The sequence below is a fragment of the Phyllobates terribilis genome, unplaced genomic scaffold (genome assembly GCF_046119375.1).
Source record: "Phyllobates terribilis strain yellow unplaced genomic scaffold, ASM4611937v1 Scaffold_1__5_contigs__length_1240528914, whole genome shotgun sequence".
Taxonomy (NCBI): domain Eukaryota; kingdom Metazoa; phylum Chordata; class Amphibia; order Anura; family Dendrobatidae; genus Phyllobates; species Phyllobates terribilis.
The window spans coordinates 778,898,196-778,970,284 of record NW_027362761.1 but is presented as its reverse complement, the minus strand read 5'-3'; positions in this window follow the sequence as shown (position 1 = coordinate 778,970,284).

The following is a 72,089-nucleotide window of genomic DNA, read 5'->3' as shown; positions in this document are numbered from 1 at the left end:
CCAAGGCGTAGAGAGTTCATTCCAAGTGTCCAACTTGGATTCCCAATAATTAAAAGGCACAGAGGAATCACGTAGGACACTGGTACGGTCGGCAAGGTACTCCCTCACCATCTTTTGAAACTTTCTACTCCTTTTGAGAGTACCCTGCGCCTCAGGGCCTGTAAGCTGGGCGGGTCTCAGAAAACTGTCCCAGAACGTTGACAGTGTTCCCCTGCCTTTGCTGGGTTGGAGTTGCCTCTCTCTTGCCTGTATGCCTTGGTTGGGCAACGAACTGTGACCTCTGCCGCTAGCGTGTTCAGATGGGAATTTTTTTAACAGTTCTGCAGCAAGGACCTTCTGCTACTGCCCCATTTTTGTAGACCTCTCCACCTCAGGAATAAGAGAGTGAAAGTTCTCCTTGTAGCGGGGGTCTACAAGTGTCACCAACCAGTAATGACTGTCACCCAACATTTAGACAACGCGAGGGTCACGATTAAGGCAGCATAACATTAAGTCAGCCATGCTTGCGAGACTGGTAACGGGCAAGACTTCCGTGTCCTCACCAAGATGATGACTGACCATGCTCTCCTCCTCCTCCTCCTCCTCCTCCCCCCTGTCCTCAGGCCACCCACGCTGAACCAACGGTATGACAGTTGTACAGGTACTACCGCCTACAGCGCATGATACTAGCTCCTTTTCTTCCTCCTCCTCCTCTCCCTCATTGTCCCCCAATGCAGGTTGGGATGAGATGGGACTGGGCTGTGTGTAATCGCCCGCTACGGCTTCTTCATCCATATCATCATACTCTGGCTTCAATGCCTCCTCTTTAATTCTCTGCAGCAAGTGTTGCAAAAGACAGACAAGTGGGATGCTGACGCTAATGATGGCGTCATCGCCACTCACCATCTTGCTGGACTCCTCAAAGTTTGTCAGGATGGCACATATGTCAGACATCCAGGTCCACTACTGAGGTCTTATGTGTGGAGTCTGACCTGGATATCGATGGCCTTGTTGCAGCTGGTACTCCACAACTGCTCTCTTCTGCTCACAAATCCTTTGCAACATGTGGAGGGTAGAGTTCCAACATGTGGGGACATCACACACCAGTCGGTGTGCTGGAGCTGCAAACGCTGCTGCAACACAGCAAGGGCCGCGGAAGCTGTAGCCGACTTCCGAAAATGAGCTGACAGGTGGCGTACTTTGACGAGCAGATCTGGCAACTTGGGGTACGATTTAAGAAACCGCTGAACCACGAGGTTAAGCACATGAGCCAGGCATGGTACGTGTGTGATCTCGCCCCGCCTCGCCTCAGAGCCGCCACCAGGTTACGGCCATTGTCACACACGACCATGCTTGTCTGTAGGTTCAGCGATGTGAGCCACAGATCTGCCTGCTCTTTCACAGCTGTCCACAACTCACAAGCAGTGTGAGGTTTATTACCTAAGCTTATGAGTTTCAGCACAGCTTGTTGCCGCTTGGCTGAGGCAGTACTGCAGTGCTTCCAGCTTGTAACTGATGTGGTGATATCTGAGATGGAGACTGAACATGAGGAAGAGGAGAATGATGCGCAGGAGCTGTACACTGTGGGGGCAACTCTGAATGACATAGGGCCCGCAATCCTCGGTGTGGGGAGGATGTCGTCCGTCCAAAGTTCCGACTGGGTCCCGGCTTCCACTATGTTAACCCAGTGTGCCATCAGGGAGATGTACCGTCCTTGGCCACAAGCTCTTGTCCACGAGTCCGTTGTCAGGTGGACTCTCCCAGTAACTGAATTGTTGAGGGCACGGCAGATGTTTTGGGACACGTGCTTGTGTAGTGTGGGGATGGCACACCGGGCAAAATAGTGTCGACTGGGGACCGAGTACCGAGGGATGGCCACCAGCCTAAAAGGCAGCATTTCCAATGCAATCAGTCATGAAATGTGCGAATTTAGGACTGTGGCCTGTGGGGCGTTGGCTGCAAATTTGCTCTTTCGTTCAAAGCTCTGGGATATGGACAATTGAACGCTGCGGTTGGACGTGGACGTGGATGTTGATGCTGTTTCTTGAGAAACTGCCATAACAAGTGAAGACTGAGAGGAGGGGTAATCTTTGCATGCAGCGAAAGAAACAGTGGTGACACGCGCTGACACTGGTCGTGTACCCTGGGGTTCGCCCCACAAAGTCTTGTGCTTTGCTGACATGTGCCTGATCATGCTGGTGGTGGTCAGGCTGGTAGTTTTGTCACCCCTGCTGATGCTGGCCTGGCAAGTGGTACAAATGGCCTTTTTTGGGTTATCAGCAGACTCTGGAAGACCTACTGGTTGCACTGGCAATGTCCTTCATGTTGGTGTTATGGGGAATGGTTGCCCGCCTTCTGTCTGTGGCCACCACACTGCTTCTTCCTGCCTGTTGGGGTACTGTGCCTCCCTCCCCCTGTGTGCTGCTGGCCTCGCTCTGCGTGTCCTCCTGCCACGTTGGGTCAGTTACTTGATCATCCACCACCTCCTCCTCTTCCACTTGCGCACCACGATCCTCCTCCTCACTTCGTGGCAATTGTGTCTCGTCATCGTCCACCTCTTGTGACAAATTGCCAGAGTCGCCTTCCTGTGGCCGTGGCTGTTCAAATATTTGGCCATCGCTACATGGGATCTCCTCTTTCATCACTTCAAGTGGAGCAGGCGAGGGGCCCAAATATGGAAAAGGACCAGTGAACAGCTCTTCAGAGTGTCCAACTGTGGGATCAGTTCCTGTCTGATGACACTCGGCATGGTGGGAGGAAGAAGCATCAGGGTGAGGAGGGGTATGCGGTCGAGACTCACGGCTACTAACACTTGACCGTGTGTAAGACAGACCGGAGGTGGTGGTGCCCCGGTGACTGGAAGTATTATCTGCTATCCAATTAATAACCTGTTCACACTGATCAGTTCGTAATAGTGGTGTTGTTGTGTGCTTCCCTAGTAATTTGGTCAAGAACTGCGAGCGAGAAGATGTGGCTGTTGGTTGTGGCACATTTTCACCTTGGCCACGGCCCCGTCCTCTGCACGCACCACCACCAGAACGTCCAGTTCCACGTCTCTTGCCACACGCCTTGCCCATTGTAAATGAAGTTAAATAGCTTACACTCGCACTATCAACGGCAAAAGGGTAATATAAAGGAGATTAGAACCGTGGAAGAGGAAAATCACAATTCTATTTCTCTGGCCTACACCAAAATCTTTTAAACAGATATATTTGTGTCTGAACAGTCAGACACCCAGATTTGAACCGTGGAAGAGGAAAACTACAGTTGTATTTCTCTGGCCTACTCCAGAATCTTTTAAACAGAAATATTTGTGTCTGAACAGTCAGCAAGACACTGAAACTGTTTTTTTTATGCAAAAAGGTGGATTACACCCAGATTTGAACCATGGAAGAGGAAAACCACAGTTCTATTTCTTTGGCCTACACCAGAATCTTTTAAACAGATATATTTGTGTCTGAACAGTCAGCGAGACACTCAAACTATTTTTTTTAATGTAAAAAAGGCAAAAAGGTGGATTACACCCAGATTTGAACCGTGGAAGAGGAAAACCACAGTTGTATTTCTCTGGCCTACACCAGAATCTTTTAAACAGATATATTTGTGTCTGAACAGTCAGCGAGACACTCAAACTGTTTTTTTTATGGAAAAAAGGCAAAAAAAAGTGGATAATACAGAGATTTGAACCGTGGAAATGCAAAAACACACAGTTCTATTTATCTGGCCGAAACCAGACTCTTTTAAACAGATATATTTGTGTCTGAACACTCACAGACACACTCAATTTTTTTGGGGGGGGGGGGAAATACCAAAAGGTTAATAAGACGGGTATTTGTACAGTCTGACTGAGTGAAAAAAAAAAAAAAGAGGATTTGGATGTAAAAAAAAGGATCTTTCCTGGCCCCTGAGACCTGGGGCTAAGTCTAGCAATTTGAGAAGCAGCACACAGGACTGTAATGCAGTGTTTGTTGGTATAACCACTGCGTCTCCTATACAGCCTGCCTCACTGCCTGCCTGATATCTGGGATGGATATTAGTCCTCAGAAGGACTGTTTGTTTGATTTTGCAGGCTTTAGAGACCCTACACTACCTATTTTGCAGTATAAATCTCTCCCTAGCTCAGCAGCACTCTCCCTACACTGTGTTCCGGAGCGACTGTGTCCAAGATGGCGGCGCCCGGTTTTAAATACTCGAGGTGACGCTATGCGGCCAGCCAATCACTGTAATGCCCACAACCAACATGGCTGCGGCATTACAGTGACTGACTGGCAATCCCTGCATGTTCATTGGCTCTGTAAAGAAAGCCAAACATGCAGGGCGGAGACCCGAGCTCCCGCCCAAGTAACCCGAAAATTCTCGGTGCTCGCCGCACATCCCGAAAAGTGAGATGCTCGGGCGAGTACCGAGCAGTGTCGAGCATGCTCGCTCAGCACTATTCATATTTTAAAATTTGCAATTTTTTTTTAAATTCATGATAAGTCAGATATTTTCATGAATACAGGGTGGTCCAAAAGTAGGTGGCCAGGAAATAATAACATTTATTTTGATTTATATATAAAATTATATTTACTAACACAAGCATAATATTGACAATTAAATTTTATTTTGAACAATAATACAAAAGCCCTTAAATTTTATCAACGCAGGTGCTCAAACTGTTTTCCATTACAATTTGCACAGCTTTGAAGTCTGCCTCTTACGCTTCGACAATCTTTTTTGCACAAGTCTCTTTGGGTATTAATTTCTTGAAATGCATCTCTTATGTAATTTTTCAAATCACTGACACACTTTGGTTTTCGACTATAAACTTTGTCCTTGAGTACTCCCCAAAAGAAAAAATCCATTGGGGTCAAGTCTGGTGAACGTGTCGGCCAATCAACTGGGCCTCTTTGGCCAATCCATTTATTAGGAAATGTTTCATCAAGATACTCGCGGACTACTCTTGAATAATGTTGAAGGGCCCCATCTTGTTGGAAATAAAGGTCATTTGAATTACGCTGTTGCTGTAACTGGGGAACAACTTGATTCATTAGAATTTCAAGATACTTATCTCCTGAGACTGTTCCATAACCTTCATATCCTTAGTACACTTTCTGTCCACCTACTTTTCGACCACCCTGTATATGCAAATCATATCAACCTAAATTCACTACTATCATAATGACAATGTGCAAAGAGAAAACAATCTTAGAATCATTTTGATCAGATGAAGCATTTCAAAGTTATAACAACATAACATAAAAGGTCAAACTTAAAAAATCTGACCTAGTCAGAAATTGTCTACGGAAAAAGGAGTTACGCTTTTGTATGGAATATACATCAATTGAATTTTGGTTTTAAATTAAAATATATTTCTATCAATTTTAAAAATTCCCTTCTTTTAAGGTTTTTTTTATTTTAAATGAAAGTGTTCTGCCAATCTGCAGTGTAGAGCACTTTTTATTCTTCATGCACAAAGGGCTCCAATTATAACCTAATTCCGATTAGCTAAGGGTTGATGACAATTTCATTATTCAAAAAATAAATTTATTAGCCAGTAGTAACGTGTTGTGACTATAGCTTCTCTGCTAATCAGACAAAGTTTAACTGCTTTTGGAACTTCAACTTGACTGCCATCCCCCTGCAGTTATAAGACTCGTTCAATGAAATAAATTACTGCTTCAATGTCGAAAAATCTTGAGTTACAAGGCTACATTTTATATGTATATTAATTTCATCTTTGGCCTATAAAATGCAAGTTATAATTTACATTTTATTCAAATTACCATCATTTTGACAGCAGCAAAAACTGCATATAAAAGACAGCTTAACTTAATTTGAACCTGATTTTGCAATACAAATGAGAAAAGGATTAATAAAAGGTAACTCATTAGGAGGGTATTCATTTTTTATACTCTATGGGCCCGATTCATCATTTACGATTTATTGAAGCCACTTTTCTTTTTTTGTCTTGTGATATTTGCTGCTGTTTTTTTGCACCAAATTGTTCAACGTGACTAACGCAATTCATGAATTTGTCACAAAAATTAAAATGTGCTTTATCTTTGCTCTTAATCATTTTTGTGACTTTCTGAATGTTTATCTTACAAAGGCACCAAATTGAAAAACTCCACCAGAAACCTTACTTCAGACAGGGCCCGGAGTACGATGAGCCAAAGAAAATGCAACATTTGGTAAAAATCGCAGTTCATGAATCTGTCTAAAACGTCTGGATAAGCAAAGTTGTAGAGCAAAAACTAAAAAAGTATTTAAAAAAAAATTATGCATAATGAATATGCACATAATATAATATGTATGTATAATATGACACATATTGAATATGCCCATAGTAAAGACACTAAAAAAGAGCAAATTAATCAAGAAACCTAGGTAAGCTACAAGAATGAATAGGGACCTATGTTTATTTTTTTTTACTTCTGATTTTTGTCTTAGTCAACAAAAATTAATTTTCAACAATAACAACAGATTTTTTTTTGCTACAATTTTGTAAATCATTAGAACATGTATATATAATAATCTTTGTATATCTCGGAAGCAGCTTTTTTGTTTTCATTTTTCAACTAGCCTCTAAATGGTAATGGTTTCAGTCCTTGTGGCTACGTTCGCAGATAGACTGGATTGTTTTGCAGGTGAAACAGCTGTTTCTCTGCAAGATTACGTGATTGGACAAGGAAATAATAAAAAGAAAACAGCTGCAAAGGGCTGCTGAATTTAAATGCAGTCTAAAAAATCCATGTAGTGCTAAACAGTGAACAGGAGGGGGGGTATCATCAGCAATGAGAGAAATTTGTGTGCTCTCTCTTACACTGAAGTGATAGCAGAGGAGTCCAGGGATGTCAGCAATAAGTAGAAAGTGATTTGTGTACTGTCTCCTTCATAGGGACAGAGGTCACATAACAAAGGTCTATCTTCAGACAGGGCTATCTCTGGGCAAGTCAACACTGTCATTAAAATAGAAGTACAAGTAATCTAAATATGTGGGTGGAACAGTGCAAAGAGGCATTTAGCCATACCAAGGGTGCCCTGAGCACCCTCATTTGCCTATTACAATAAAATTGGTTTGGGAGAAAAGGTGGAACAGATTTATAATCAAAATAAAAAAAAATGTTGCTTCATCGCTTACAAGGCCATGTGGTTAGGTTGAAGTTTAAATTTGGGGTGACAGCCTCCCTTTAAAGAGACAAGAAGTTGCTGTTGGATAAAGTATGGCGAATTGACACTGCTAAAACCAGACACCATCATTAGGACTGATGTACCAGTCTACCAAGTCTCTGACATGAGCATTTTGACAACAACTTCTGTGTGTGAAATTTCCTTTTCCAACTCACATCCTGAGACTAAACATCTTCATAAAATATTAAATATCTTGTACAAATATAATGCAGGTAAATAGTATGCAACAGCAGAGACACAGGCTGATCAAAAGTAGATTTCTTTAATTTAACAACTAATATTAATTGTAAAACACGCATTATATGGTAACAATTTCTTTACAATGTTTGACAGTAAAATAAGCAGGAAATCAGATAACAGAATAAAGTATCAGAATACACTAGAATTCAGGGCCTGGTAGTTTAAAATGATCTACTGGAGGGAAGGGGAACTAGATAATCGTTAACTATATCAGGCAAGGGGCAGTCTTTTAAAGCTTTGTCAGTACTCTGTTTCTATCACAACTTGTTACCTGTTTCCCCCGTCACTGTTTATCCACTTTCACGATGCCGCTCTGGTTTCTGCTGGCCCCAGTCGGACTACTGTCTTTCCCTCTATCCGTGCCCGGTACCATATGTGCCTGTCAGAGGTAACGGCCCGTCTCACGCGTCCTTCCTGGTTGCCGACCCAACCTTGAATCTCCGATCTGAGACCTTCAGAGGTTTTGCGATGTCTTGCCGCTGGCACACACGTCTGAGAACCGTGCCACTACAACCTGCTTCCGTCCTGTCGACCGACGTCACCTGGTAGAGGAACCTTGACTGGCATCGCTTGGATCTTCGGGGCTTGACCGTTGACATTTGGGCTAGGCAGATACGTGGCACCTTTCTTCCTGACAGGAGCTCCGGACGCTGCTGTTGCTCCTGCTGTCTATTTCTTCAGCATCAGAATCACCTCAGAACTTGTGCACACGCTGTTTTTCTCCTTAGCACATATCCTTGACAACGCCGTACCCAAAGTCCTGATCAAACTCCTCCCCTCTTCCATGCCTCCATGCTGTTTCTGGTTCCACAGTGTCTTGTCTCCTTACACAACAAAAGAATATTACCCCTTCTATATAACTTTCCCATATTTGTAAATAGTTGTAGACAGGCAATGAGTACTTAGGGTATACTAATTACATTCACAAGGTCTTTCTTTTACTTCTTCACCTCATTCCTCAGACATTTATTATGCAACCAATTTGACTTAGAGTAAATAATTGGTCTGTCACGAGTGACATGTCTTATTTTCCTGTAAATACAAATATTTACAATAGTGAGGACTAGAAAATCTACCACCAATATTACTAAAGGGTTAATGAAGAGGCTTAAGAGCTAGGTTGTGGTTGATGAGCTGAAAGGTTCATTCTGCCTCTCAGGTCTATGCTTCTACTAGGGGTTCAGTCTCTCTGCCCTTGTCCATATGTATGTCACTTGACAAATGGTAAGGTTTTAATATTAGAGTTAGGACTGTACCATAAGGGTTGCCGTGAAATGGCGGGATAGCTTTTACATTATTTTGATCAAAATTATGTTAACTAAATACCCTTTATTATTTATCATATTTTTTTGCACTGTGCAATTTATCCATTTACTTCCAGTTATTTGGGTATTTTGCTTGTCTTTGGTTTTTCTATGGTTAGTACTAGTGTTGAGCAAGCACTAAAATTCAGCATGTAGCATTTTTTATGCGTTTCTGCACTTTGTATTGCTTTCAACAGTGACAAATGCATTCACCGGGAAATGTCATTTTAACATTTTACAACCTTATCTGGCCATGTGCTGTGTGACACATGTATACAGTGCTGAAAAGACATGGGAACAGCATGGGTAAGACCCCTGGAAGCATCTCTGACACCCAGGTCACTGCCTAAAAGTGTGCCCATCAGAAGTGATCTTTTCCGCATTAGAAGATGCAGACTTGCAACTATCCCCGTGCAAGTCCTTGTCTATCTGGGATGGATATTAGTCCTCAGAAGGATGGTTTGTTTGATTTTGCAGGTTATAGAGACTATACACTACTTATTTTGCAGTATAAATCTCTCCCTAGCTCAGCAGCACTCTCCCTACATTGTCTGATCAGGAGCAATTGTGTCCAAGATGGCGGCACCTGATTTTAAATACTCAAGGTGATGCTGTTTGGCCAGCCAATCACTGTAATGCCCACAACCAACATGGCTGCAGCATTACAGTGACTGGCTGGCAAACCCTGTGTTAGGTGTCGGTCTGGTGCTGGATTCAAAATGTGTCCAGGACCTTCTGTGGTCTCCCATTTCTGTCCAGCCAGGGCTGATGCTGCTCAGCATCACCATCAGTCCCAATGCCTAGCTGGTCCGCAAGCACTGTTTGTCTCCCAGGTAGTTGTGCCTAGCAATGTTAAGCCTGGGTTGCAGAGGGAGACAGGGCTTGCGGAATCTAAGTCCAGGATTTGCCGCACTGAGCATGTCCGTGACCTGGCGGATCATGATTGGTGGGTTGGCACCCACCTGACCCGGTGACCTGGCACCGCCTGATTGGTCACGGGTGTCGTCACCAATGGTGCGACAGTGGGGCAGGGCTTATCTTTAAAAGGCCCGCCCACAAACATGGCGGAGCGCTCAGATCATTTAAGCTAGCTGTTTGTGGTGTGCATGCTTACTCTGGGCTCCTCGAAGAGCCATAGCTTTAGCTAGGCAGGGAGCTTCGCCTCACTGACTGGTTCTAACTAGGGGGTTCGCCTTTCACCCCGAGCCGCCTGTGACCTAATTAGAGCGGGTTTGCTCTGTCCGGTAGCACGCCGGCTGAGTGCTCGAATACCCGGCGGGAATCACACCCGCACGCTAGCGCCGTCTCCTATAGCGTAGCGCCTGAACCGTAGACAGGACTACTGCTCATAGTCCGGTCACACGTCTCCCTGCGGTTCTTGGAGATTGTGTGAACCGCTTTAGCGCCAATCCCCATAGCGTAGTGCCTGTATCAAAGACAGGGCTACTGCTGTTCCCACGGTCGCACGTCTCCCTGCGGTTCTTGGAGATTGTGCGAACCGTCTTACCCTTCCGTGTGCATTAACACGAAGGGCTAAGATAATTGTTAGGTGCGTCGCCGGTCGCTCTCTACTCCGTGCTGTAAACGGAGATAGAGCGTACCGCTATACCCTGTCTGGTGTGAAGTTAACACGGAGGGGTTTATCATTTAGTTGTCGTTTGCCTTTCCACCCGGAAAGTGTTCGGCAGCAGTCCTCTAGGCTGCATCCCGGACCCCGGGGTCAGTTGCGTTCCATTAAAAAAAGTTGTCTGCAACCGCTCCCCTTAACACCCTGCATGTTCATTGGCTCTGTAAAGAGCGACAAACATGAAGAGTGGAGACCCGAGCTCCCACCCGAGAAACCCGAAAATGCTCGATGCTCACCGAACATCCCGAGTAGTGAGATGCTCGGGTGAGTACCGAGCATTGTCTAGCATGCTCGCTCAACACTAGTTAGTATCTAGTAGCAACTAGAGATGAGCGTTGTTCTACTCGAACTGTTCGCCAATCTCAAATTCGAGCTGTTTTGGGCGGTGTTCGAGCCGTTCGGCGAACACGAACAATTTGAGAAAAATTCGGCTGTTCGAGGTTATGTTCGATAACTGTTCGTGCACCAAAATCATAACTGGATTTTTTCTCAGTAATGATGAAAATTAATGTTAATACGCAGTTTGAGTGTACAGCGGGGTGGGGGGAGGGGCAGGGGATGGATCTCTGCAGGAACAATGAAGATCTCCATTTTTTTTTTCTCTTTCCCGCATTTACAGTGGGGAGGTGCAATCTGTCAGCCTATCAGCAGCGCACACACGGAGCGAAGTGCTTTTTTTCACACAAGCAAGGGCATGTGTCATTGGCAGTGTATGTCACATGTCCTTGCCCTATAAGACCAAGCCATTTTCCACGTTGCCACCATTTTCTCACTGCTGCAGCTGCGTGTTAGACGGCACCGCTGTTGCTGTGTGCCTTGTTAATTTCAAGCCAATTTTCGCACAAATCTACAGATAGCTTGGGAGTAGGGAATAGTTGTGATTGCAGTCCTTTTAAGGACTAGGTTACAGCATTTCCTACGACTTTTATCAGGCAGGTCTGTGCTCTTAAATAGATAGATTGTGGGAGTAAAGACTAATTGTAATTGGAGTCCTTTTCAGGACTAGGTTACATCAGTTCCTATCAGTTTTTGCCAGGCAGGTCTGTGCCAGTGCTGTGCAAGTTTTTTTCACAGCATTTGGCTGAATCTAGCAAAGCTAATCCTTTTTGGCCTATTGCAGAGTGTGTTAGTCAGTGGAGTAGCCTATCTGTGTTGCAAGATATACCACCTGTGTATAGAATACCAATTTTTTACTGCACCTAGTGAAGTAAAATCTTTTGGGCATAGCATCATTCTATTAGTCCATCTATACTGACCTCCATCAGGTTGCAAATTGTATATAATTTTTTTCTGCATCTAGCTCTGAAAAAATATTGGGCTTCTAGCTGTGTGTGGGACTTGTTGTATTAGTCCATCTATACTGACCTCCATCAGGTTGCAAACTGCATATATTTTTTTCTTCATCTACCTCTGAAAAAATATTGGGCTTCTAGCTGTGTGTGGGACTTGTTCTATTAATCGATCTATACAGACCTCCATCAGGTTGCAAACTGAATATAGTTTTTTCTGCATCTACCTCTGAAAAAATATTGGGCTTCTAGCTGTGTGTGGGACTTGTTGTATTAGTCCATCTATACTGACCTCCATCAGGTTGCAAACTGAATATATTTTTTTCTGCATCTACCTCTGAAAAAATATTGGGCTTCTAGCTGTGTGTGGGACCTGTTGTATTAGTCCATCTATACAGACCTCCATCAGGTTGCAAACTGAATATATTTTTTTCTGCATATTCCTCTGAAAAAATATTGGGCTTCTAGGTGTGTGTGGGACTTGTTGTATTAGTCCATCTATACTGACCTCCATCAGGTTGCAAACTGAATATATTTTTTTCTGCATCTACCTCTGAAAAAATATTGGGCTTCTAGCTGTGTGTGGGACTTGTTCTATTAATCCATCTATACAGACCTCCATCAGGTTGCAAACTGAATATATTTTTTCTGCATCTACCTCTGAAAAAATATTTGGCCTTCTAGCAGTGTGTGGGACTTTCTCTATTAGTCCATCTATACTGACCTCCATCAGGTTGCAAATTAAAAATAATTTTTATCTGCATCTAGCTCTGAAAAAATATTTGGCCTTCTAGCAGTGTGTGGGACTTTCTCTATTAGTCCATCTATACTGACCTCCATCAGGTTGCAAATTGAATATAATTTTTTTCTGCATCTAACCCAGCCAATAGTTTTGGCCTAATACCACAGTTTGGCCACTCAACTCTGCTCGGTTCCCATCCATTGTTTTTTTGTGCAAACAACTCCAGAGTTGTGAATTAGTTAACCACCAAAATGAGTGGAAAAAGGCCTGCTGCTGGTGGAAAGGGGAATAGGCGTGTTGGGAAGGGGAAAAAAGGTTGTGTCCGTGGGGTAGGTGTTAAAGCAACAGTAACATCTGTAGAAGAAAGACCATCTTCCAGCCAAACTAAAATGTCTACTTCTTTTAGCGGACAATGTGATAAGATCCCTTTCTTACGGCCACGCCAATCGCTACAAATTCCAGATGAGGCACAAAAACAGCAGGTGCTTCAACGGATATCAAGTGCTCCTTTAAGTGGGCTCTCCTCCACATCAACTTCAACATCACAAATACTCCAGTCCTTAAAGGTGTCACCTCAATCGCACTTGCTTCCTCACAGCTCCCAAATCTCCAGCTGCCCGTCTGAGTATGAGGTAGAACAGATGGTTGAGTCTGCAGAGCTGTTTACTCATACTATAGCCTGGGAATCAGAGGTCGACTCCAGCGCTTCTGTGAATCCAGACGAGGAAATGATCTGCACTGATGCCCAGAATCTTTATGAGTCGGATCCAGGACCAGACGCAGAAGGTTCTGACCATAATGTAGACCCTCATTCACAAACTGTAACTCCTGTTGGTGGAGACAATGAGGAAGACGATGATAAGACTCAAATACCTGATTGGAGCGACAACTTTAGTTTTTTGTCAGGGCAGGAACAGGTTGGCTCTGAGGACGACGGGTGTGATAACGCACAGGGTGATGATGATGAGGTTGGAGATCCCACTTACTGTCAACCCACAGTCAGCCAAGAGATGAGGTCAGCAGAGGAGGTGGAGGAAAATGCTAGTAATGACGAGGTCAGGTTGCGCCTTCCTGGACAGAGACGTAGTACTGGAAGCACGTCAACAACTGCATCCTCAAACACAACTCTGCCTCTCACCACAAGTCGTGGTGGCTCTTCAGGTCGCATGGGTGCTAAGCCTTGCATAGCCTGGGCATTTTTTCAGATCGATAAAGATGACCCAACTCGTGTTATCTGTAACATTTGTCAGCAAAAGCTAAGTAGAGGCCAAAAAATACATAGTTTGAGTACTTCATGCATGAACCGGCACATGGACATGAAGCATAAGTTGCAGTGGGAAGCTCAGTGTGCTACAATGCGGCCTAGCCGGCCGGGCCAACCACCGTCTGCCATATCTTGTGCATCCGCGGCCTCTTCATCCTCTGTGACTGGGGGGACAGCAGTCACACCTGTTTTGGGGCGCAGACCTGCCACCTCTTTACCCGCAACAGCCAGCGTGATTGGCAGGTCATCATTTTCTTTGGAGGTGGTAACACCAGCTGGTGTTGAGCGCTGTCCGACATCGATAGCACCACCTTTGGATCAAGGCAACCTAACATGTCCGCCTGCATCTTCCTCACAGACCGGCAGTTTGCCGGGGACACCCTTATCAACCCCGTCTAAGCACAATAGCCAGCCCTCGGTCCCTCAGATGTGGACAAGTAAAAGACCATTTCCTCCTAGCCATGAGAAAGCTAAGAGGTTGAATTTCACCATCTGCAAGCTCTTGGCTACAGAAATGCTGCCTTTCCGCCTGGTGGACACAGAGGATTTTCGAGACCTTATGTCCGTCGCAGTGCCCCAGTACCAGATGCCCAGTCGGCACTACTTCTCAAAGAAAGGTGTGCCTGCGCTCCACCAGCATGTCGCACATAACATCACCGCTTCTTTGAGAAACTCTGTGTGTGACAGGGTGCATTTCACCACAGACACTTGGACGAGTAGGCATGGACAGGGGCGTTACATGTCGCTGACTGGGCACTGGGTAACTATGGTGACAGCAGGACAAGGGGCTGCTGTCCAAGTCTTGCCGTCCCCACGAGTTGTGCGTCAATCCTCTTTATGTCAAAGTTCCTCCACTGCTTCTGCCTCCTCAATCTCCTCTCGGTCTTCCACCTGCACCCAAAGCCTGTCTGGTCATGCCACAAGCTTTCTAACTGCGCAGAAGGGATCCTGCACACCTCCTTACTATGCTGGCAGTAGGGCTCAACGTCATCAGGCGGTTTTTACATTGAAATGTCTGGGAAATGTGAGTCACACAGCTGAGGAGTTGTGGTCAGCTCTGGAGAACCAATTTCATGAATGGTTGTCTCCACTGGACCTGAAACCAGGGAAGGCCGTGTGCGACAATGCTGCAAACCTGGGTGCGGCCCTTCGCCGGGGCAATGTCACACACGTGCCTTGTACGGCTCACGTGTTGAACCTGGTTGTCCAGCAATTTTTAGCCCACTATCCCAGACTAGATGGCCTTCTGCAGAGGGCACGGTCGCTGTGTGCTCACTTTCGCCATTCGCATCCCGCAGCTCATCGACTTACATCTCTACAGAAGTCGTTGGGCCTGCCACTTCACCGGCTAAAATGCGATGTGCCTACCCGGTGGAATTCAACTCTGCACATGTTGCAGCGACTGTGGCAGCACCGACAAGCCCTGGTGCAATACGTTCTGACGTATAGCCTGGGCCAACGAGATCCAGAGGTGGGGCAAATCACGCTGGAGGAGTGGTCTCAGATCAGGGACCTATGCACCCTTCTGCACAGTTTTGAAATGGCGACGAAGATGTTTAGTGCTGGCGATGCCATTATCAGCATGACTATTCCGGTGATTTACATGCTGGAGCACATGTTAAACAGAATTCGGAGTCAGGTGGTGGCACAAGAGGAGGTGGAGGAAGTAGAGGAGGAGGAGTTGTATGCAGAAGGGCTAACATCTGCAAGGTCCAGACGGTCGGCAGCACCAAGGCGGCAGGCATGTGAGGGTGGGGGAGATGGTTTTACCAGGGCGCATGGTAGCAGCCAAACTAGTGAGGAAGGTGCAGGAGCCCAGGAAGAAGTGGAGGACGAACTGATGGAAGACTCATCAGATGAGGGAGACCTTGATCGCATTTCTGTTGTGCGAGGTTGGGGGGAGAGGACAGAGGAAGGAAGCATGATTGTTACCTCGCCACCAACACAAGAGGGACTTGGTGCTCCTGGATGCGCAACACACATGAGTGCCTTCTTGCTGCACTACCTGCAACATGACCCTCGAATTGTGAGAATTAAAAATAATCCTGACTACTGGGTTGCCACACTGTTAGATCCCCGGTACAAAAGTAAATTTGCAGAAATTATTCCTGTCATAGAAAGGGATGCACGCATGCAGGAGTATCAGCAGAGACTGTTGCAGAATCTTACATGTGCTTTTCCACAAAATACCAGTGGTGCACGTAGTGAATCTCACAGTTCCAACTTGCCAACCGTGGGACCGTCAAGTGTTCAGCACTCAAACCGTAACAGAACCACAGTATCTGCTGGTAACATCAATTTTGCGCAATCATTTCACCACTTTTTTAGCCCATCCTTTGCAAGGCCACAGGAGACAAGAAGTCTGACACATAGTCAACGCCTAGAGACGATGGTACAGGAGTATCTCCAAGTAAACATTGAAGCCACGACTGTGTCACTGGACCCTTGCTCTTTTTGGGCTTCCAATCTGGATAAATGGCCGGAGCTAGCCACTTACGCCTTGGAGATCTTGTCATGCCCCGCAGCCAGCGTTCTGTCTGAACGTGTGTTCACCCTGCTGGTGGTGTGCTGACAGATAAGCGCACGCGGCTCTCCACTGATAATGTAGACAGACTCACGTTCATAAAGATGAACAAATCATGGATCCGAAATGACTTTTCTACCCCTGTGTCATCCTGGGGAGAGTAAAAGCTTGATGATTGGTTAAAATCACCCTACCAACCGTTTTAAGCTTTCAAATTACTAATCATGTTTATCTGTATCTTGGCTGGAAAATAATTTGGGCTTTGTAGCAGTGTGCAGCACTGATTCTATTAGGCCATCTATAATAAGCTCCACCAGATTTAAAATTACTAATCATGTTTATCTGTATCTTGACTGGAAAATAATTTGGGCTTTGTAGCAGTGTGCAGCACTGATCCTATTAGGCCATCTATACTAAAGCTTCACCAGATTTAAAATTAATATTAATTTTTAGCTGCATCTAGCCCGGAAAATAATTTTGGGGCTCCGAGATGCGCAAGACACATAAGTGCCTTCTTGCTGCACTACCTGCAGCATGACCCTCATATTGTCAGAATTCGAAGTAATCATGACTACTGGGTTGCCACACTCTTAGATCCCCCAAACTTTTCGATCAACCTTTTCATTTTAATAAAGACCAAAAAAATGGTCATTTTTGAAATTATAAGCATTAGCAGGTTGTTAGAAACTGAAATCAAACAGTTTTCAACTCAAAACTTTATTCTAGGTGATGTTACATTTTCACATAGGACCCCTTGTTCGAAAGGAGCTTCTGAACTCTCTCGTCCATTGAATTTGTCAGGTTTTGGATGGTTTCTGCTTCAATTGTTTTGCATGAGGACAGAATACCCTCCCAGAGCTGTTGCTTAGATGTGAACTGCCTCCCGCCATCATAGACACTCCTTTTAATGATGCTCCAAAGGTTCTGAATGGGGTAGAGGTCAGGGGAGCATGGGGGTCACACCATAAGTTTGTCCCCTTTTATGCCCATATCAGCCAGAGATGCAGTTGTTTTATGTGCAGCATGAGATGGTGCATTATCATGCAGAAAAGTGATCTTGCTGTGAAATATACGGTTCTTCTTCTTGAACCATGGCAGGAAGTGCTGTTTGAGAAAATCCACATACATTATGGAGTTCATCTTTAGCGCCTTCAGGGATCCTAAAGGGGCCGACATTCTCTCTCCCCATGATTCCAGCCCAAAACATTACTCCACCTCCTCCTTGTTGGCGCTGTAGCCGTGTTTGCGTGGGGTGTCCATCAACCAGCCATCCTCCACTCCATCCATCTGGACCATCGAGCGCTGCACGGCACTCATCCGTGAACAAAACAGTTTTGAAATCAGTCTTCATGTAATGTTTGGCCCACTGGAGCCGTTTCTGCTTATGTGAAGTGGATAGAGGAGGTCGACAGGATGGCGTATGCACAGCTGCAAACCTCTGAAGGACCCTGCATCTTGTTGTTCGGGGGACGTTGGAGGCACAAGCAGCTTCAAAAACTTGTCTGCTGCTATGACAAGGCTTTTTTGCCGCTGCTCTTTCAACCTGACGTACTTGCCTGTAGGAAAGAGTCCTCAATTTGCCCTTATCAGCACGCACACGTGTGTACTGTGAATCAGCTACATACTTCTTCATTGCCAAGACACTTCATCCTGATCATCGCACAATGTTGATTGTAGTCATGCCTTGACCTAAACACTCCACAATTTGTTGCTTCTCAGCAGCCGACACATCCTTTTTCTTTCCCATTTTGGCAGAAAATGTAGGCTGCTTAATAATGTGAGACAGCCTTCTTAAGTAGTCTTGCCTTTCATTGGACACACCTGCCAAACTAATTAGCACAGGTGTCTGCAATTGCTTACAGTGATATAAAGAGGCCTGACACACATCACCATCAATGAGTTTAACTGACAAACAAACAAATTCTTCCCTTATCACTCCTAAACACTTTTTGCATAATAATTTGGAACACAGTGTACATGTGCTTTTCCACAAAACACCAGTGGTTCACGTAGTGAATCTTACAGTTCTAACTTGCCAACCGTGGTCTGTATGGAGTTGTTCAATAAAGGGCCCAAAATTAAGATAACATAGATGGGAGAGGTCTCTATGAATAGGAATTCCTAAGTATTTGATACCCTGTGAGGGCCAGGCAAAGGGAAAGTTGGACTGGATGGAATCCTATATGGATTTGGGGAGGGAGACATCGAGGGTCTCAGACTTCGCTGCATTGATTTTAAAATTTGACCATGTAACAAAGTGATCTATTTCAGCCATAACAGCATGGATGGATATATGTGATTGAGTGATATATACTAGGACATCATCAGCAAATAGAGAGCACTTGTACTCGGTGTCTCCCACCTCAATCCACCTAATATTGGGGTTATGGCGAATTGATGAGAGCAGGTGCTCCGTCACTAGGATGTATAAGAGAGGGGACAGAGGACATCCCTGCCTTGTCCCATTGGTGATTGTGAAAGGTGATGAAAATGTTCTGACGCGCCCCCTGGGCCTTGGGACACCCGGAGCCGGACACTTTTTGGTGGATGCTGGTGGTTGTAGTCTCCGTGGCGGCAACCCGGTTCCGTGGCTCAGGGCGGTTAAACCAGTGGCGGAACTATTTATGTGGTTTTGATGTTTAAATGTCCGACTACGCCACCCGTGGATTGCGGTCAGAGTGAACCGCCGCTCCAGGGCAGACCGCTGAGGCTGGTGTTGTGGGTGCAGCAGAGAGTAGCATAACTCCCCACGGGAGGAGTATAGCCTCAGGGCAGTGTATGCGGAGGATGGGGGTGATGGTGCAGGGCAGCAGCAGTAATGACACGGAGTCAGTGATGCAGTCCAGGGCCTTTACTCACAGTTCTTATTATCCAGACCACGTCTGCAGGTAACGGCTGCCCACGTCGTACTGTGCTCACCAGGTGAGGGGCTCAGACAACTCCCAGATAACTTTGGAGTGCTTCACAGGACCCCCTTTGTGTGTCCTTTGTCTGGCCTTTCTTACCAACCCTTCTGTCCGGCTGCCTCGGGCCTCCTCTTGGTAAACTTGCCGCCAGTTTCCCTGACCCTATGTGGTGCCTTCCTAGCGGGTGTAGCGAGGGGCTTCACCACATAAAATGTCACAGCCTCCTGTTTCTAGCTGAGGGTCGTTTCCTGCCTCCACTAGTTTCGGGGACCGGTCTCCCCCTTTGGCCTGACCCCTCCACGCAGGTGGATTCGGGCGTGCGGTGGCGACTCGCCCGTCCGCACCCATGAGATCCCTTCGTTCCTCGTTCCTGGAGCCTTCTCCGCTCCTCTTCCTTCCTTCTCCCTCTTCCAGGCCTGGGCCTCTGTTACTAGGCCCGCCTCCGGAGCAGAGCTCATGCAGAGCCCCTGCTCCCTGGCACTTCTGCTCAGACTTCTCTGCACTGAACTAAGATGGTGCCCACCTTTTATACTCCCTTCTCAATGCACCCAGGAACTGCTTCCTCCCTGCTCCTGCACTACAGGGTTCCCCTTCCTCAGTGTTCCCTCCCCCCACTCCAGCCAGGGACAGGGACTGTCGTGCCCATCTCAGGGGCATATTGGTCGCCCTGCCCCACGGCAATGTGGTGTAATGCATGCAGGTGTCGGGTCCTGATCCACACTACATCCTTACCTGAGAGTGAGATATCACACCTCTGGGTGAGGTGCAATACCTCTGTAGCAACCGAGCCCTCAGGGTGCTACAGTTCCATTTATCTTCAGCCTAGGTGACGTATTGCGATACAGGGCCGTGATTTTGGCTATAAAAGGGTCCCCTAGACCCCTACCCCAAGCTTTTTAAGAGAATCATATATGGCGTGCCAGGAGACTCTATGGAATGCTTTCTCAGCATCCAACGAGAGTATCTAATTACAAATTTTTAACTGCATCTAGCCCAGGAAATACTTTGTGCCTAGTAGCAGGGTCTGCTAGTCAGCGGATTATCCCGGCTGTTAAGCAAGCTACACCACCTGTAGTTTGGACACTTCATTTTTTCAAAGGAAATGCTGCGGGACCACGGGATACTCAGTGAAGAGCATCAGGAGGCACCCCAAGGCATAGGGGCTCGGACTGGCAGTAGGATGCCTTGCGGTGGACAGCCGAGCTCGATCCTTATAAAAGCTTTTTAACTGCAGCAGCTTTAGTGGACGCTACTGGAGCTGGAATTACGCGGCTGCTGGCATGAGACTTGCCCTCCAATAGATCCTTGTAAATGGATTTAAAGTGTATTTATTCAAATTAGAGAGACAATTTAAATTAAAAAGCTTAGAGCTGCCTCCACCACAGGGGGGCTCGCTCGACCCACCAGCGGACAGGCACCAGTATTGGGAGAGGGGGGCTGGCCGTCAGGGTTCACCGCGGCTCTGTCACAAACCCGGCGACACGGAGGTGGCACGGGCAGGAGCGGACTGAACGTGTCGGCTTCTCACTTTTTGGATTTTAGAAGGGCATGACATGCCTATATCTGTGTCTCCCCCTCCTTTTACTCCTCCACCTCTTTTCTTTTCGCATGACTATATGTACTTGTCACTTTTCCATGTGTTAGTTGTGTCTTCTGAGCAGTTTGTCAGCTTTTGGACACCTTTGAAGGTGTTTTCTATGTGTTTCTATGTGTTTTTGTTTGCCTGCCATTGGTTTTAACGGTGTTCGAAGGTGTTCGACGAACAGTTCGACGAACAGTTCGGCGAACACACGGGTGTTCGACGAACCGAACCGAACTCGAACACTACGGGGGTGGCTCAACACTAGTAGCAACCCATTTTGCAAGTATCACAGCTTGTAAACACTTTTTGCAGCCAGCCAAGAGTCTTTAAATTCTTGTTTGAGGAATTTTAACCCATTCTTCCTTGGAAAATTCTTCCAGTTCTGTGAGATTCCTGGGTTGTCTTGCATGCACTGCTATTTTGAGGTCTAGCCATAGATTTTCAATGATGTCCAGATCAGGGGATTAGGTGGACTATTGTAAAACCTTCAGCTTGCACCTTTTGAGGTAGTCTATTGTGGATTTTGATGTGTGTTTAGAATCATTATTTGTAGAAGCCATCCTCTTTTCAACTTCAGCTTTTTTACAGATGGTGTTATGTTTGCATCAAGAATTTGTTGAAATTTAATTGAATCCATTCTTCCTTCTACCCATGAAATGTTCCCTGTGCCATTGGCTACAACACAACCCCAAAGCATGATTGCTCTACCCCAATGCTTAATGGTTGGCGAGACGTTTGTTTCCTGAAATTCTGTGCCCTTTTTTCTCCACACATATCTTTGATCATTGTGGCCAAGGAGTTCTATTTTAACCTCATCAGTCCACAGGACTTGTTTCCAAAATGCATCAGGCTTGTTTGTTCTTTTACATACTTCTGATGCTGAATTTTATAGTGAGGACACAGGAGAGGTTTTCTTCTGATGACTCTTCCATTAAGGCCATATTTATGCAAGTGTCTCTGAACGGCAGAATAGTGTACCACAACTCCAGAGTCTGCTAAATCTTTCTGAAGGTCTTTTGCAATCAAGTGGGGGTTCTAATTTGCCTCTCTAGTAATCCTATGAGCAGCTCTCACTGAAATTTTGCTTGGTCTTCCAGACCTTTTCCTGACCTCTACTATTCCTGTTAACTGCAATTTCTTAGTTACATTTCAAACTGAGGAAAGGGGAACTTGAACATGCTTTGCTATCTTCTTATAAACTTCTCCTGCTTTGTGGGTCTCCACCATTTTTATTTTCAGAGTGCTAGGCAGCTGCTTAGAAGGATCCATAGCTGTTGTTTTTTGGCATATGGTTACAGGAGGCTGGGTCTTTATAAAGCTGTAAATTTGATCAGGGGTTCCCAAACTTTTACATGCCACTGTATGTTCTGCTGGCACCTCATTTTTTTGAAGAAATTTTCCTATACATCAATATTATTACCCATACGATCATTCTGTGCTTGCTGCTTCTGCATATGTTGGTATATTAACAGCAAGGTCAATTTGATCTCACACGCCTTACCTAGAAGTACTGAAGCAGCCTCTACAAAACAAACACATATAGGAGATCCCCTGATAAAGGGATGTAGTTGGTCTGAAAAATAGGCTATTGATTTTTGTCTAAATGTCAGGAGAGCAGTAACATGTCCTGCTTGTTCAGTACAGACCTAGGAAAAGGGCTGGTAATAATTTTGGATACCTAGGGCTGAGATTCACCCAAGAATGAAATTAATAGCTTCTTGGGTGAAGTCAAAGCGGTCTGACAACAGTTATAGAGGGGGTTGCATCATTTGGTAGACTGATTTTATCCAAGGCCTGCAATAGGACACTAAGCCCAGAAAGGTGCATAAACTGTCTACGTGATGAAGGTGGGAGGCAGAGGGCTGCTACTGAAACGCTGTGGTCCAGAATTGAGTTCTCTTCGCTCTGTGTCCCCTCTTCTAGTAAGGACTGAGAGTGGAGTGTGTTGTGTGATAAAGGATTTTCTGTACTCACTGTTACATTGTTCATAGGACTGGAACCGACTTCAAACAAGACAGGAGATCTTAGATCCGGATTAACAGACTCACTTTTACTGTGCAATTCTTCCACACATGGCTGCAGCATACAGATTAGTGAAACACCCCTGGTTATGTGCCTTTCCAGTGTTTGTCCTCGTCCTGTCCTGAGACCCAACATCTTCCACTTCCTCTGCGACCCAGCTGAGACTCTCCCCATGAGGGGATATAGAGGCCTCCTTCTGAGCACCTCTGGTGAGCTATAAGCATAGGACTGTGCCGGCGTCCAGATCGAGTATCAAACATGTCCTCATTCTGTTCTGACAACTTGCACTATTAAAACACTTTTTTCAATGCTGTACCTGCTGTTTGATTCTGTTTCCCTGTTCATTCCGTCTTCCTCCAACACTCCACTCTCTCTCTCTCTGGTATGGAACAGGACCTGCACCGGTCCTGTACTGTTGGGTTCATGGACCCAGAATTCGGGTGGTCATGCCACAGACTACACCCTGTCAGACTCACTGCCTAACTCTGTCTGACTCTCCCTTTAACTGTCTGCAATCCGGAAATTGTTTTCTATAAAAACTGTTCTAACACCTCCCAGTTAATGATGCAATCCCTGAGTTTAACTATCTTAGTAGTGTAGTGTAAAGTAAATCCCTACCTATTGTATGGTTCCCCTCTGGACAAACCTCCCACATCACAGGGACGGCCTTAGGCAGAGCCTATAGGAAAACCGGCGTACCATAATGGCCATAGGGATAAAACACAGCAAAACATTTTTATCTCATAACTTGTTAATATCTAAACATACTATGTTAATATCTAGAAATAGAGACACAGTAACAGTGTATTAACCATTAAATTCAAACTAGTTCCACACATCAGCTCAATACTCTTGATAAGTTTATATATGAGTAAGCAGCTTCAAATTCCAAACAGCTAGAAAATACCCAATCTTATTAATTTTTTAGTATATCCCAAATATTATTTTACATTTAAAACCAGTTCCATGATCAATTGTTTTGTGTTGTCCTGCTGGTATAACCTTAAAATGGGAATGTGTAAAGATTTTCAGGGAACAGTCACGGGGAAAGCTACAGTATAAAAGCTTCCCTTCAAAGTTCAATATGTAAATGTTAGAGTTGATTGAATTGTTTTGACATAATTCAATTTTGTGTCTCATTTCCTGAAAGCCGCAGTTCCCGTTGAAGTCCAAATACAGTTCAACATCTTCACTGCCTCCCTGTGCATGCACAGTGGGCCAATGATACAAGAGTGTGTACATCCATCTTATAGCGCATTGTCACGGAGGCAGAGATTTGCAATGGGCCAGTTGTGACACCGCGCTTGGAAATCTTTTTTTCTCATTCCTACAGAGGCATGATAACTTGATTGGTAGAATGACTAGTCTGGGGGAAAATAAAATTCCCGCAACTAGTCATCCACTCATTATCAACTGATTTTGCACGACATCACTCATATATAAGCATGAATCAACCATAACAAACCAATTAAGAACTGAATATAAAGAGAATAAAAAAATGTATATACAGTACAGACCAAAAGTTTGGACACACTTTCTCATTTAAAGATTTTTCTGTATTTTCATGACTATGAAAATTGTAAATTCACACTGAAGGCATCAAAACTATGAATTAACACATGTGGAATTATATACTTAACAAAAAAGTGTGAAACAACTGAAAATATGTCTTATATTCTAGGTTCTTCAAAGTAGCCACCTTTTGCTTTGATGACTGCTTTGCACACTCTTGGTATTCTCCTGATGAGCTTCAAGAGGTAGTCACCGGACATGGTTTTCACTTCACAGGTGTGCCCTGTCAGGTTTAATAAGTGGGATTTCTTGCCTTATAAATAGAGATGAGCGTTGTTCTACTCGAACTGTTCGCCAATCTCAAATTCGAGCTGTTTTGGGCGGTGTTCGAGCCGTTCGGCGAACACGAACAATTTGAGAAAAATTCGGCTGTTCGAGGTTATGTTCGATAACTGTTCGTGCACCAAAATCATAACTGGATTTTTTCTCAGTAATGATGAAAATTAATGTTAATACGCAGTTTGAGTGTACAGCGGGGTGGGGGGAGGGGCAGGGGATGGATCTCCGCAGGAACAATGAAGATCTCCATTTTTTTTTCTCTTTCCCGCATTTGCAGTGGGGAGGTGCAATCTGTCAGCCTATCAGCAGCGCACACACGGAGCGAAGTGCTTTTTTTCACACAAGCAAGGGCATGTGTCATTGGCAGTGTATGTCACATGTCCTTGCCCTATAAGACCAAGCCATTTTCCCCGTCGCCACCATTTTCTCACTGCTGCAGCTGCGTGTTAGACGGCACCGCTGTTGCTTTGTGCGCTATACCTTGTTAATTTCAAGACAATTTTCGCACAAATCTACAGATAGCTTGGGAGTAGGGAATAGTTGTGATTGCAGTCCTTTTAAGGACTAGGTTACAGCATTTCCTACGACTTTTATCAGGCAGGTCTGTGCTCTTAAAGAGATAGATTGTGGGAGTAAAGACTAATTGTAATTGGAGTCCTTTTCAGGACTAGGTTACATCAGTTCCTATCAGTTTTTGCCAGGCAGGTCTGTGCCAGTGCTGTGCAAGTTTTTTTCACAGCATTTGGCTGAATCTAGCAAAGCTAATCCTTTTTGGCCTATTGCAGAGTGTGTTAGTAAGTGGAGTAGCCTATCTGTGTTGCAAGATATACCACCTGTGTATAGAATACCAATTTTTTTACTGCACCTAGTGAAGTAAAATCTTTTGGGCATAGAATCATTCTATTAGTCCATCTATACTGACCTCCATCAGGTTGCAAACTGAATATATTTTTTTCTGCATCTACCTCTGAAAAAATATTGGGCTTCTAGCTGTGTGTGGGACTTGTTCTATTAATCCATCTATACAGACCTCCATCAGGTTGCAAACTGAATATATTTTTTTCTGCATCTACGTCTGAAAAAATATTGGGCTTCTAGCTGTGTGCGGGACTTGTTGCATTAGTCCATCTATACTGACCTCCATCAGGTTGCAAACTGAATATATTTTTTTCTGCATCTACCTCTGAAAAAATATTGGGCTTCTAGCTGTGTGTGGGACTTGTTCTATTAATCCATCTATACAGATCTTCATCAGGTTGCAAACTGAATATATTTTTTTCTGCATCTACCTCTGAAAAAATATTGGGCTTCTAGCTGTGTGTGGGACTTGTTGTATTAGTCCATCTATACTGACCTCCATCAGGTTGCAAACTGAATATATTTTTTTCTGCATCTACCTCTGAAAAAATATTGGGCTTCTAGCTGTGTGTGGGACTTGTTCTATTAATCCATCTATACAGACCTCCATCAGGTTGCAAACTGAATATATTTTTTTCTGCATCTACCTCTGAAAAAATATGTGGCCTTCTAGCAGTGTGTGTGACTTTCCCTATTAGTCCATATATACTGACCTCCATCAGGTTGCAAACTGAATATAATTTTTTTCTGCATCTAGCTCTGAAAAAATATTTGGCCTTCTAGCAGTGTGTGGGACTTTCTCTATTAGTCCATCTATACTGACCTCCCTCAGGTTGCAAATTAAAAATAATTTTTATCTGCATCTACAGTACCTCTGAAAAAATATTTTGGCTTCTAGCTGTGTGTGGGACTTGATCTATTAGTCCATCTATACTGACCTCCATCAGGTTGCAAATTGAATATAATTTTTATCTGCATCTAGCTCTGAAAAAATATTTGGCCTTCTAGCAGTGTGTGGGACTTTCTCTATTAGTCCATCTATACTGACCTCCATCAGGTTGCAAATTAAAAATAATTTTTATCTGCATCTACCTCTGAAAAAATATTTGGGCTTCTAGCTGTGTGTAGGACTTGTTCTATTACTCCATCTATACTGACCTCCATCAGGTTGCAAACTGAATATATTTTTTTCTGCATCTACCTCTGAAAAAATATTGGGCTTCTAGCTGTGTGTGGGACTTGTTGTATTAGTCCATCTATACTGACCTCCGTCAGGTTGCAAATTAAAATTAATTTTTATCTGCATCTACAGTACCTCTGAAAAAATATTTGGGCTTCTAGCAGTGTGTGGGACTTGTTCTATTAGTCCACCTATACTGACCTCCATCAGGTTGCAAATTCAAAATAATTTTTTTCTGCATCTAGCTCTGAAAAAATATTTGGCCTTCTAGCAGTGTGTGGGACTTGTTCTATTAGTCCACCTATACTGACCTCCATCAGGTTGCAAATTCAAAATAATTTTTTGTCTGCATCTAGCTCTGAAAAAATATTTGGCCTTCTAGCAGTGTGTGGGACTTTCTCTATTAGTCCATCTATACTGACCTCCATCAGGTTGCAAACTGAATATATTTTTTTTCTGCATCTACCTCTGAAAAAATATTGGGCTTGTAGCTGTGTGTGGGACTTGTTCTATTAATCCATCTATACAAACCTCCATCAGGTTGCAAACTGAATAAAAAAAATTTCTGCATCTACCTCTGAAAAAATATTTGGGCTTCTAGCTGTGTGTGGGACTTGTTCTATTAGTCCATCTATACTGACCTCCATCAGGTTGCAAATTGAATATAATTTTTTTCTGCATCTAACCCAGCCAATAGTTTTGGCCTAATACCACAGTTTGGCCACTCAGCTCTGCTCGGTTCCCATCCATTGTTTTTTTGTGCAAACAACTCCAGAGTTGTGAATTAGTTAACCACCAAAATGAGTGGAAAAAGGCCTGCTGCTGGTGGAAAGGGGAATAGGCGTGTTGGGAAGGGGAAAAAAGGTTGTGTCCGTGGGGTAGGTGTTAAAGCAACAGTAACATCTGCAGAAGAAAGACCATCTTTCAGCCAAACTAAAATGTCTACTTCTTTTAGCGGACAATGTGATAAGATCCCTTTCTTACGGCCACGCCAATCGCTACAAATTCCAGATGAGGCACAAAAACAGCAGGTGCTTCAACGGATATCAAGTGCTCCTTTAAGTGGGGTCTCCTCCACATCAACTTCAACATCACAAATACTCCAGTCTTCAAAGGTGTCACCCCAATCGCACTTGCTTCCTCACAGCTCCCAAATCTCCAGCTGCCCGTCTGAGTATGAGGTAGAACAGATGGTTGAGTCTGCAGAGCTGTTTACTCATACTATAGCCTGGGAATCAGAGGTCGACTCCAGCGCTTCTGTGAATCCAGACGAGGAAATGATCTGCACTGATGCCCAGAATCTTTATGAGTCGGATCCAGGACCAGACGCAGAAGGTTCTGACCATAATGTAGACCCTCATTAAACAAACTGTAACTCCTGTTGGTGGAGACAATGAGGAAGACGATGATAAGACTCAAATACCTGATTGGAGCGACAACTTTAGTTTTTTGTCAGGGCAGGAACAGGTTGGCTCTGAGGACGACGGGTGTGATAACGCACAGGGTGATGATGATGAGGTTGGAGATCCCACTTACTGTCAACCCACAGTCAGCCAAGAGATGAGGTCAGCAGAGGAGGTGGAGGAAGATGCTAGTGACGACGAGGTCAGGTTGCGCCTTCCTGGACAGAGACATAGTACTGGAAGCACGTCAACAACTGCATCCTCAAACACAACTCTGCCTCTCACCACAAGTCGTGGTGGCTCTTCAGGTCGCATGGGTGCTAAGCCTTGCATAGCCTGGGCATTTTTTCAGATCGATAAAGATGACACAACTCGTGTTATCTGTAACATTTGTCTGCAAAAGCTAAGTAGAGGCCAAAAAATACATAGTTTGAGTACTTCATGCATGAACCGGCACATGGACATGAAGCATAAGTTGCAGTGGGAAGCTCAGTGTGCTACAATGCGGCCTAGCCGGCCGGGCCAACCACCGTCTGCCATATCTTGTGCATCCGCGGCCTCTTCATCCTCTGTGACTGGGGGGACAGCAGTCACACCTGTTTTGGGGCGCAGACCTGCCACCTCTTTACCCGCAACAGCCAGCATGATTGGCAGGTCATCATTTTCTTTGGAGGTTGTAACACCAGCTGGTGTTGAGCGCTGTCCGACATCGATAGCACCATCTTTGGATCAAGGCAACCTAACATGTCCGCCTGCATCTTCCTCACAGACCGGCAGTTTGCCGGGGACACCCTTATCAACCCCGTCTAAGCACAATAGCCAGCCCTCGGTCCCTCAGATGTGGACAAGTAAAAGACCATTTCCTCCTAGCCATGAGAAAGCTAAGAGGTTGAATTTCACCATCTGCAAGCTCTTGGCTATAGAAATGCTGCCTTTCCGCCTGGTGGACACAGAGGATTTTCGAGACCTTATGTCCGTCGCAGTGCCCCAGTACCAGATGCCCAGTCGGCACTACTTCTCAAAGAAAGGTGTGCCTGCGCTCCACCAGCATGTCGCACACAACATCACCGCTTCTTTGAGAAACTCTGTGTGTGACAGGGTGCATTTCACCACAGACACTTGGACGAGTAGGCATGGACAGGGGCGTTACATGTCGCTGACTGGGCACTGGGTAACTATGGTGACAGCAGGACAAGGGGCTGCTGTCCAAGTCTTGCCGTCCCCACGAGTTGTGCGTCAATCCTCTTTATGTCAAAGTTCCTCCACTGCTTCTGCCTCCTCAACCTCCTCTCGGTCTTCCACCTGCACCCAAAGCCTGTCTGGTCATGCCACAAGCTTTCTAACTCCGCAGAAGGGATCCTGCACACCTCCTTACTATGCTGGCAGTAGGGCTCAACGTCATCAGGCGGTTTTTACATTGAAATGTCTGGGAAATGTGAGTCACACAGCTGAGGAGTTGTGGTCAGCTCTGGAGAACCAATTTCATGAATGGTTGTCTCCACTGGACCTGAAACCAGGGAAGGCCGTGTGCGACAATGCTGCAAACCTGGGTGCGGCCATTCACCGGGGCAATGTCACACACGTGCCTTGTATGGCTCACGTGTTGAACCTGGTTGTCCAGCAATTTTTAGCCCACTATCCCAGACTAGATGGCCTTCTGCAGAGGGCACGGTCGCTGTGTGCTCACTTCCGCCGTTCGCATCCCGCAGCTCAGCGACTTACATCTCTACAGAAGTCGTTGGGCCTGCCACTTCACCGGCTAAAATGCGATGTGCCTACCCGGTGGAATTCAACTCTGCACATGTTGCAGCGACTGTGGCAGCACCGACAAGCCCTGGTGCAATATGTTCTGACGTATAGCCTGGGCCAACGAGATCCAGAGGTGGGGCAAATCACGCTGGAGGAGTGGTCTCAGATCAGGGACCTATGCACCCTTCTGCACAGTTTTGAAATGGCGACGAAGATGTTTAGTGCTGACGATGCCATTATCAGTATGACTATTCCGGTGATTTACATGCTGGAGCACATGTTAAACAGAATTCGGAGTCAGGTGGTGGCACAAGAGGAGGTGGAGGAAGTAGAGGAGGAGGAGTTGTATGCGGAAGGGCTAACATCTGCAAGGTCCAGACGGTCGGCAGCACCAAGGCAGCAGGCATGTGAGGGTGGTGGAGATGGTTTTACCAGGGCGCATGGTAGCAGCCAAACTAGTGAGGAAGGTGCAGGAGCCCAGGAAGAAGTGGAGGATGAACTGATGGAAGACTCATCAGATGAGGGAGACCTTGATCACATTTCTGTTGTGCGAGGTTGGGGGGAGAGGACAGAGGAAGGAAGCATGATTGTTACCTCGCCACCAACACAACAGGGACTTGGTGCTCCTGGATGCGCAACACACATGAGTGCCTTCTTGCTGCACTACCTGCAACATGACCCTCGAATTGTGAGAATTAGAAATAATCCTGACTACTGGGTTGCCACACTGTTAGATCCCCGGTACAAAAGTAAATTTGCAGAAATTATTCCTGCCATAGAAAGGGATGCACGCATGCAGGAGTATCAGCAGAGACTGTTGCAGAATCTTACATGTGCTTTTCCACAAAACACCAGTGGTGCACGTAGTGAATCTCACAGTTCCAACTTGCCAACCGTGGGACCGTCAAGTGTTCAGCACTCAAACCGTAACAGAACCACAGTATCTGCTGGTAACATCAATTTTGCGGAATCATTTCACCACTTTTTTAGCCCATCCTTTGCAAGGCCACAGGAGACAAGAAGTCTGACACATAGTCAACGCCTAGAGACGATGGTACAGGAGTATCTCCAAGTAAACATTGAAGCCATGACTGTGTCACTGGACCCTTGCTCTTTTTGGGCTTCCAATCTGGATAAATGGCCGGAGCTAGCCACTTACGCCTTGGAGATCTTGTCATGCCCCGCAGCCAGCGTTCTGTCTGAACGTGTGTTCAGCGCTGCTGGTGGTGTGCTGACAGATAAGCGCACGCGGCTCTCCACTGATAATGTAGACAGACTCACGTTCATAAAGATGAACAAATCATGGATCCGAAACGACTTTTCTACCCCTGTGTCATCCTGGGGAGAGTAAAAGCTTGATGATTGGTTAAAATCACCCTACCAACCGTTTTAAGCTTTCAAATTACTAATCATGTTTATCTGTATCTTGGCTGGAAAATAATTTGGGCTTTGTAGCAGTGTGCAGCACTGATTCTATTAGGCCATCTATAATAAGCTCCACCAGATTTAAAATTACTAATCATGTTTATCTGTATCTTGACTGGAAAATAATTTGGGCTTTGTAGCAGTGTGCAGCACTGATCCTATTAGGCCATCTATACTAAAGCTTCACCAGATTTAAAATTAATAATAATTTTTAGCTGCATCTAGCCCGGAAAATAATTTTGGGGCTCCGAGATGCGCAAGACACATAAGTGCCTTCTTGCTGCACTACCTGCAGCATGACCCTCATATTGTCAGAATTCGAAGTAATCATGACTACTGGGTTGCCACACTCTTAGATCCCCCAAACTTTTCGATCAACGTTTTCATTTTAATAAAGACCAAAAAAATGGTCATTTTTGAAATTATAAGCATTAGCAGGTTGTTAGAAACTGAAATCAAACAGTTTTCAACTCAAAACTTTATTCTAGGTGATGTTACATTTTCACATAGGACCCCTTGTTCGAAAGGAGCTTCTGAACTCTCTCGTCCATTGAATTTGTCAGGTTTTGGATGGTTTCTGCTTCAATTGTTTTGTATGAGGACAGAATACCCTCCCAGAGCTGTTGCTTAGATGTGAACTGCCTCCCGCCATCATAGACACTCCTTTTAATGATGCTCCAAAGGTTCTGAATGGGGTAGAGGTCAGGGGAGCATGGGGGTCACACCATAAGTTTGTCCCCTTTTATGCCCATATCAGCCAGAGATGCAGATGTTTTATGTGCAGCATGAGATGGTGCATTATCATGCAAAAAAATGATCTTGCTGTGAAATACACGGTTCTTCTTCTTGAACCATGGCAGGAAGTGCTGTTTGAGAAAATCCACATACATTATGGAGTTCATCTTTAGCGCCTTCAGGGATCCTAAAGGGGCCGACAATCTCTCTCCCCATGATTCCAGCCCAAAACATTACTCCACCTCCTCCTTGTTGGCGCTGTAGCCGTGTTTGTGTGGGGTGTCCATCAACCAGCCATCCTCCACTCCATCCATCTGGACCATCGAGCGCTGCACGGCACTCATCCGTGAACAAAACAGTTTTGAAATCAGTCTTCATGTAATGTTTGGCCCACTGGAGCCGTTTCTGCTTGTGTGAAGTGGATAGAGGAGGTCGACAGGATGGCGTATGCACAGCTGCAAACCTCTGAAGGACCCTGCATCTTGTTGTTCGGGGGACGTTGGAGGCACAAGCAGCTTCAAAAACTTGTCTGCTGCTATGACAAGGCTTTTTTGCCGCTGCTCTTTCAACCTGACGTAATTGCCTGTAGGAAAGAGTCCTCAATTTGCCCTTATCAGCACGCACACGTGTGTACTGTGAATCAGCTACATACTTCTTGATTGCCAAGACACTTCATCCTGATCATCGCACAATGTTGATTGTAGTCATGCCTTGACCTAAACACTCCACAATTTGTTGCTTCTCAGCAGCCGACACATCCTTTTTCTTTCCCATTTTGGCAGAAAATGTAGGCTGCTTAATAATGTGAGATAGCCTTCTTAAGTAGCCTTGCCTTTCATTGGACACACCTGCCAAACTAATTAGCACAGGTGTCTGCAATGGCTTACAGTGATATAAAGAGCCCTGACACACATCACCATCAATGAGTTTAACTGACAAACAAACAAATTCTTCCCTTATCACTCCTAAACACTTTTTGCATAATAATTTGGAACACAGTGTACATGTGCTTTTCCACAAAACACCAGTGGTTCACGTAGTGAATCTTACAGTTCTAACTTGCCAACCGTGGTCTGTATGGAGTTGTTCAATAAAGGGCCCAAAATTAAGATAACATAGATGGGAGTGGTCTCTATGAATAGGAATTCCTAAGTATTTGATACCCTGTGAGGGCCAGGCAAAGGGAAAGTTGGACTGGATGGAATCCTATATGGATTTGGGGAGGGAGACATCGAGGGCCTCAGACTTCGCTGCATTGATTTTAAAATTTTACCATGTAACAAAGTGATCTATTTCAGCCATAACAGCATGGATGGATATATGTGATTGAGTGATATATACTAGGACATCATCAGCAAATAGAGAGCACTTGTACTCGGTGCCTCCCACCTCAATCCACCTAATATTGGGGTTATGGCGAATTGATGAGAGCAGGTGCTCCGTCACTAGGATGTATAAGAGAGGGGACAGAGAACATCCCTGCCTTGTCCCATTGGTGATTGTGAAAGGTGATGAAAATGTTCTGACGCGCCCCCTGGGCCTTGGGACACCCGGAGCCGGACCCTTTTTGGTGGATGCTGGTGGTTGTAGTCTCCGTGGCGGCAACCCGGTTCCGTGGCTCAGGGCGGTCAAACCAGTGGCGGAACTATTTATGTGGTTTTGATGTTTAAATGTCCGACTACGCCACCCGTGGATTGCGGTCAGAGTGAACCGCCGCTCCAGGGCAGACCGCTGAGGCTGGTGTTGTGGGTGCAGCAGAGAGTAGCATAACTCCCCACGGGAGGAGTATAGCCTCAGGGCAGTGTATGCGGAGGATGGGGGTGATGGTGCAGGGCAGCAGCAGTAACGACACGGAGTCAGTGATGCAGTCCAGGGCCTTTACTCACAGTTCTTATTATCCAGACCACGTCTGCAGGTAACGGCTGCCCACGTCGTACTGTGCTCACCAGGTGAGGGGCTCAGACAACTCCCAGATAACTTTGGAGCGCTTCACAGGACCCCCTTTGTGTGTCCTTTGTCTGGCCTTTCTTACCAGCCCTTCTGTCCGGCTGCCTCGAGCCTCCTCTTGGTAAACTTGGCGCCAGTTTCCCTGACCCTATGTGGTGCCTTCCTAGCGGGTGTAGCGAGGGGCTGCGCCACATAAAATGTCACAGCCTCCTGTTTCTAGCTGAGGGTCGTTTCCTGCCTCCACTAGTTTCGGGGACCGGTCTCCCCCTTTGGCCTGACCCCTCCACGCAGGTGGATTGGGGCGTGCGGTGGCGACTCGCCCGTCCGCACCCCTGGGATCCCTTCGTTCCTCGTTCCTGGAGCCTTCTCCGCTCCTCTTCCTTCCTTCTCCCTCTTCCAGGCCTGGGCCTCTGTTACTAGGCCCGCCTCCAGAGCAAAGCTTATGCAGAGCCCCTGCTCCCTGCCACTTCTGCTCAGACTTCTCTGCACTGAACTAAGATGGTGCCCACCTTTTATACTCCCTTCTCAATGCACCCAGGAACTGCTTCCTCCCTGCTCCTGCACTACAGGGTTCCCCTTCCTCAGTGTTCCCTCCCCCCACTCCAGCCAGGGACAGGGACTGTCGTGCCCATCTCAGGGGCATATTGGTCGCCCTGCCCCACGGCAATGTGGTGTAATGCATGCAGGTGTCGGGTCCTGATCCACACTACATCCTTACCTGAGAGTGAGATATCACACCTCTGGGTGAGGTGCAATACCTCTGTAGCAACCGAGCCCTCAGGGTGCTACAGTTCCATTTATCTTCAGCCTAGGTGACGTATTGCGATACAGGGCCGTGATTTTGGCTATAAAAGGGTCCCCTAGACCCCTACCCCAAGCTTTTTAAGAGAATCGTATATGGCGTGCCAGGAGACTCTATGGAATGCTTTCTCAGCATCCAACGAGAGTATCTAATTACAAATTTTTAACTGCATCTAGCCCAGGAAATACTTTATGCCTAGTAGCAGTGTCTGCTAGTCAGCGGATTATCCCGGCTGTTAAGCAAGCTACACCACCTGTAGTTTGGACACTTAATTTTTTCAAAGGAAATGCTTCGGGACCACGGGATACTCAGTGAAGAGCATCAGGAGGCACCCCAAGGCATAGGGGCTGGGACTGGCAGTAGGATGCCTTGCGGTGGACAGCCGAGCTCGATCCTTATAAAAGCTTTTTAACTGCAGCAGCTTTAGTGGACGCTACTGGAGCTGGAATTACGCGGCTGCTGGCATGAGACTTGCCCTCCAATAGATCCTTGTACATGGATTTAAAGTGTATTCATTCAAATTAGAGAGACAATTTAAATTAAAAAGCTTAGAGCTGCCTCCACCACAGGGGGGCTCGCTCGACCCACCAGCGGACAGGCACCAGTATTGGGAGAGGGGGGCTGGCCGTCAGGGTTCACCGCGGCTCTGGCACAAACCCGGCGACACGGAGGTGGCACGGGCAGGAGCGGACTGAACGTGTCGGCTTCTCACTTTTTGGATTTTAGAAGGGCATGACATGCCTATATCTGTGTCTTCCCCTCCTTTTACTCCTCCACCTCTTTTCTTTTCGCATGACTATATGTACTTGTCACTTTTCCATGTGTTAGTTGTGTCTTCTGAGCAGTTTGTCAGCTTTTGGACACCTTTGAAGGTGTTTTCTATGTGTTTCTATGTGTTTTTGTTTGCCTGCCATTGGTTTTAACGGTGTTCGAAGGTGTTCGACGAACAGTTCGACGAACAGTTTGGCGAACACACGGGTGTTCGACGAACCGAACCGAACTCGAACACTACGGGGGTGGCTCAACACTACTTATAAATGGGGTTGGGACCATCAGTTGTGTTGTGCAAAAGTCAGGTGGATACACAGCTGATAGTCCTACTGAATAGACTGTTAGAATTTGTATTATGGCAAGAAAAAAGCAGCTAAGTAAATAAAAACGAGAGGCCATCATTACTTTAAGAAATGAAGGTCAGTCAGTCCGAAAAATTGGGCAAACTTTGAAAGTGTCCCCAAGTGCAGTTGCAAAAACCATCAAGGGCTACAAAGAAACTGGCTCACATGAGGACCGCCCCAGGAAAGCAAGACCAAGAGTCACCTCTGCTTCTGAGGATAAGTTTATCTGAGTCACCAGCCTCAGAAATCGCAGGTTCACAGCAGCTCAGATTAGAGACCAGGTCAATGCCACACAGAGTTCTAGCAGCAGACACATCGCTACAACAACTGTTAAGAGGAGACTTTGTGCAGATGGTCTTCATGGTAAAATAGCTGCTAGGAAACCACACCTAAGGACAGGCAACAAGCAGAAGAGACTTGCTTGGGCTAAAGAACACAAGGAATGGCCATTAGACCAGTGGACATCTGTGCTTTGGTCTGATGAGTCCAAATTTGAGATCTTTGGTTCCAACCACCGTGTCTTTATGCGATGCAGAAAAGGTGAACGGATGGACTCTACATGCCTGGTTCCCACCGTGAAGCATGGAGGAGGAGGTGTGATGGTGTGGGGTTGCTTTGCTGGTGACACTGTGGGGGATTTATTCAAAATTGAAGGCATACTGAACTAGCATGGCTACCACAGCATCTTGCAGCGGCATGCTATTCCATCCGATTTGCATTTAGTTGGACCATCATTTATTTTTCAGCAGGATAATGACCCCAAACACACCTCCGGGCTGTTTAAGGGCTATTTGACCAAGAAGGAGAGTGATGGGGTGCTACGCCAGATGACCTGACCTCCACAGTCACCAGACCTGAACCCAATTGAGATGGTTTGGGGTGAGCTGGACCGCAGAGTGAAGGCTAAAGGGCCAACAAGTGCTAAGCATCTCTGGGAACACCTTCAAGATTGTTGGAAGACCATTTCCAGTGACTACCTCTTGAAGCTCATCAAGAGAATACCAAGAGTGTGCAAAGCAGTCATCAAAGCAAAAGGTGGCTACTTTGAAGAACCGAGAATATAAGACATATTTTCAGTTGTTTCACACTTTTTTGTTAAGTATATAATTCCACATGTGGTAATTCATAGTTTTGATGCCTTCAGTGTCAATGTACAATTTTCATAGTCATGAAAATACAGAAAAATCTTTAAATGAGAAAGTGTGTCCAAACTTTTGGTCTGTACTGTATACAATAGAGAAAAGAAAATAGAAGAAAAAAAGTATAGCTACAATAGTGATCACCTTAAAATAGTTGTTTTTATTACAGATGAAATAACGAGCCACAAACAGTAATTACAAACTTTTAAAAGGTACACAAGATGGCCATGATACAAAAGAACCTACCTAGTCTGTGTAGGATATAGGTCCACCCCAACTGTCTATTTTTGTAGCATCAATCTATCTGTAAATGTGTACTGACTAGTGTTGAGCGATACCTTCCGATATCGGGAAATATCGGATCGGATTGGATAGGACCGATACCCAAAAAGTATCGGATATCGCCGATTCCGATACCGGAAACCAATGCAAGTCAATGGGACAGAAATATCGGAATAAAATTAAACCCTTTCTTTCCTTGTAGGTTAATTCTACATCAAGGAAAACAACTAAGAATAATGTAGAATGTATTGGGGGAGGTGGGGGAGACAATAAAGGCATAGAGGTTTAGCCCAATCAAATGGAATAGCAGGAATTAATATATTTTTTAAGACGTTCTGAGTTACGGAAATATTGACTATGTTAAGTTTTTTTATATTTTGTCAGATATTTATGTTTCACTACTTCCATGCTCTTCACCTTCTTTTTTACTTCTCCCACACTTTCTCCTTCATCATCCTCAGCATCAACATCTTTTTCATCAACTTCTTCTTCACCTTCTTCGTATTATTCTTTTTTTTTACATTCTTCATATTCTTCTAATTCAACTATTATTCTTCTTCATATTTTACTTCTTCATCTTCTTCATATTCTTCTTCTTCATCATATTCTTATTTGTGACAGGCATTCCTGAAGTTGTTATCTATTAAAGTTTGAACATTACACCTTTCTTTCTGCCCGTCACAAAAGATTTACAACAGGATTTGTCCACGTTCAGTTTGGCCTGCAGCAGCAGGTCTTTTCCAGGGGCACCACGAGGAGGAACGGTCTCACCCCCATACACTGCTTAGTCATCTTCTGCTTATAATTTAGATAATATCTTTTGCTCTGATTTTTAGTCTTATGCTTAATGTTCTTCCGCTTTTTGTTCTGCAGCTTCCTGTACTTCTGCTTCTTGGTTTTCTGTCTCTTGTTCTTCTGTATCTTGGTGGTTGTATTCTTGTTCTTTGTCCTCTTGGTCAACTTCTTCAGGGTCTTATTCTTGGTCTTCTTCGGGGTGGTCTTCAGGGTCGTCGTCTTCAGGGTCGTCGTCTTCGGGGTCCTCGTCTTCTTCGGGGTGGACTTCAGGGTCCTCGTGTTCAGGGTCGTCGTCTTTGGGGTCCACGTCTACTTCGGGGTGGTCTTCAGGGTTGTCGTCTTCAGGGTCGTCGTCTTCAGGGTCATCGTCTTCAGGGTCCTTGTCTTCTTCGGGGTGGTCTTCAGGGTCGTCGTCTTCGGGATCCTCGTTTTCTTCGGGGTGGTCTTCAGGGTCCTCGTCTTCAGGTTCCTCGTCTTCGGGGTCCTCGTCTTCTTCGGGGTGGTCTTCAGGGTCCTCGTATTCGGGGTCCTCGTCTTCTTCGGGTTGGTCTTCAGGGTCCTCGTCTTCGAGGTCCTCGTCTTCTTCGGGGTGGTCTTCAGGGTCCTCGTCTTCAGGGTCCTCGTCAGGGAGATCCAGAGTGATTACCAAGAACCATTTCAAAAAGCTTGAACTTGGAAATGTAGCAGAATGTGCAAGAAGGCTGAGGAACTGCCGAGAACCAGCTGATGGTACTGGAACTAGGATGGGTAGCAGAAGGTACAAGAGCCAATGGAACTACTGAGGACCAGCTGACGGTACTGTAACTCGGTTACTAAGCAGGAGGTACCTGTGCCAGAAAGCACTACCAAGGACCAGCAGACGTTGGTGGAACTTGGATACTGAAAAGGAGGCACCTAAGCCAAAGGCACTGCCGAGAACCAGCTGACGGCACTGGAACCCGGATGGGTAGCAGAAGGTACCCATGTAAAAAAAAGTTGCAAGGCCGCTAGCCGGCCGCAGTTACCGAAACCTACAGTCCTACGGGGGGTGCTTGTCTTATTGGCACTAGTGTTGAGCCACCCCCGTAGTGTTCGAGTTCGGTTCGGTTCGTCGAACACCCGTATGTTCGCCGAACTGTTCATTGAACTGTTCGTCGAACACCTTCGAACACCGTTAAAACCAATGGCAGGCAAACAAAAACACATAGAAAACACCTTCAAAGGTGTCCAAAAGCTGACAAACTGCTCAGAAGACATAACTAACACATGGAAAAGTGACAAGTACATATAGTCATGCGAAAATAAAAGAGGTGGAGGAGTAAAAGGAGGGGGAGACACAGATATAGGCATGTCATGCCCTTCTAAAATCCAAAAAGTGAGAAGCCGACACGGCCAGTCCGCTCCTGCCCGTGCCACCTCCGTGTCGCCGGGTTTGTGCCAGAGCCGCGGTGAACCCTGACGGCCAGCCCCCCTCTCCCAATACTGGTGCCTGTCCGCTGGTGGGTCGAGCGAGCCCCCCTGTGGTGGAGGCAGCTCTAAGCTTTTTAATTTAAATTGTCTCTCTAATTTGAATGAATACACTTTAAATCCATTTACAAGGATCTATTGGAGGGCAAGTCTCATGCCAGCAGCCGCGGTAATTCCAGCTCCAGTAGCGTCCACTAAAGCTGCTGCAGTTAAAAAGCTTTTATAAGGATCGAGCTCGGCTGTCCACCGCAAGGCATCCTACTGCCAGTCCCAGCCCCTATACCTTGGGGTGCCTCCTGATGCTCTTCACTAAGTATCCCATGGTCCCGAAGCATTTCCTTTGAAAAAATTAAGTGTCTAAACTACAGGTGGTGCAGCTTGCTTAACAGCCGGGATAATCCGCTGACTAGCAGACACTGCTACTAGGCACAAAGTATTTCCTGGGCTAGATGCAGTTAAAAATTTGTAATTAGATACTCTCGTTGGATGCTGAGAAAGCATTCCATAGAGTCTCCTGGCACGCCATATATGATTCTCTTAAAAAGCTTGGGGTAGGGGTCTAGGGGACCCTTTTATAGCCAAAATCACGGCCCTGTATCGCAATACGTCACCTAGGCTGAAGATAAATGGAACTGTAGCACCCTGAGGGCTCGGTTGCTACAGACGTATTGCACCTCACCCAGAGGTGTGATATCTCACTCTCAGGTAAGGATGGAGTGTGGATCAGGACCCGACACCTGCATGCATTACACCACATTGCCGTGGGGCAGGGCGACCAATATGCCCCTGAGATGGGCACGACATTCCCTGTCCCTGGCTGGAGTGGGGGGAGGAAACACTGAGGAAGGGGAACCCTGTAGTGCAGGAGCAGGGAGGAAGCAGTTCCTGGGTGCATTGAGAAGGGAGTATAAAAGGTGGGCACCATCTTAGTTCAGTGCAGAGAAGTCTGAGCAGAAGTGGCAGGGAGCAGGGGCTCTGCATGAGCTCTGCTCCGGAGGCGGGCCTAGTAACAGAGGCCCAGGCCTGGAAGAGGGAGAAGGAAGGAAGAGGAGCGGAGAAGGCTCCAGGAACGAGGAATGAAGGGATCCCAGGGGTGCGGACGGGCGAGTCGCCAACGCACGCCCGAATCCACCTGCGTGGAGGGGTCAGGCCAAAGGGGGAGACCGGTCCCCGAACTAGTGGAGGCAGGAAACGACCCTCAGCTAGAAACCAGTGGCTCTGACATTTTATGTGGCGCAGCCCCTCGCTACACCCGCTAGGAAGGCACCACATAGGGTCAGGGAAACTGGCGCCAAGTTTACCAAGAGGAGGCCCGAGGCAGCCGGACAGAAGTGTTGGTAAGAAAGGCCAGACAAAGGACACACAAAGGGGGTCCTGTGAAGTGCTCCAAAGTTATCTGGGAGTTGTCTGAGCCCCTCACCTGGTGAGCACAGTACGACGTGGGCAGCCGTTACCTGCAGACGTGGTCTGGATAATAAGAACTGTGAGTAAAGGCCCTGAACTGCATCACTGACTCCGTGTCGTTACTGCTGCTGCCCTGCACCATCACCCCCATCCTCCGCATACACTGCCCTGAGGCTATACTCCTCCCGTGGGGAGTTATGCTACGCTCTGCTGCACCCACAACACCAGCCTCAGCGGTCTGCCCTGTAGCGGCGGTTCACTCTGACCGCAATCCACGGGTGGCGTAGTCGGACATTTAAACATTCAAAACCACATAAATAGTTCCGCCACTGGTTTGACCGCCCTGAGCCACGGAACCGGGTCGCCGCCACGAAGACTACAACCACCAGCATCCACCAAAAAGGGTCCGGCTCCGGGTGTCCCAAGGCCCAGGGGGTGCGTCAGAACATTTTCATCACCTTTCACAATCACCAATGGGACAAGGCAGTGATGTCCTCTGTCCCCTCTCTTATACATCCTAGTGACGGAGCACCTGCTCTCATCAATTCGCCATAACCCCAATATTAGGTGGATTGAGGTGGGAGGCACCGAGTACAAGTGCTCTCTATTTGCTGATGATGTCCTAGTATATATCACTCAATCACATATATCCATCCATGCTGTTATGGCTGAAATAGATCACTTTGTTACATGGTAAAATTTTAAAATCAATGCAGCGAAGTCTGAGGCCCTCGATGTCTCCCTCCCCAAATCCATATAGGATTCCATCCAGTCCAACTTTCCCTTTGCCTGGCCCTCACAGGGTATCAAATACTTAGGAATTCCTATTCATAGAGACCTCTTCCATCTATGTTATCTTAATTTTGGGCCCTTTATTGAACAACTCCATACAGACCACGGTTGGCAAGTTAGAACTGTAAGATTCACTACGTGAACCACTGGTGTTTTGTGGAAAAGCACATGTACACTGCGTTCCAAATTATTATGCAAAAAGTGTTTAGGAGTGATAAGGGAAGAATTTGTTTGTTTGTCAGTTAAACTCATTGATGGTGATGTGTGTCAGGGCTCTTTATATCACTGTAAGCAATTGCAGACACCTGTGCTAATTAGTTTGGCAGGTGTGTCCAATGAAAGGCAAGACTACTTAAGAAGGCTCTCTCACATTATTAAGCAGCCTACATTTTCTGCCAAAATGGGAAAGAAAAAGGATGTGTCGGCTGCTGAGAAGCAACAAATTGTGGAGTGTTTAGGTCAAGGCATGACTACAATCAACATTGTGCGATGATCAGGATGAAGTGTCTTGGCAATCAAGAAGTATGTAGCTGATTCACAGTACACACGTGTAGTGTTGAGCCACCCCCGTAGTGTTCGGGTTCGGTTCGTCGAACACCGGGATGTTCGAGGAACTGTTCGTCGAACTGTTCGTCGAACACCTTAGAACACCGTCGAACACCGTTAAAACCAATGGCAGGCAAACAAAAACACATAGAAACACATAGAAAACACCTGCAAAGGTGTCCAAAAGCTGACAAACTGCTCAGAAGACACTCTCTTTAAAAAAGCCGGCCGGCAAATTCAGCAGCGGCATACACCGGTACCCGACAATTTAGACAAGAAGGAATAGAGCATCACACATAGATTAGATAGATAGAAACATGTCAGTCACACATATAAGAAGCACAGTGACAGTGTTGGTTACTGCACTTGTCATTTAGTGTAAAGGATTTATTAAAAAAAATATTAGTGTTTTCATGCACCGTCTCTTTAAAAAAGCCGGCCGGCAATTCAGCATCTGTACCCGACAATTTAGAACAGAAAGAATAGAGCTTCACACATAGATTAGATAGATAGAAACATGTCAGTCACATATATAAGTACAGTGATAGTGTTGCTTACTGTACTTGTCATTTAGTGTAAAGGATTTATTTAAAAAAATAATAGTGTTTTCATGCACTGTCTCTTTAAAAAAGCCGGCCGGCAATTCAGCAGCGGTACCCGACAATTTAGAACAGAAAGATAGAGCATCACACATAGATTAGATAGATAGAAACATGTCAGTCACATATATAATAAGTACAGTGATAGTGTTGGTTACTGTACTTGTCATTTAGTATTAAAATAAAGGATTTATTATTAAAAAAATTGGCGTGGGGTTCCCCTTAATTTTAGGCTCTAGCGGAGGTTAAGCAGACGGCTGGGGCAGATGTTTGAAGCCTGGGAAGGGGGTAATACCCACGGAGCTTCCCAGGCTACTAATATCAGCCCCCAGCTGAATACATAGCCTTTACTAGCTATTAAAATGGGGGACCCCCCCAAAAAAATGACGTGGGGTCCCCCCTAATTTAATAGCTAGCAAAGGCTAGGCAGACAGCTGGGGGCTGATATTAATAGCCCAGGAAGGGAGCCATGAATATTGGCCCCCTCCCAGGCTAGAAACACCAGCCGTCAGCCGCCCCAGAAATGGCGCATTCATAGGATGCGCCAATTCTGGCACTTAGCCTCGCTCTTCCACGCTGCCCTGGTGCGGTGGCAGGGGGTAATAGGGTTGGGGTTGATGTCAGCTTATAATGCCAGCTGACATCAAGCCCAGGTTAGTAATGGAGAGGCGTCTATAAGACACCCCCATTACTAACCCCATAGTCAAAGTTAAAAAAAACACAAACACCCAGAATAAAGTCCTTTAATTGAAATAAAGACACAATCCTTTATTGTTCTAAATTAAACCATACTTACCATCACGCCCATTCCAGCTGAAGCCAACGATCTCCTGCAATAAAAGAAAAATAATAAAGCAACCTCATCCTTACCTTTCCATGGTTCCCACGACAGCTTCAGCTCTGCTACATCGAGATGACAGGCTGGACCACAGCAGAACGCTGCCATCCAGCCTGTCATCCCGCAGACACTGAGAAGCACAGGCTTGCTTGCGCTGCTCAGCGTCTCTCTGTGACGATATCCAGATGAGCCGAGTTCATGTCCAATGAACTCGGCTCACCTCATGCACGTCACTGACAGCGTGGGAAAATTCTCACGCTGAAGCGCTGATTGCAGGAGAATTTTCCCACGCTGTCAGTGACGTGCAGGAGGTGAGCTGAGTTCATTGGACATGAGCTCACCTCATGCACATCACTGACAGCGTGGGAGAATTCTCCTGCACTCAGCACTTCAGCGTGAGAATTTTCCCACGCTGTCAGTGACGTGCATGAGGTGAGCCGAGTTCATTGGACATGACCTCGGCTCATCTGGATGCCGTCACAGCGAGACAGTGAGGAGCGCAAGCATGCCTGCGCTTCTCAGTGTCTGCGGGATGACAGACTGGATGGCAGCGTTCTGCTGCGGTCCAGCCAGTCATCTCGATGTAGCAGAGCTGAAGCTGTCGTGGGAACCATGGAAAGGTAAGGATGAGGTTGGTTTATTATTTTTCTTTTATTGCAGGAGATCGTTGGCTTCAGCTGGAATGGGTGTGATGGTAAGTATGGTTTAATTTAGAACAATAAAGAATTGTGTCTTTATTTCAATTAAAGGACTTTATTCTGGGTGTTGTGTTTTTTTTAAATACTTTACTAGAAATTCATGGCGGTCATGTCTAATACTGGCGTGACCCCATGAATTTTGGGCTTGGGGCCAGCTGATAATACCAAGCTGGCCCTAACCCCTTTATTACCCAGTGAGCCACCGCACCAGGGCCCTGGATGAGTTGGGTACAGCGCCAGAAGATGGCGCTTCTATGAACGCGCCATTTTCCGGGGTGGCTGCGGACTGCAATTTGTAGCGGGGGGGGGCCCAGAAAGCTTGGGCCTCCCTGCGCTGCAGATTCCAGCCCCCAGCTGCCTAGTTGTACCTGGCTGGACACAAAAATAGGGCGAAGCCCCACGTACTTTTTTTTTAATTATTTCATGAAATTCGTGAAATAATTAAGAAAAAAAGGCCTTCCCTATATTGTTGTGTCCGGCCAGGTACAAATAGGCAGCTGGTGGTTGGGGGCAGCCCGTTCCTGCCTGCTGTACCTGGCTGGACACAAATATAGTGCGAAGCCCCACTTCAATTTTTTTAAATTATTTCAGGAAATTCATGAAATAATTTAAAAAAAATTGACGTGGGGCTTCGCACTATATTTGTGTCCAGCCAGGTACAGCAGGCAGGAACGGGCTGCCCCCAACCACCAGCTGCCTATTTGTACCTGGCCGGACACAACAATATAGGGAAGCCCTTTTTTTCTTAATTATTTCATGAAATAATTTAAAGAAAATTGACGTGGGGCTTCGCCCTGTTTTTGTGTCCAGCCAGGTACAACTAGGCAGCTGGGGGCTGGAATCCGCAGCGCAGGGAGGCCCAAGCTTTCTGGGCCACCCCCGCTGCAAATTGCAGTCCGCAGCCACCCCGGAAAATGGCGCGTTCATAGAAGCGCCATCTTCTGGCGCTGTACCCAACTCATCCAGGGCCCTGATGCGGTGGCTCACTGGGTAATAAAGGGGTTAGGGCCAGCTTGGCATTATCAGCTGGCCCTAAGCCCGAAATTCATGGGGTCACGCCAATATTAGACATGACCACCATGAATTTCTAGTAAAGTATTTAAAAAAAACACAACACCCAGAAAAAAGTCCTTTAATTGAAATAAACACACAATTCTTTATTGTTCTAAATTAAACCATACTTACCATCACGCCCATTCCAGCTGAAGCCAACGATCTCCTGAAATAAAAGAAAAATAATAAAGCAACATCATCCTTACCTTTGCATGGTTCCCATGACAGCTTCAGCTCTGCTACATCGAGATGACAGGCTGGACCGCAGCAGAACGCTGCCATCCAGCCTGTCATCCCGCAGACACTGAGAAGCGCAGGCTTGCTTGCGCTCCACAGTGTCTCTCTGTGAGGGCATCCAGATGAGCCGAGTTAATGTCCAATGAACTCGGCTCACCTCATGCACGTCACTGACAGCGTGGGAAAATTCTCCTGCACTCAGCGCTTCAGTGTGGGAGAATTCTCACACTGAAGCGCTGAGTGCAGGAGAATTCTCCCACGCTGTCAGTGACGTGCAGGAGGTGAGCTGAGTTCATTGGACATGAGCTCACCTTATGCACGTCACTGACAGCGTGGGAAAATTCTCCTGCACTCAGCGCTTCAGCGTGGGAGAATTCTCACGCTGAAGCGTTGAGTGCAGGAGAATTCTCCCACGCTGTCAGTGACGTGCAGGAGGTGAGCTGAGTTTATTGGACATGAGCTCACCTTATGCACGTCACTGACAGCGTGGGAGAATTCTCCTGCACTCACCGCTTCAGCGTGAGAATTTTCCCACGCTGTCAGTGACGTGCATGAGGTGAGCCGAGTTCATTGGACATGAACTCGGCTCATCTGGATGTCGTCACAGAGAGACGCTGAGCAGCGCAAGCAAGCCTGCGCTTCTCAGTGTCTGCGGGATGAGAGGCTGGATGGCAGCGTTCTGCTGCGGTCCAGCCTGTCATCTCGATGTAGCAGAGCTGAAGCTGTCGTGGGAACCATGGAAAGGTAAGGATGAGGTTGCTTTATTATTTTTCTTTTATTGCAGGAGATCGTTGGCTTCAGCTGGAATGGGCGTGACGGTAAGTATGGTTTAATTTAGAACAATAAAGGATTGTGTCTTTATTTCAATTAAAGGACTTTATTCTGGGTGTTTGTGTTTTTTTTAACTTTGACTATGGGGTTAGTAATGGGGGTGTCTTATAGACGCCTCTCCATTACTAACCTGGGCTTGATGTTAGCTGGCATTATAAGCTGACATCAACCCCAACCCTATTACCCCCTGCCACCGCACCAGGGCAGCGTGGAAGAGCGAGGCTAAGTGCCAGAATTGGCGCATCCTATGAATGCGCCATTTCTGGGGCGGCTGACGGCTGGTGTTTCTAGCCTGGGAGGGGGCCAATATTCATGGCTCCCTTCCTGGGCTATTAATATCAGCCCCCAGCTGTCTGCCTAGCCTTTGCTAGCTATTAAATTAGGGGGGACCCCACGTCATTTTTTTTGGGGGGTCCCCCATTTTAATAGCTAGTAAAGGCTATGTATTCAGCTGGGGGCTGATATTAGTAGCCTGGGAAGCTCCGTGGGTATTACCCCCTTCCCAGGCTTCAAACATCTGCCCCAGCCGTCTGCTTAACCTCCGCTAGAGCCTAAAATTAAGGGGAACCCCACGCCAATTTTTTTAATAATAAATTCTTTATTTTAGTACTAAATGACAAGTACAGTAACCAACACTATCACTGTACTTCATATATATGTGACTGACATGTTTCTATCTATCTAATCTATGTGTGAAGCTCTATTCTGTCTGTTATAAATTGTCGGGTACCGCTGCTGAATTGCCGGCCGGCTTTTTTAAAGAGACGGTGCATGAAAACACTATTATTTTTTTTGATAAATCCTTTACGCTAAATGACAAGTACAGTAAGCAGCACTGTCACTGTACTTCATATATATGTGACTGACATGTTTCTATCTATCTAATCTATGTGTGATTCTCTATTCTTTCTATTCTAAATTGTCGGGTACAGATGCTGAATTGCCGGCCGGCTTTTTTAAAGAGACGGTGCATGAAAACACTATTATTTTTTTTGATAAATCCTTTACGCTAAATGACAAGTACAGTAAGCAACACTGTCACTGTACTTCGTATATATGTGGCTGACATGTTTATATCTATCTAATCTATGTGTGAAGCTCTATTCTTTCGGTTCTAAATTGTCGGGTACAGGTGTATGCCGCTGCTGAATTGCCGGCTTTTCATGTTTCACTGTTGGCACTGTTCCCATCGATTTGGGCAATCACTGTAATGCCACAACCACCATGGCTGTGGCATTACAGTGAGTGGCAGACAATCCCTGCATGATTTGTGCTCTAAATAGCGCCAGACATGCAGGACACGCTTTTGGTGCACGAACAGTTATCGAACATAACCTCGAACAGCCGAATTTTTTGCAAATCGTTCGGGTTCGTCGAACAACTCGAACACCGCCCAAAACAGCTCGAATTTGAGATTGGCGAACAGTTCTAGTCGAACACCGCTCATCTCTACACACGTGTGCGTGCTGATAAGGGCAAATTGAGGACTCTTTCCTACAGGCAATTACGTCAGGTTGAAAGAGCAGCGGCAAAAAAGCCTTGTCATAGCAGCAGACAAGTTTTTGAAGCTGCTTGTGCCTCCAACGTCCCCCGAACAACAAGATGCAGGGTCCTTCAGAGGTTTGCAGCTGTGCATGCGCCATCCTGTCGACTTCCTCTATCCACTTCACACAAGCAAAAACGGCTCCAGTGGGCCAAACATTACATGAAGACTGATTTCAAAACTGTTTTGTTCACGGATGAGTGCCATGCAGCGCTCGATGGTCCAGATGGATGGAGTGGAGGATGGCTGGTTGATGGACACCCCACGCAAACACGGCTACAGCGCCAACAAGGAGGAGGTGGAGTAATGTTTTGGGCTGGAATCATGGGGAGAGAGATTGTCGGCCCCTTTAGGATCCCTGAAGGCGCTAAAGATGAACTCCATAATGTATGTGGATTTTCTCAAACAGCACTTCCTGCCATGGTTCAAGAAGAAGAACCGTGTATTTCACAGCAAGATCATTTTTCTGCATGATAATGCACCATCTCATGCTGCACATAAAACATCTGCATCTCTGGCTGATATGGGCATAAAAGGGGACAAACTTATGGTGTGACCCCCATGCTCCCCTGACCTCTACCCCATTCAGAACCTTTGGAGCATCATTAAAAGGAGTGTCTATGATGGCGGGAGGCAGTTCACATCTAAGCAACAGCTCTGGGAGGGTATTCTGTCCTCATGCAAAACAATTGAAGCAGAAACCATCCAAAACCTGACAAATTCAATGGACGAGAGAGTTCAGAAGCTCCTTTCGAACAAGGGGTCCTATGTGAAAATGTAACATCAACTAGAATAAAGTTTTGAGTTGAAAACTGTTTGATTTCAGTTTCTAACAACCTGCTAATGCTTATAATTTCAAAAATGACCATTTTTTTGGTCTTTATTAAAATGAAAAGGTTGATCGAAAAGTTTGGGGGATCTAAGAGTGTGGCAACCCAGTAGTCATGATTACTTCGAATTCTGACAATATGAGGGTCATGCTGCAGGTAGTGCAGCAAGAAGGCACTTATGTGCCTTGCGCATCTCGGAGCCCCAAAATTATTTTCCGGGCTAGATGCAGCTAAAAATTATTTTTAATTTTAAATCTGGTGAAGCTTTAGTATAGATGGCCTAATAGGATCAGTGCTGCACACTGCTACAAAGCCCAAATTATTTTCCAGTCAAGATACAGATAAACATGATTAGTAATTTGAAAGCTTAAAACGGTTGGTAGGGTGATTTTAACCAATCATCAAGCTTTTACTCTCCCCAGGATGACACAGGGGTAGAAAAGTCGTTTCGGATCCATGATTTGTTCATCTTTATGAACGTGAGTCTGTCTACATTATCAGTGGAGAGCCGCGTGCGCTTATCTGTCAACACACCACCAGCAGCGCTGAACACACGTTCAGACAGAACGCTGGCTGCGGGGCATGACAAGATCTCCAAGGCGTAAGTGGCTAGCTCCGGCCATTTATCCAGATTGGAAGCCCAAATAGAGCAAGGGTCCAGTGACACAGTCGTGGCTTCAATGTTTACTTGGAGATACTCCTGTACCATCGTCTCTAGGCGTTGACTATGTGTCAGACTTCTTGTCTCCTGTGGCCTTGCAAAGGATGGGCTAAAAAAGTGGTGAAATGATTCCGCAAAATTGATGTTACCAGCAGATACTGTGGTTCTGTTACGGTTTGAGTGCTGAACAGTTGACGGTCCCACGGTTGGCAAGTTGGAACTGTGAGATTCACTACGTGCACCACTGGTATTTTGTGGAAAAGCACATGTAAGATTCTGCAACAGTCTCTGCTGATACTCCTGCATGCGTGCATCCCTTTCTATGGCAGGAATAATTTCTGCAAATTTACTTTTGTACCGGGGATCTAACAGTGTGGCAACCCAGTAGTCAGGATTATTTCTAATTCTCACAATTCGAGGGTCATTTTGCAGGTAGTGCAGCAAGAAGGCACTCATGTGTGTTGCGCATCCAGGAGCACCAAGTCCCTGTTGTGTTGGTGGCGAGGTAACAATCATGCTTCCTTCCTCTGTCCTCTCCCCCCAACCTCGCACAACAGAAATGTGATCAAGGTCTCCCTCATCTGATGAGTCTTCCATCAGTTCGTCCTCCACTTCTTCCTGGGTTCCTGCACCTTCCTCACTAGTTTGGCTGCTACCATGCGCCCTGGTAAAACCACCCCCCCCCACCCTCACATGCCTGCCGCCTTGGTGCTGCCGACCGTCTGGACCTTGCAGATGTTAGCCCTTCCGCATACAACTCCTCCTCCTCTACTTCCTCCACCTCCTCTTGTGCCACCACCTGACTCCAAATTCTGTTTAACATGTGCTCCAGCATGTAAATCACCGGAATAGTCATGCTGATAATGGCATCGTCAGCACTAAACATCTTCGTCGCCATTTCAAAACTGTGCAGAAGGGTGCATAGGTCCCTGATCTGAGACCACTCCTCCAGCGTGATTTGCCCCACCTCTGAATCTCGTTGGCCCAGGCTATACGTCAGAACGTATTGCACCAGGGCTTGTCGGTGCTGCCAGAGTCGCTGCAACATGTGCAGAGTTGAATTCCACCGGGTAGGCACATCGCATTTTAGCCGGTGAAGTGGCAGGCCCAACGACTTCTGTAGAGATGTAAGTCGCTGAGCTGCGGGATGCGAACGGCAGAAGTGAGCACACAGCGACCGTGCCCTCTGCAGAAGGCCATCTAGTCTGGGATAGTGGGCTAAAAATTGCTGGACAACCAGGTTCAACACGTGAGCCATACAAGGCACGTGTGTGACATTGCCCCGGCGAAGGGCCGCACCCAGGTTTGCAGCATTGTCGCACACGGCCTTCCCTGGTTTCAGGTCCAGTGGAGACAACCATTCATGAAATTGGTTCTCCAGAGCTGACCACAACTCCTCAGCTGTGTGACTCACATTTCCCAGACATTTCAATGTAAAAACCGCCTGATGACGTTGAGCCCTACTGCCAGCATAGTAAGGAGGTGTGCAGGATCCCTTCTGCGCAGTTAGAAAGCTTGTGGCATGACCAGACAGGCTTTGGGTGCAGGTGGAAGACCGAGAGGAGGTTGAGGAGGCAGAAGCAGTGGAGGAACTTTGACATAAAGAGGATTGACGCACAACTCGTGAGGACGGCAAGACTTGGACAGCAGCCCCTTGTCCTGCTGTCACCATAGTTACCCAGTGCCCAGTCAACGACATGTAACGCCCCTGTCCATGCCTACTCGTCCAAGTGTCTGTGGTGAAATGCACCCTGTCACACACAGAGTTTCTCAAAGAAGCGGTGATGTTATGTGCGACATGCTGGTGGAGCGCAGGCACACCTTTCTTTGAGAAGTAGTGCCGACTGGGCATCTGGTACTGGGGCACTGCGACGGACATAAGGTCTCGAAAATCCTCTGTGTCCACCAGGCGGAAAGGCAGCATTTCTGTAGCCAAGAGCTTGCAGATGGTGAAATTCAACCTCTTAGCTTTCTCATGGCTAGGAGGAAATGGTCTTTTACTTGTCCACATCTGAGGGACCGAGGGCTGGCTATTGTGCTTAGACGGGGTTGATAAGGGTGTCCCCGGCAAACTGCCGGTCTGTGAGGAAGATGCAGGAGGACATGTTAGGTTGCCCTGATCCAATGGTGGTGCTATCGATGTCAGACAGCGCTCAACACCAGCTGGTGTTACCACCTCCAAAGAAAATGATGAGCTGCCAATCACGCTGGCTGTTGCGGGTAAAGAGGTGGCAGGTCTGCGCCCCAAAACAGGTGTGACTGCTGTCCCCCCAGTCACAGAGGATGAAGAGGCCGCGGATGCACAAGATATGGCAGACGGTGGTTGGCCCGGCCGGCTAGGCCGCATTGTAGCACACTGAGCTTCCCACTGCAACTTATGCTTCATGTCCATGCGCCGGTTCATGCATGAAGTACTCAAACTATGTATTTTTTGGCCTCTACTTAGCTTTTGCTGACAAATGTTACAGATAACACGAGTTGGGTCATCTTTATCGATCTGAAAAAATGCCCAGGCTATGCAAGGCTTAGCTCCCATGCGACCTGAAGAGCCACCACGACTTGTGGTGAGAGGCAGAGTTGTGTTTGAGGATGCAGTTGTTGACGTGCTTCCAGTACTACGTCTCTGTCCAGGAAGGCGCAACCTGACCTCATCGTCACTAGCATCTTCCTCCACCTCCTCTGCTGACCTCATCTCTTGGCTGACTGTGGGTTGACAGTAAGTGGGATCTCCGACCTCATCATCATCACCCTGTCCGTTATCACACCCGTCGTCCTCAGAGCCAACCTGTTCCTGCCCTGACAAAAAACTAAAGTTGTCGCTCCAATCAGGTATTTGAGTCTTATCATCGTCTTCCTCATTGTCTCCACCAACAGGAGTTACAGTTTGGGAATGAGGGTCTACATTATGGTCAGAACCTTCTGCGTCTGGTCCTGGATCCGACTCATAAAGATTCTGGGCATCAGTGCAGATCATTTCCTCGTCTGGATTCACAGAAGCGCTGGAGTCGACCTCTGATTCCCAGGCTATAGTATGAGTAAACAGCTCTGCAGACTCAACCATCTGTTCTACCTCATACTCAGACGGGCAGCTGGAGATTTGGGAGCTGTGAGGAAGCAAGTGCGATTTGGGTGACACCTTTGAGGACTGGAGTATTTGTGATGTTGAAGTTGATGTGGAGGAGAGCCCACTTAAAGGAGCACTTGATATCCGTTGAAGCACCTGCTGTTTTTGTGCCTCATATGGAATTTGTAGCGATTGGCGTGGCCGTAAGAAAGGGATCTTATCACATTGTCCGCTAAAAGAAGTAGACATTTTAGTTTGGCTGGAAGATGGTCTTTCTTCTGCAGATGTTACTGTTGCTTTAACACCTACCCCACGGACACAACCTTTTTTCCCCTTCCCAACACGCCTATTCCCCTTTCCACCAGCAGCAGGCCTTTTTCCACTCATTTTGGTGGTTAACTAATTCACAACTCTGGAGTTGTTTGCACAAAAAAACAATGGATGGTAACCGAGCAGAGCTGAGTGGCCAAACTGTGGTATTAGGCCAAAACTATTGGCTGGGTTAGATGCAGAAAAAAATTATTTTGAATTTGCAACCTGATGGAGGTCAGTATAGATGGATTAATAGAACAAGACCCACACACAGCTAGAAGCCCAATATTTTTTCAGAGGTAGATGCAGGAAAAAAATATATTCAGTTTGCAACCTGATGGAGGTCAGTATAGATGGACTAATACAACAAGTCCCACACACAGCTAGAAGCCCAATATTTTTTCAGAGGTAGATGCAGAAAAAAATATATTCAGTTTGCAACCTGATGGAGGTCAGTATAGATGGACTAATACAACAAGTCCCACACACAGCTAGAAGCCCAAATATTTTTTCGGAGGTACTGTAGATGCAGATAAAAATTAGTTTTAATTTGCAACCTGATGGAGGTCAGTATAGATGGACTAATAGAGAAAATCCGACACACTACTAGAAGACCAAATATTTTTTCAGAGCTAGATGCAGAAAAAAATTATATTCAGTTTGCAACCTGATGGAGGTCAGTATAGATGGACTAATAGAGAAAGTCCGACACACTACTAGAAGGCCAAATATTTTTTCAGAGCTAGATGCAGAAAAAAATTATATTCAGTTTGCAACCTGATGGAGGTCAGTATAGATGGATTAATAGAACAAGACCCACACACAGCTAGAAGCCCAATATTTTTTCAGAGGTAGATGCAGGAAAAAAATATATTCAGTTTGCAACCTGATGGAGGTCAGTATAGATGGACTAATACAACAAGTCCCACACACAGGTAGAAGCCCAAATACTTTTTCAGAGGTACTGTAGATGCAGATAAAAATTAGTTTTAATTTGCAACCTGATGGAGGTCAGTATAGATGGACTAATAGAATGATGCTATGCCCAAAAGATTTTACTTCACTAGGTGCAGTAAAAAAATTGGTATTCTATACACAGGTGGTATATCTTGCAACACAGATAGGCTACTCCACTGACTAACACACTCTGCAATAGGCCAAAAAGGATTAGCTTTGCTAGATTCAGCCAAATGCTGTGAAATAAACTTGCACAGCACTGGCACAGACCTGCCTGGCAAAAACTGATAGGAACTGATGTAACCTAGTCCTGAAAAGGACTCCAATTACAATTAGTCTTTACTCCCACAACCTATCTATTTAAGAGCACAGAACTCCCTGATAAAAGTCGTAGGAAATGCTGTAACCTAGTCCTTAAAAGGACTGCAATCACAACTATTCCCTACTCCCAAGCTATCTGTAGATTTGTGCGAAAATTGGCTTGAAATTAACAAGGTATAGCGCACACAGCAACAGCGGTGCCGTCTAACACGCAGCTGCAGCAGTGAGAAAATGGTGGCGACGGGGAAAATGGCTTGGTCTTATAGGGCAAGGACATGTGACATACACTGCCAATGACACATGCCCTTGCTTGTGTGAAAAAAAGCACTTCGCTCCGTGTGTGCGCTGCTGATAGGCTGACAGATTGCACCTCCCCACTGCAAATGCGGGAAAGAGAAAAAAAAATGGAGATCTTCATTGTTCCTGCAGAGATCCATCCCCTGCCCCTCCCCCCACCCCGCTGTACACTCAAACTGCGTATTAACATTAATTTTCATCATTACTGAGAAAAAATCCAGTTATGATTTTGGTGCACGAACAGTTATCGAACATAACCTCGAACAGCCGAATTTTTCTCAAATTGTTCGTGTTCGCCGAACGGCTCGAACACCGCCCGAAACAGCTCGAATTTGAGATTGGCGAACAGTTCGAGTAGAACAACGCTCATCTCTAATTGGCACTATGGAACCAGCCTTCATTGCCAGATCCCGCAGCCCACATAGGAGTCACCTAAACTGCAGGCACCATAAAGTCGGCTAGACCGCAACACGACAGGACAACGCATTGGAGGCAAAGTGACGTTGACACTACCCGGAAACAGCTGGCGTGCTGGAACCAGGCTGGGCAGGAGGGAGTACCCGTGCCAAAGACACTGCCGAGAACCAGCTGACGGTACTGGAACTCGGATGGGTAGCAGAAGGTACAAGAGCCAATGGAACTACCGAGGACCAGCTGACGGTACTGGAACTCGGTTACTAAGCAGTAACGAATTAGAGGCAAAGTGACGTTGACACTACCCGGAAACAGCTGGCATGCTGGAACCAGGCTGGGAAGGAGGGAGTACCGTGCCAAAGAAACTGCTGGGAAACAGCTGGCGGTGCTGGAACCCAGGGTAAATACTAAAAACAGAGTGGAGCCAGAGGCCTAATTTGAACAACTTTAAAATCTGTAGTAGTACGAATGTGGACAGAGCAGGAGAAATTGCCGTACGCACAGCAGGGGAACAGCTGACGTTACTGAACCCCAATAACACGGCAGCAAGTGTTGACTGTGCAGACGGCACTTCTGAGCGCCAACTGGCGGTGTTGGAGCTCAGGGATAATACTGAAAACAGAGGAGCCAGAGGCATAATTGGAGCAACTTTAAAATCTGTAGTAGTGTGAATGTGGACAGAGCAGGAGAAATTGCCGTACACACAGCAGGGGAACAGCTGACTTTACTGAACCCCAATAACACGGCAGCAAGTGTTGACTGTGCAGACGGCACTTCTAAGCGCCAACTGGCGGTGTTGGAGCTCAGGGATAATACTGAAAACAGAGGAGCCAGAGGTGTAATTGGAGCAACTTTAAAATCTGTAGTAGTGTTAATGTGGACAGAGCAGGAGAAATTGCCGTACGCACAGCAGGGGAACAGCTGACGTTACTAAACCCCAATAACACGGCAGCATATGTTGACTGTGCAGACGGCACTTCTGAGCGCCAACTGGCGGTGTTGGAGCTCAGGGATAATACTGAAAACAGAGGAGCCAGAGGCATAATTGGAGCAACTTTAAAATCTGTAGTAGTGTGAATGTGGACAGAGCAGGAGAAATTGCCGTACGCACAGCAGGGGAACAGCTGACGTTACTAAAACCCCAATAACACGGCAGCAAGTGTTGACTGTGCAGACGACACTTCTGAGCATCAACTAGTGGTGTTGGAGACCAGGGTAAATACTAAAAACAGAGGAGCCAGAGGTGTAATTGGAGCAAGTTTTAAATTAGTAGTACAGTGGATGTGGACAGAGCAGGAGAATTTGCCGGACACACAGCTGGGGATCAGCTGACGTTACTGAACCTCAATAACACTGGAGCAAGCATTTACTGTGCAGACGGCACTTCTGAGCAGCAACTGGCGGTGTTGGAGCTCAAGGATTACAGTTCAGTTGGTAGAAACATGAACACAACAGGGGACCTGGATACTGTTGCCAACCAATTATTTATTCTGGAAGAGGACTGGCAAATTCATGTGAGATCCAGGCCTTGTTCATTTTCAGAAAAGTAAGCCGGTCAACGTTATCTGAGGATAGACGCATGCGATGGTCTGTTGGTACACCACCTGCGGCACTAAAGACGCGTTCCGATAATACACTAGCAGCAGGGCAAGCTAGCACCTCCAATGCATACTGGCTAAGCTCTGGCCATGTATCCAGCTTAGAGACCCAAAACTTGAAGGGGGAAGAGCCGTCTGGGAGTACACTGAGAGGGCAAGACATGTAGTCTGTCACCATCTGACGGAAACGTTGCATCCTGCTGACTGGAGCCGTCTATGATGGTGTAGATATTTGTGGCGGCGGGGACACAAAACTTTTCCACATTTGGTCTTGCCTTGTGCTGAGGCGCTGCTTCTGCTCCCTCTTTGTGCAGAGCTTCCTCCACTGCCTCGACGCACTGAGCTGCTTTGTAAAGCACTAGCAGCACTGCTCTCAGTTGGAATGGAGAACATGATGGAATGCACCAGTGCGTCTTGGTACTCCCGCATTTTACGCTCCCGGTTCAATTGTGTTATGAGGCTTTGTAAGTTGTCCCGGTAGCGAGGATCTAGGAGGGTGGACACCCAACAATCAGCCGTGTTGAGAATGTGGGCGATGCGGCGGTCGTTTCTCAGGCACTGCAGCATGAAATCAACCATGTGCTGCAGACTGCCAACTGGCCAAGAAACGCTGTCCCCTGCTTGAGGCGTGATCTCTGCCTGCTCTGCATCACCCCACCCTCGCTCTAGATACTGACTACTAGAGCATTGTGTACCTCCCTCCTCTGGACAGATGTCTTCCTCATCCATTGACTCCTACTCATCCTCCTCACAAAGTGTCCCCTGCCTAGGCCTTTGTGAGGAACCACGTTGCGCAGACTGTAGAGAAGCAGATGGCATTTGTGACTCCTCATCCTCCACCTCTTCCAAAACCTCGTCCGTTAGTGCTTGCAGTGTTTTTTCAAGCAGGCAGATAAGGGGGATAGTCATGCTGACTAGTGCATCATCTGCACTCGCCATCCGCGTGGAATAATCGAAGGCACGCAAAACGTGGCAAATGTCCTTCATAGAGGCCCAATCAGTGGTGGTTAAGTGTGAACGGCGCGCACAGCGACTTGTTTGCGCCTGCTGCAGCTGGTACTCCATTACTGCTGCCTGCTGCTCACACAACCTCTCCAACATATGTAACGTTGAATTCCACCTGGTGGGTAGGTCACATATGATGCGATGTTCCGGAAGACGTAATCGGCGCTGCAGAGCTGCAATGCGCGATCTTGCGTTGCTGGAACGCCGCAAGTGAGCGCACTCTATGCGGACCTTGTGAAGCAGTGCATCAAGATCCGGATAGTCCCTCAAAAAACTCTGCACGACCAAGTTGAGCACATGTGCCAGACATGGGATGTGAGTGAGGTTGCCTAGGCCCAGAGCTGCCACCAGATTTCGGCCATTGTCACACACTAGCATGCCTGGCTGGAGATTCGCTGGCACAAACCACACGTCGCTCTGCTGCTTGATGGCATTCCAGAGCTCCTGCGCTGTGTGGCTTCGATTCCCCAAAGAAATTAATTTTAATACGGCCTGTTGACGTTTGGCCACGGTTGTGCTCATATTGGTCATCATAACAGGTAACCATTCACGGGTTGATGTGGAGGTAGACCGTGACGGCTCCTGCAGCGCTGATTCAGAGGAACTGGAGTATGAGGAGGAGTCAATGTGTACAGACTGGATTCCTGCAATCCTTGGAGTTGTCAGAACACATACAGCGCCACTCTCAAGATCTGTACCCGGCTCCACAACATTTACCCAATGGGCTGTGAGGGAAAGGTATCGTCCCTGTCCATGCTTACTGGTCCATGCATCGGTGGTCAGATGGACCTTGCTACTGACAGCGTTTTGTAGCGCATATTTAATTTTTCCCTTCACATGCTGTTGCAGGGCAGGGACGGCTTGCCTGCTGAAATAAAAGCGGCTGGACACGTTGTAGTGTGGGACTGCCAATGCCATAAAGTTAGGGAAGGTGTCAGTCTCCACCAGCCTGAATGATAGCATTTCAAGGGCCAGTAGTTTAGCAATGCCAGCATTCAGAGCCTGTGCTCGGGGGTGGTTTGCCGAGTATGGGCGCCTTTTCTCCCATGCCTGTGCTAACGATGGCTGTAGACTGGCCTGGGAGTGTGAGGATGACAGGGAAAGTGGTGCTGTGGGTGGAATTACACTGTGTCGCTGTACAACAGTGCCAGAGGTTCTTCCATGGCGATCCTGTGAGGAAGCCGAACCAGCTGTGTGTGAGCTGGAGGAAGAGGCTACAACACGAGCTGAAGAGGTGGTAGGTGGCGCTGTAGGTTGGCCTAGGTCTTCAGTGTGTTTTTGTAACTCCACCACGTGCTTGGTCCGCACATGTTTCCACATATTTGTGGTATTGAGGTTGCTGACACTTTTCCCTCTTTTCACCTTCTGATTACACAGCTTGCATTTGACAAAGCAAATGTCATCTGCAACTGTGTCAAAAAAGGACCAGGCACTGCAAGTCTTGGGAGCGCCCGCTTTGGATTTTGGAAGAGCCATGCTCCTAATGGGTGCAGAAGTGGAGGCTGCAGGCAACCAAGTCTGCCCCCTCCCTCTCCCTCCTTTTTGGGCCGTTCGGGGAATCTCTTCCTCAGAGCTGCTCCCACCATTTTCATGTCCCTCACGCCACGATGGGTCAAGGACCTCATCATCTACACCACCCTCTTCAAACAACTGCTTCTCCTGGGTAGTCTCGACAGCACAATACGCACCAGAAAGTGGCACCTGAGTCTCATCATCAGATGCGTACTGAGGTGTGCTGCTGACCATAGGCACTGGCCCACCCGCCTCTTCAGATTCAGAGAGACAAAACGGTTGCGCATCACTGCAAATTACCTCTTCTTCAAATTCTCGAATTCTGCTTGGCTGGCCCCCTCTTTCCAAGCCAAGAGATTCAGAGAACAGAAGTAGAGATGGCTCCTGTCCAGGGCTCTCTGACTGCCTGGGCAATTTGGCAGGTGGTGAAGAGACAGATGGGTGCTCTTCAGTGCTCAGGACCTGAGAGGATCTGGAACTAATTGAAGTCGATGCATTAGCTGCCATCCATCCGACAACGGCTTCAATTTGGTCCTCCCGCAGCAGTGGGGTACGGCTAGCTCCTACAAAGCTGCGCATAAAGGACTGTTCCCTGGTAAAACTGGGGGATGCTGAGTCACTGGTGCCTGCAGCAGGCACAGAATCCCCACGTCCTCTCCCTGCAGGTACAGAATCCTCACGGACCTTGCAGACAGCGGTGAACAGTGCAGATGCAGAGCACTGTGCACTAGCGCTGCAAGACATAAAAAAAAATCTCTATCTACTCCTATATAGTGTGTTTGGAACCAATTTAGCTGAATACGGATGGAACCACCACACTAATAGGAGAAATCAGGAAAAATTATCAATTAGCAAAAAAGGATAATGTATGAGGCAGTGACTCAAGCTGAGCGCACTACAACCAGACATGGCTGAAGCAAACACTACAGGGTGAGCTGCACTCACGCACAGAGACCTTGCAGACAGCGGTGAACAGCACAGAGAACTGTGCACTAGCGCTGCAAGGCACAGCGATTTATGAAGTAGCTTTGGTAAAACAGAATAGAGCAAATAGGTAGCTAAAACTGTCCCTCAGAACAACAGCGTCCTATCCCTAACTGAATTCACAGCAGAGTGAGCTCAAAATGGCGGCGGCAGCTTTTATAGTGCATCATGACATCATTTCAGCAGCCAATCACAGCCATGCCGTTAGTCAACATGCCTACATGCCTAACAGGATGTGCCCACACTTCTTAGGATCCTCATTGGCTGAATAAAATGAAACTGGCTCATTGCATTATGGGAACTTCCGATTCCGTTATACGATATGCTAAAAGTATCGGAATTAAGTATCAGAATTCCGATATCGCAAATATCGGCCGATACCAGATATTTCAGTATCGGAATGCTCAACACTAGTACTGACACATTAGGCTGAAAGGTATTAGGTAGGTATTAGGCTGAAAATTTCCCTCTGTGATAACCCAGGTATAAAAGCTGGTTAATTTTATGCTAGTATCACAATAAAGACATACACATATCCAATGGTATTGGCTTTTTGAACAAATAAAGTGCAGAATGAAAACATAACAGCCAATAAATATTTCTTAGAGCATTTATGAAGGATAATGCAATATCTTAAAGCAAATAATTAAAAATTCATATGTATGTATATAATCCATCCTAAAAAACAGGGAAAAATGGCTCTGTGTGAGCTGTATGCACATGCACAGTCCATATATACAATACCAACACAACCCATATGTAAATGTCAGTTTGTGAAAGATACCATACTGAGGTGTCCAGTGATAAATAGGAGACCGGAGGAGTGTTACCCAATGAGTATCACAGCTATCAATGTTGCTTCATCAGGGCAAATGCAGGCACAATTATAAAAAAAAATTGTCATTTGCATAAATCTATAGATTGAAATTAATATATAGAAAGACTATTAGAAATGGATTGTTAGGCAGTGTATTAACAGAAATAAATACATGGTGGTGATTTGCAGGACCTGTGCATGCAGTCAGATTCCCTTTAAAACAAGTAACATACAATACTAGAAAACCTCTGTAACGGGTCTGGGAGGCGGAACCTCTGAGCTACTATACAAGGGGGCAGTCCTTGTAAGGGAGCGGGTGGCGACCAGGGAAGACGGGCAGGAGGTCACAGCAGGTGACTGGGACAGTCTCTGAGTGAACGGGCTGGAGGTCACGGCAAGTGACCGGGGCAGTCTCTGGATGAACGGGCTGATGGTCACGGCAAGTGACCGGGGCAGTCTCTGAATGAACGGGCAGATGGTCACGGCAAGTGACCGGGGCAGTCTCTGGATGAACGGGCAGCTGGTCACGGCAAGTGACCGGGGCAGTCTCTAGGTAAAGGGTTGGTACGACCTGTGGCGGCTGATGATAGACGTGGGCTCCCAGGTGAGCAGGCGAGAGTCTCTGGATGAACGGGTGGTCACAGCATGTGACGGCGGAGCCTCCAGGAAGACCAACAGACAGGCGGCAGATGAGCGCTCCCAGGTGAGCAGGCAGAAGTCCCTGGACAGGCGGGTGGTCACAGCACATGACGGCAGAGCCTCCAGGTAGGCTAGCAGACAGGCAACAGATGAGCGCTCCCAGGTGAGCGAGCAGGAGTCACTGTACAGGCAGGTGGTCACAGCACGTGACGGCGGAGCCTCCAGGTAGACTATCAGGCAGGTAGCAGGTGTGTGCTCCCAGGTGAGCGGGCAAGCTGGTCCATAGACAGACTGACAGGAGTTGGAAGGCAGACCGTCGGACCTAGGGCAAGCAGGCAGGTGGCTGATGTGCGCTCCCAGGTGAGCGGGCAGACTGGTCCTTAGACAGACTGACAGGAGTAGTAAGGCAGACCGTCGGACCTCAGACTAGCAGGCAGGTAGCAGATAATCAGGCAGGAATCTGGCAGGTAACTGGCAGGTAACTGGCAGGTAACTGGCAACGGGACCTGAGGGCTGAAGCAGAGTAGTAAACAGTGCAACAACATTGCTCGGGCACCTCTATTTTGGAGGAGGTGCCTTATATATGGTGAAGTCCTCCGGCCATTGGCCAGGGACTCCTTAGGACGGCGCGTGTGGCCCCTTTAAGAGGGAGGGAGAGCGCGCGCGCCCTAAGCACGTTGGCCGGGAAGGAGCGCGCGCTGCCAGCAGAGCAGGAGGAGGACGCCGGGCACGGAGCAGGGAGGTGAGGGGAACAGCGTCCCTGCCTAGCAGAGGGCAGGGACGCCGGCGCTACAGTACCCCCCCTTTAGGCCCCCCCTTTTTTAGGCCAGACAGAAATTTAGCTAGGATAAGAGGGGCATAGATGTTCTCCCGGGGCTCCCACGTTCTCTCCTCAGGACCAAACCCCCTCCAATCTACTAGAAAAAAGGTCTTTCCTCTTACCCTTTTGGTGGCAAGAATGTTCTCTACCTCAAACTCGTCCTCAGCAGAAACCGGAGCAGGAGGCGTACCTGTAGACTTGGAAAAAGAGTTAAGTACCACAGGTTTGAGGAGAGATACATGGAAGGAGTTAGGGATCCGTAAGTTGGCCGGGAGTTTTAATTTATAGGCCACCGGTAGAGATGAGCGCTGTTCTACTCGAACTGTTCGCCAATCTCAAATTCGAGCTGTTTTGGGCAGTGTTCGAGCCGTTCGGCGAACAAGAACAATTTGAGAAAAATTCGGCTGTTCGAGGTTATGTTCGATAACTGTTCGTGCACCAAAATCATAACTGGATTTTTTCTCAGTAATGATGAAAATTAATGTTAATACGCAGTTTGAGTGTACAGCGGGGTGGGGGGAGGGGCAGGGGATGGATCTCTGCAGGAACAATGAAGATCTCCATTTTTTTTTCTCTTTCCCGCATTTGCAGTGGGGAGGTGCAATCTGTCAGCCTATCAGCAGCGCACACACGGAGCAAAGTGCTTTTTTTCACACAAGCAAGGGCATGTGTCATTGGCAGTGTATGTCACATGTCCTTGCCCTATAAGACCAAGGGATTTTCCCCGTCGCCACCATTTTCTCACTGCTGCAGCTGCGTGTTAGACGGCACCGCTGTTGCTGTGTGCGCTATACCTTGTTAATTTCAAGCCAATTTTCGCACAAATATACAGATAGCTTGGGAGTAGGGAAAAGTTGTGATTGCAGTCCTTTTAAGGACTAGGTTACAGCATTTCCTACGACTTTTATCAGGGAGGTCTGTGCTCTTAAATAGATAGGTTGTGGGAGTAAAGACTAATTGTAATTGGAGTCCTTTTCAGGACTAGGTTACATCAGTTCCTATCAGTTTATGCCAGGCAGGTCTGTGCCAGTGCTGTGCAAGTTTTTTTCACAGCATTTGGCTGAATCTAGCAAAGCTAATCCTTTTTGGCCTATTGCAGAGTGTGTTAGTCAGTGGAGTAGCCTATCTGTGTTGCAAGATATACCACCTGTGTATAGAATACCAATTTTTTTACTGCACCTAGTGAAGTAAAATCTTTTGGGCATAGCATCATTCTATTAGTCCATCTATACTGACCTCCATCAGGTTGCAAATTAAAACTAATTTTTATCTGCATCTACAGTACCTCTGAAAAAATATTTGGGCTTCTACCTGTGTGTGGGACTTGTTGTATTAGTCCATCTATACTGACCTCCATCAGGTTGCAAACTGAATATATTTTTTTCCTGCATCTACCTCTGAAAAAATATTGGGCTTCTAGCTGTGTGTGGGTCTTGTTCTATTAATCCATCTATACTGACCTCCATCAGGTTGCAAACTGAATATAATTTTTTTCTGCATCTAGCTCTGAAAAAATATTTGGCCTTCTAGTAGTGTGTTGGACTTTCTCTATTAGTCCATCTATACTGACCTCCATCAGGTTGCAAATTAAAACTAATTTTTATCTGCATCTACAGTACCTCTGAAAAAATATTTGGGCTTCTAGCTGTGTGTGGGACTTGTTGTATTAGTCCATCTATACTGACCTCCATCAGGTTGCAAACTAAATATATTTTTTTCTGCATCTACCTCTGAAAAAATATTGGGCTTCTAGCTGTGTGTGGGACTTGTTGTATTAGTCCATCTATACTGACCTCCATCAGGTTGCAAACTGAATATATTTTTTTCCTGCATCTACCTCTGAAAAAATATTGGGCTTCTAGCTGTGTGTGGGTCTTGTTCTATTAATCCATCTATACTGACCTCCATCAGGTTGCAAATTCAAAATAATTTTTTTCTGCATCTAACCCAGCCAATAGTTTTGGCCTAATACCACAGTTTGGCCACTCAGCTCTGCTCGGTTACCATCCATTGTTTTTTTGTGCAAACAACTCCAGAGTTGTGAATTAGTTAACCACCAAAATGAGTGGAAAAAGGCCTGCTGCTGGTGGAAAGGGGAATAGGCGTGTTGGGAAGGGGAAAAAAGGTTGTGTCCGTGGGGTAGGTGTTAAAGCAACAGTAACATCTGCAGAAGAAAGACCATCTTCCAGCCAAACTAAAATGTCTACTTCTTTTAGCGGACAATGTGATAAGATCCCTTTCTTACGGCCACGCCAATCGCTACAAATTCCATATGAGGCACAAAAACAGCAGGTGCTTCAACGGATATCAAGTGCTCCTTTAAGTGGGCTCTCCTCCACATCAACTTCAACATCACAAATACTCCAGTCCTCAAAGGTGTCACCCAAATCGCACTTGCTTCCTCACAGCTCCCAAATCTCCAGCTGCCCGTCTGAGTATGAGGTAGAACAGATGGTTGAGTCTGCAGAGCTGTTTACTCATACTATAGCCTGGGAATCAGAGGTCGACTCCAGCGCTTCTGTGAATCCAGACGAGGAAATGATCTGCACTGATGCCCAGAATCTTTATGAGTCGGATCCAGGACCAGACGCAGAAGGTTCTGACCATAATGTAGACCCTCATTCCCAAACTGTAACTCCTGTTGGTGGAGACAATGAGGAAGACGATGATAAGACTCAAATACCTGATTGGAGCGACAACTTTAGTTTTTTGTCAGGGCAGGAACAGGTTGGCTCTGAGGACGACGGGTGTGATAACGCACAGGGTGATGATGATGAGGTCGGAGATCCCACTTACTGTCAACCCACAGTCAGCCAAGAGATGAGGTCAGCAGAGGAGGTGGAGGAAGATGCTAGTGACGACGAGGTCAGGTTGCGCCTTCCTGGACAGAGACGTAGTACTGGAAGCACGTCAACAACTGCATCCTCAAACACAACTCTGCCTCTCACCACAAGTCGTGGTGGCTCTTCAGGTCGCATGGGTGCTAAGCCTTGCATAGCCTGGGCATTTTTTCAGATCGATAAAGATGACCCAACTCGTGTTATCTGTAACATTTGTCAGCAAAAGCTAAGTAGAGGCCAAAAAATACATAGTTTGAGTACTTCATGCATGAACCGGCACATGGACATGAAGCATAAGTTGCAGTGGGAAGCTCAGTGTGCTACAATGCGGCCTAGCCGGCCGGGCCAACCACCGTCTGCCATATCTTGTGCATCCGCGGCCTCTTCATCCTCTGTGAGTGGGGGGACAGCAGTCACACCTGTTTTGGGGCGCAGACCTGCCACCTCTTTACCCGCAACAGCCAGCGTGATTGGCAGGTCATCATTTTCTTTGGAGGTGGTAACACCAGCTGGTGTTGAGCGCTGTCCGACATCGATAGCACCACCTTTGGATCAAGGCAACCTAACATGTCCGCCTGCATCTTCCTCACAGACCGGCAGTTTGCCGGGGACACCCTTATCAACCCCGTCTAAGCACAATAGCCAGCCCTCGGTCCCTCAGATGTGGACAAGTAAAAGACCATTTCCTCCTAGCCATGAGAAAGCTAAGATGTTGAATTTCACCATCTGCAAGCTCTTGGCTACAGAAATGCTGCCTTTCCGCCTGGTGGACACAGAGGATTTTCAAGACCTTATGTCCGTCGCAGTGCCCTAGTACCAGATGCCCAGTCGGCACTACTTCTCAAAGAAAGGTGTGCCTGCGCTCCACCAGCATGTCGCACATAACATCACCGCTTCTTTGAGAAACTCTGTGTGTGACAGGGTGCATTTTACCACAGACACTTGGACGAGTAGGCATGGACAGGGGCGTTACATGTCGCTGACTGGGCACTGGGTAACTATGGTGACAGCAGGACAAGGGGCTGCTGTCCAAGTCTTGCCGTCCCCACGAGTTGTGCGTCAATCCTCTTTATGTCAAAGTTCCTCCACTGCTTCTGCCTCCTCAACCTCCTCTCGGTCTTCCACCTGCACCCAAAGCCTGTCTGGTCATGCCACAAGCTTTCTAACTGCGCAGAAGGGATCCTGCACACCTCCTTACTATGCTGGCAGTAGGGCTCAACGTCATCAGGCGGTTTTTACATTGAAATGTCTGGGAAACGTGAGTCACACAGCTGAGGAGTTGTGGTCAGCTCTGGAGAACCAATTTCATGAATGGTTGTCTCCACTGAACCTGAAACCAGGGAAGGCCGTGTGCGACAATGCTGCAAACCTGGGTGCGGCCCTTCGCCGGGGCAATGTCACACACGTGCCTTGTATGGCTCACGTGTTGAACCTGGTTGTCCAGCAATTTTTAGCCCACTATCCCAGACTAGATGGCCTTCTGCAGAGGGCTCGGTCGCTGTGTGCTCACTTCCGCCGTTCGCATCCCGCAGCTCAGCGACTTACATCTCTACAGAAGTCGTTGGGCCTGCCACTTCACCGGCTAAAATGCGATGTGCCTACCCAGTGGAATTCAACTCTGCACATGTTGCAGCGACTCTGGCAGCACCGACAAGCCCTGGTGCAATACGTTCTGACGTATAGCCTGGGCCAACGAGATTCAGAGGTGGGGCAAATCACGCTGGAGGAGTGGTCTCAGATCAGGGACCTATGCACCCTTCTGCACAGTTTTGAAATGGCGACGAAGATGTTTAGTGCTGACGATGCCATTATCAGCATGACTATTCCGGTGATTTACATGCTGGAGCACATGTTAAACAGAATTCGGAGTCAGGTGGTGGCACAAGAGGAGGTGGAGGAAGTAGAGGAGGAGGAGTTGTATGCGGAAGGGCTAACATCTGCAAGGTCCAGACGGTCGGCAGCACCAAGGCAGCAGGCATGTGAGGGTGGGGGAGATGGTTTTACCAGGGCGCATGGTAGCAGCCAAACTAGTGAGGAAGGTGCAGGAGCCCAGGAAGAAGTGGAGGACGAACTGATGGAAGACTCATCAGATGAGGGAGACCTTGATCACATTTCTGTTGTGCGAGGTTGGGGGGAGAGGACAGAGGAAGGAAGCATGATTGTTACCTCGCCACCAACACAACAGGGACTTGGTGCTCCTGGATGCGCAACACACATGAGTGCCTTCTTGCTGCACTACCTGCAACATGACCCTCGAATTGTGAGAATTAGAAATAATCCTGACTACTGGGTTGCCACACTGTTAGATCCCCGGTACAAAAGTAAATTTGCAGAAATTATTCCTGCCATAGAAAGGGATGCACGCATGCAGGAGTATCAGTAGAGACTGTTGCAGAATCTTACATGTGCTTTTCCACAAAATACCAGTGGTGCACGTAGTGAATCTCACAGTTCCAACTTGCCAACCGTGGGACCGTCAAGTGTTCAGCACTCAAACCGTAACAGAACCACAGTATCTGCTGGTAACATCAATTTTGCGGAATCATTTCACCACTTTTTTAGCCCATCCTTTGCAAGGCCACAGGAGACAAGAAGTCTGACACATAGTCAACGCCTAGAGACGATGGTACAGGAGTATCTCCAAGTAAACATTGAAGCCACGACTGTGTCACTGGACCCTTGCTCTTTTTGGGCTTCCAATCTGGATAAATGGCCGGAGCTAGCCACTTACGCCTTGGAGATCTTGTCATGCCCCGCAACCAGCGTTCTGTCTGAACGTGTGTTCAGCGCTGCTGGTGGTGTGCTGACAGATAAGCGCACGCGGCGCTCCACTGATAATGTAGACAGACTCACGTTCATAAAGATGAACAAATCATGGATCCGAAACGACTTTTCTACCCCTGTGTCATCCTGGGGAGAGTAAAAGCTTGATGATTGGTTAAAATCACCCTACCAACCGTTTTAAGCTTTCAAATTACTAATCATATTTATCTGTATCTTGACTGGAAAATAATTTGGGCTTTGTAGCAGTGTGCAGCACTGATCCTATTAGGCCATCTATACTAAAGCTTCACCAGATTTAAAATTAAAAATAATTTTTAGCTGCATCTAGCCCGGAAAATAATTTTGGGGCTCCGAGATGCGCAAGGCACATAAGTGCCTTCTTGCTGCACTACCTGCAGCATGACCCTCATATTGTCAGAATTCGAAGTAATCATGACTACTGGGTTGCCACACTCTTAGATCCCCCAAACTTTTCGATCAACCTTTTCATTTTAATAAAGACCAAAAAAATGGTCATTTTTGAAATTATAAGCATTAGCAGGTTGTTAGAAACTGAAATCAAACAGTTTTCAACTCAAAACTTTATTCTAGGTGATGTTACATTTTCACATAGGACCCCTTGTTCGAAAGGAGCTTCTGAACTCTCTCGTCCATTGAATTTGTCAGGTTTTGGATGGTTTCTGCTTCAATTGTTTTGCATGAGGACAGAATACCCTCCCAGAGCTGTTGCTTAGATGTGAACTGCCTCCCGCCATCATAGACACTCCTTTTAATGATGCTCCAAAGGTTCTGAATGGGGTAGAGGTCAGGGGAGCATGGGGGTCACACCATAAGTTTGTCCCCTTTTATGCCCATATCAGCCAGAGATGCAGATGTTTTATGTGCAGCATGAGATGGTGCATTATCATGCAGAAAAATGATCTTGCTGTGAAATACACGCTTCTTCTTCTTGAACCATGGCAGGAAGTGCTGTTTGAGAAAATCCACATACATTATGGAGTTCATCTTTAGCGCCTTCAGGGATCCTAAAGGGGCCGACAATCTCTCTCCCCATGATTCCAGCCCAAAACATTACTCCACCTCCTCCTTGTTGGCGCTGTAGCCGTGTTTGCGTGGGGTGTCCATCAACCAGCCATCCTCCACTTCATCCATCTGGACCATCGAGCGCTGCACGGCACTCATCCGTGAACAAAACAGTTTTGAAATCAGTCTTCATGTAATGTTTGGCCCACTGGAGCCGTTTCTGCTTGTGTGAAGTGGATAGAGGAGGTCGACAGGATGGCGCATGCACAGCTGCAAACCTCTGAAGGACCCTGCATCTTGTTGTTCGGGGGACGTTGGAGGCACAAGCAGCTTCAAAAACTTGTCTGCTGCTATGACGAGGCTTTTTTGCCGCTGCTCTTTCAACCTGACGTAATTGCCTGTAGGAAAGAGTCCTCAATTTGCCCTTATCAGCACGCACACGTGTGTACTGTGAATCAGCTACATACTTCTTGATTGCCAAGACACTTCATCCTGATCATCGCACAATGTTGATTGTAGTCATGCCTTGACCTAAACACTCCACAATTTGTTGCTTCTCAGCAGCCGACACATCCTTTTTCTTTCCCATTTTGGCAGAAAATGTAGGCTGCTTAATAATGTGAGAGAGCCTTCTTAAGTAGTCTTGCCTTTCATTGGACACACCTGCCAAACTAATTAGCACAGGTGTCTGCAATTGCTTACAGTGATATAAAGAGCCCTGACACACATCACCATCAATGAGTTTAACTGACAAACAAACAAATTCTTCCCTTATCACTCCTAAACACTTTTTGCATAATAATTTGGAACGCAGTGTACATGTGCTTTTCCACAAAACACCAGTGGTTCACGTAGTGAATCTTACAGTTCTAACTTGCCAACCGTGGTCTGTATGGAGTTGTTCAATAAAGGGCCCAAAATTAAGATAACATAGATGGGAGAGGTCTCTATGAATAGGAATTCCTAAGTATTTGATACCCTGTGAGGGCCAGGCAAAGGGAAAGTTGGACTGGATGGAATCCTATATGGATTTGGGGAGGGAGACATCGAGGGCCTCAGACTTCGCTGCATTGATTTTAAAATTTTACCATGTAACAAAGTGATCTATTTCAGCCATAACAGCATGGATGGATATATGTGATTGAGTGATATATACTAGGACATCATCAGCAAATAGAGAGCACTTGTACTCCTTCCTCCCACCTCAATGCACCTAATATTGGGGTTATGGCGAATTGATGAGAGCAGGTGCTCCGTCACTAGGATGTATAAGAGAGGGGACAGAGGACATCACTGCCTTGTCCCATTGGTGATTGTGAAAGGTGATGAAAATGTTCTGACGCACCCCCTGGGCCTTGGGACACCCGGAGCCGGACCCTTTTTGGTGGATGCTGGTGGTTGTAGTCTTCGTGGCGGCGACCCGGTTCCGTGGCTCAGGGCAATCAAACCAGTGGCGGAACTATTTATGTGGTTTTGATGTTTAAATGTCCGACTACGCCACCCGTGGATTGCGGTCAGAGTGAACCGCCGCTACAGGGCAGACCGCTGAGGCTGGTGTTGTGGGTGCAGCAGAGCGTAGCATAACTCCCCACGGGAGGAGTATAGCCTCAGGGCAGTGTATGCGGAGGATGGGGGTGATGGTGCAGGGCAGCAGCAGTAACGACACGGAGTCAGTGATGCAGTTCAGGGCCTTTACTCACAGTTCTTATTATCCAGACCACGTCTGCAGGTAACGGCTGCCCACGTCGTACTGTGCTCACCAGGTGAGGGGCTCAGACAACTCCCAGAAAACTTTGGAGCACTTCACAGGACCCCCTTTGTGTGTCCTTTGTCTGGCCTTTCTTACCAACACTTCTGTCCGGCTGCCTCGGGCCTCCTCTTGGTAAACTTGGCGCCAGTTTCCCTGACCCTATGTGGTGCCTTCCTAGCAGGTGTAGCGAGGGGCTGCGCGACATAAAATGTCAGAGCCTCCGGTTTCTAGCTGAGAGTCGTTTCCTGCCTCCACTAGTTCGGGGACCGGTCTCCCCCTTTGGCCCGACCCCTCCACGCAGGTGGATTCGGGCGTGCGGTGGCGACTCGCCCGTCCGCACCCCTGGGATCCCTTCATTCCTCGTTCCTGGAGCCTTCTCCGCTCCTCTTCCTTCCTTCTCCCTCTTCCAGGCCTGGGCCTCTGTTACTAGGCCCGCCTCCGGAGCAGAGCTCATGCAGAGCCCCTGCTCCCTGCCACTTCTGCTCAGACTTCTCTGCACTGAACTAAGATGGTGCCCACTTTTATACTCCCTTCTCAATGCACCCAGGAACTGCTTCCTCCCTGCTCCTGCACTACAGGGTTCCCCTTCCTCAGTGTTCCCTCCCCCCACTCCAGCCAGGGACAGGGACTGTCGTGCCCATCTCAGGGGCATATTGGTCACCCTGCCCCACGGCAATGTGGTGTAATGCATGCAGGTGTCGGGTCCTGATCCACACTCCATCCTTACCTGAGAGTGAGATATCACACCTCTGGGTGAGGTGCAATACGTCTGTAGCAACCGAGCCCTCAGGGTGCTACAGTTCCATTTATCTTCAGCCTAGGTGACGTATTGCGATACAGGGCCGTGATTTTGGCTATAAAAGGGTCCCCTAGACCCCTACCCCAAGCTTTTTAAGAGAATCATATATGGCGTGCCAGGAGACTCTATGGAATGCTTTCTCAGCATCCAACGAGAGTATCTAATTACAAATTTTTAACTGCATCTAGCCCAGGAAATACTTTGTGCCTAGTAGCAGTGTCTGCTAGTCAGCGGATTATCCCGGCTGTTAAGCAAGCTGCACCACCTGTAGTTTAGACACTTAATTTTTTCAAAAGAAATGCTTCGGGACCATGGGATACTTAGTGAAGAGCATCAGGAGGCACCCCAAGGCATAGGGGCTGGGACTGGCAGTAGGATGCCTTGCGGTGGACAGCCGAGCTCGATCCTTATAAAAGCTTTTTAACTGCAGCAGCTTTAGTGGACGCTACTGGAGCTGGAATTACGCGGCTGCTGGCATGAGACTTGCCCTCCAATAGATCCTTGTAAATGGATTTAAAGTGTATTCATTCAAATTAGAGAGACAATTTAAATTAAAAAGCTTAGAGCTGCCTCCACCACAGGGGGGCTCGCTCGACCCACCAGCGGACAGGCACCAGTATTGGGAGAGGGGGGCTGGCCGTCAGGGTTCACCGCGGCTCTGGCACAAACCCGGCGACACGGAGGTGGCACGGGCAGGAGCGGACTGGCCGTGTCGGCTTCTCACTTTTTGGATTTTAGAAGG